Source organism: Nyctibius grandis, chromosome 1, assembly GCF_013368605.1.
Source record: "Nyctibius grandis isolate bNycGra1 chromosome 1, bNycGra1.pri, whole genome shotgun sequence".
Lineage (NCBI taxonomy): Eukaryota > Metazoa > Chordata > Aves > Nyctibiiformes > Nyctibiidae > Nyctibius > Nyctibius grandis.
Genome location: NC_090658.1, coordinates 14349680 through 14416323, shown reverse-complemented (window position 1 = coordinate 14416323; position 66644 = coordinate 14349680). Strand labels below are relative to the sequence as shown.

Below are 66644 nucleotides of genomic sequence, written 5' to 3'. Positions count from 1 at the left end.
TCTGGAAATAGGTCATATATCTCACTTATGAAGAGATACTAAACAGAACTCTCTCTCAAAAAATCTCATAACAGATTCATTTCCCAATATAATAAATGAACTCATAAGTACATGCAATATTTATAATACTTAAATAATTATTGCTTCCTAACCGCTGATGTAGTCTCAATACGCTCTTCTAGTGCATTTCAACTCCATTAGCATTTAGACTGCCTTACGGCTGTCAGGATAGGTTAGGGAAAAAAACACCTGATAACAATGCAAAAAGTATAAAAATAACATTTCAGAATACAGCAGTACATGCAAATGAGATGACGGGCTTACAGGTTACCTGAAATGAAGCTTGGTGCAAAGAATTTCATCCACACCAAGGATGGTGTCCATTAATATTCACTCCATGTTGGAACAGAAACTTTGTAATGCCTGCTTGCCTATTTTCATCACCTTCAAACACAACGGGGAAAAAAATAATCATTCCTAACAAGGAGATATAATCGATATAGTTAAAGAATTCCGCGCACAACTCCATGGTTTCATCACTAACTTCTCACTGCAATAATCATAATTCTTCTGCTTTTACTCTCCCCTCTCAAAACCAAAACTAATTTGTCCTAAATGATCACGCAGCACTGATTACCACAATGTTTGCAGTCTGGTCTAAAAATCAAACACACACATACACCCCCTGCCTTCTATTGTGTTTCATGTAAAAAAAATTATTTGCTACATTGCTTAGAGACAGGACAAAATATTTCAGGCTCTGAGATGAAAATTAAGGTATAGTCAGTGACTGGAGAAAAGATAAGTACATTCCCCTTTCTTCAGGAGGCGTAGCAATAGAAATCAGAGTCAAGTAAACTTACCAGTACCTAATTTCTTACCCTCAGGATTCAGGCACTTTATTTTAAAAACACTCATTAAGCCCACACACAAAAATTATGTGTGGAAGTTATCGCAAATAAAAAGAGGCCATCACTTGTGCAAAGCAGTCAGAATTAGTGTTAAACTTACCATTTGATGGTACTTAAGAAGTACTTAGAAGAACATTATCTGTCTGTGTTCATAAGAAAACGCCATTTTTCTGATTAATTGGAATTTCACCAGACCAGTGTAAAAAGTAACTTGAAACTGTAGGAACTTTCTTAGGCTTAGGCATGAGATGTAATGGTCTGAAAATGTGCATGAACAACCATTCAGATCAGCCAGCTTCCTCATCTCCAACGCGCCCAACCCAGATCTTGCCAATGCAAACTGCAGGTAACAAGGGGTTTTACTTCTGATTTACATCGTAAGTGGTGAGCACAGAATCAGTCCTATTAGTACTAGAAATTATTATTTACCCTTGTATTAAAGAGGATATGTAAAATGTAACTACATCTGCTTACCGATACAAATTGAGATATAAATCAATATATGAGAAAACCCTCCTGTTAAGTTCCCAAAAAAAGCAATCACTGAAAGAAGGGGAGACCCTTTTCTCATCAGATCTACTACTGCTTCACCCTGTCAGACATGTGAATGTTAAACCTCTCTGCATTTTGCATCTCTGCATTTGGCAAATTTAAGATATATTTGTTGGTGCATAAGGTTTAATAAACTTTGTGCAGCTTTTCAGAAGGCCTGAAAGTGGAAAGCAACAGGACTTGGAAGAAGTCCATGTTGGATGTCACAGGATCACCCTGGTAAACACCATTTCACAAGATGGAAGAGCATGGAAGAAGCCCTGTAACCCCAAGAATTCTCAAGGACAGATACCAAGGAAGGCTTAGGTTTCACTGCGGGATCAACAGAGAAGAATTAGAAAAAAATACGAGTGTATGCATAACCATCCAGAAATTATCTAAAGTTAATTTCTCCTAACATAACATATCTCCTTCTTCAGTTCTGCTTCCAGAAGCGTCTCCTCCCAATAGCTGGAGCTCCTGCAGGTGTTCTAGCAAAGATGCTCACTTACGTGCTCACTAACACGAGCCATTGTCAAACACTTATAAATCCAAGGACCAATTAACAGAGGGGAAAAAAAAAAGAAAAAAAGGAAAAACTACATCATTCTAGCCAGAGGTTTGTCAAAAAATGTGCCTTGTGTAACATAAGGAGTATTAACAATTGTGGACGGTAACAGACGCCCCACTCCCACAGCCACTCAAGCTCTCATGGACCTACTAGGAGAGATTAAAAAGGCAAAACCTTAGAGCTGAGGCAAGGGATCAGACCTGATGAAGCCACAGCCTTCTTAAAGAGTCTGGTCCTCTCCTAGACACTGAAGGCTTTCCCAGAGAGACCAATAAAGATTAAAGGTATTATTCATTGTATGAAAACATCATAACCCTCAGCCCACGAGTCTAATTTGAGCCTTACTGAGATGCCTGAAGAGGCATCAGTAGGCAAACATGACCAAGCACTGATCCCAAAGCCTTATATCATCCTGGCACAGCACTGAGTCCAACCCGATCAGCCCTAATGAGCAGCTCAGTCTAGTAGCCAAGATCCACCACCATGGACTACAGCCTCTTAAGGGCCCCTGTAACTGTCTTGGAAAGTCAACATGCAAAAAATACCCATTTTTATAGTAAAAGTGTGACTGTTTCCTCAGTCATTTTGAATCTCTCCCTTTAATCTGTCTTGTTGAATTGGGAAAGCAAGGGACCAGCACGGCTCACAACGCAGACTCAAAAGCTGGCAGCCCGCCTGAGTAATGCTAGGGTTTTAACAAGCGACAACCAGAATGACCATAAAATAAAATGAGATGTTGCAAACTTTGATGTGCACTGCACCCTCCAAGGAGACCAAGTTCTGGAGCCTTTGAAAGGAACAAGTAAAACTGCTCCTACAGGCTCTCCGATAAATGAAGCTACTACAGCAGAACGTAAAGAGCCTAAATATATTCCATATATTCTGCTTTGTTACAGAAAAGGCTATTCTGTATTTCTGTAAACAGTGTTTTTATAGGTGAGAATATAGGTCTATGTCAAAATCTCTTGGAGTATTATTGTGTTATATTATACAGTACATTTTTTGATTCTCTTTGAGAAGCAAATACGACAGGGTGAGCTGAAGTCAGTGGTTCCAAGAAACGAGCAGCAGAACTTCAGGAAAACCACCGCACTGAGCAACATACCTTGGGAGACTCCAACAAGAGTGGAAGCAAATTCTCTTTGAGAGAGGATTTTGTTGATCAAAACAGACTGGAAAACAGAAACAAACAGAATTCAGCATACTTTGTGAAGCAAAAACATGCTGGACCTGCTCATATCTATTATATAAGCACATCTCTAATGCAGTCAGCACAAGCCAAAGCTGCCAGGTGATCTTTATGGCTGTTCTTATTAAGAAAGTACCAGAGTATCCCTCACCGAAGGTCACAGATGCATATATATATGTGGATGTTCCAGCAAGATCTGCTGGAAGGAGAAAAGTTGGCAACTCTCAGCCAAATCACAGAGAGAAATGCTACAGGAAACCCTGTTGCCGTGAGGATCCAAGAGATAGATACCTCACGTTCGGTAACCCAAGCTGATTTGACAAAGGCACAGCATATTTCCTGAATACAAAGAGCAGCTGTAGTTTCACCATTGTCTCTGGATTTCCCCATCAGGAACATCATTTTAAGCTCATTTAAATTAATCCTCTGCCAACACACACTCATGAAGTAAATTTCCACTTTGCCTAGATGGTGGTGATGCAAGAAAACTGGACTAGCTGGACCAGAAGAGTTACAAGAATCATTATCATACAAATAACACCATGGCCCAAGAGGTCTTCATCAGCATCTTCTGTGCTTTCTGAATGAGGGAACAGTAGCAGAACCCATACAGGACACTGTGGATAAAAGGTCAAAATATATATGTTCTTCCTCATTCCTCTGGCATCATTGAGGGACTCCTGACCAGTCCACCATCAGATTTTTGGCCTCCATAGGAAGCACACAGGTCCAAATTAAGCTGGGGCTTGATATAAAACAGACTTAACAAGAGCAGCATAGATGGGACAGCGGACAAACCTCAGAGCTCAAACATTACACTTCAGAGACATACAATTACTGGGGACCGACTGCTGAAAACGATTGCATCACACTAAATTCCAGCAAGATGAAAAAAAATCTTGATGCCCCAAATTCTCACTACAGGTGCATTTAGAGACTAACAGATGGTCAACCTACAGACCCCACTGCAGAGTTCTTCAGACCGCTGGTCAATGTATTTTATACTTTATTTACAACAGCCGTTCTGGGAACACCATTAGAGTGCATTTAATTCATCTCCTATGGCATTTACACTTGGCAGTACTGGGCATGCTGCCATTAGTCTAGAAACATTAACTTTGTACATGAGGCATCTTTTACTCCACTTGGTTCCCTCTGAACAAAGACCTCACAGATACCACTCGAGCTTCCAGCTGCTTTCCTTTCCTCTTACACCCCATTACTCCACTGGGGCATCAAAATGATTAATGACTGCACAGGTAAGCGGCTTTTCTTCCTTCACCGTGCCTTTTATGTTATTTTTATATTCTTCTAAATAGTTCCAACACCAACACAAAACCCACTTTGCAAGCTGTGCTGGAAATTGCGCTTATGTGGGAGCCCCGGTGGGATGGGTCCACATTTCAGCGTGGGATTACAATAGGTGCAGTGCTACGGAGGAACAGGAGCCAATCAGCTTGATGGTGGGGAAAGCAGGGATGCTGGAAGGCAAGATAAAATGTACTCAAAATCAACACATCTGGGACCTTCCCTAGGAGGCACTAGGCATAAAACAAGAATTAAATTTATTCTGTGTTTATCTTTACACATACAAGTATTTCAGGTAGGAAATACTTGAAAAAATTTGTTGACTGCCCTCATATTAAGATATGCAAAATCTTTCTGCCTTTTTCAGTGTAGATCGGAGGACAACCAACAGTAGTATTTGCACCAGGAGCAGCACTGCTTTTCCTGGCCTGAGCTCCTATTCACCCTGAAAGGTTTCTAGAGCTGGTGCAGGTAAAGAAACAAGTGAAACCACATGAACGCAGAGCACAGTTTAAATACCAACATTATATTTCACTGTAATTATTTGTAGGAACATTCTGGTTAGTTCAATATACTTTTAACAAAGGAGCATAATGGAAAATACACAGTTCCTCCTACCATCAGTAATATTTCTAATCAGTTTTTACAGCAGAGCAACACGGATTTCCCCAAAATAGGGGTGGGGAAATGGAAATATAGTTATAAAGTGTTTAGTTAGACCTGTTAAAAATACACCTATATTAAACTAACAGAAAATAAAAGTGAGTTTCTCGTCTCCCTCTTCCCCCCTGAAACACAGAGTCAGTTTTGCAGCAGGCGGACAACTTGATGGTTACAGTGGACACCTGAACATATGAAGCCCGCTGGCTATGATCCAACAAATTCCCTAAAACTTAAACTTTTCATTGTTATTCTTTTTAACCAGTAATAAATAATAAACATCCCCATTGCTCCAACCTCCCTCACCTTTCTATGCGTCCTCACTATGGAGTTAGCATATCCTATGGAGTCCTTACTATGCGTTAGCATATCAGAAACGACAGCAGGTTTGGGTCTTTTTGTTCAGGTTGCTTTTTTAAGAACATTTATCACCTTCTTTGAAATTTTCCACACTGGCCAGGAGTCTCTTGGCTGGGCTGGGCTTCCCAAGGTTGTTGCTCATACTGCTCCACTGCCCTAAAACACACCGGAGAACATTACCCAGTTGATCGCTCGTTGTGCCTGCTTCAGGAAGAGCAAACCCCAGCGTTGTGAGACCTCAACAAAACATCCCAAAGAACACAGCAATCAACTCTCCATAGAGAAATATTCCATCTAACTGCCCTTTTGAAGTATTATCCTGAAATTATAACTTTAAAAATGTGAATGTATTTTAGGATTAACAACAAATGCATCTGCTCTTTATATTCCTATCTTGTATCCTCCTACCCCAGGTGACAAAAAAAAAACCACAAAAAAACCCCCCAAAAAAACCAAAAACACCACATAGAGAAAACTTATTTGCAGCTGTCACAAGCCTTTTATTTCTCTATACATACAAATAAAAATCCATTGTACAACAAACAGTGTCTGGCTTCTGAGTAGTGAGAGCATCTCAAAGAACCAAATTCTCAAGCCATAATGAAAGATGTTTTCACAGAATCACAGAATCACAGAATGTTAGGGATTGGAAGGGACCTCGAAAGATCATCTAGTCCAATCCCCCTGCCGGGGCAGGATTGCCTAGATCATATCACACAGGAACGCATCCAGGCGGGTTTTGAATGTCTCCAGAGAAGGAGACTCCACAACCTCTCTGGGCAGCCTGTTCCAGTGTTCAGTCACCCTCACCGTAAAGAAGTTTTTCCTCATATTTATGTGGAACCTCCTGTGTTCCAGCTTGCACCCATTGCCCCTTGTCCTGTCAAGGGATGTCACTGAGAAGAGCCTGGCTCCATCCTCATGACACTTGCCCTTTACATATTTATAAACATTAATGAGGTCACCCCTCAGTCTCCTCTTCTCCAAGCTAAAGAGACCCAGCTCCCTCAGCCTCTCCTCATAAGGGAGATGTTCCACTCCCTCGTAGCCTAATTTAAACTGCAATGTGTCTGCACAAGCAAAGGGAAAGTAAAATGCCCAAAGACGATTACCTAGAGCAACGGCAACCTCCTCCCATGAAAGAGAACTTACATACATGTATTTGAGTACAATCTTACTCTGTTTTTATTCAAAAGGCACACACCATTTTTATAGGCAGGTAATTTGTCAGTCATAAGGAGTGGTTGCATTGTTGTAAGCATTGAATTTATCTCAGGAAAAACTAGCTCCTGCTCTTAAACCCACGCCATAGATATTGGCAGTGCCAAAATCACTGCTGTGATTGACAAATGTTTTAAACCTAAGACAACCCAAAGTCTAAGGCTTCCATAAAGGCAGCAGAGAAGACACTGGCGCCAGCAGCAGGGCAGCGTATGTTGCGGTGACAGGTAGCACTAGGCATCTCTAGGCCACTTACTGCTCACTCCCCTGCAGTTTCTCTGCAAGGCTGAGGGGTTTGCACAAATACAATGCAGATTATCTCGTGAATACGCAAAAAAAATTATATTTCACGGTTTTTGAACAGAGCAGCTGTTTGGAGAAGGATACAGATCCCATTTATAGGCAAATACATAAACTCTAAAGAAAACAACTATCTCGATTATCACCAAAATGATCATTTTTCCTTTAAGGAAGGAGACAAACGAAAACCGTTTTAATCCACTGCAGTGGGTTTCGGTTCCTTGGCGTTTGCTGACACCTGGTGGCACAGAGGAAAAGCGTCTTAAAGCAATGAACATACCCATGTTTCTGCTTCTCCAGCTACATCACACCTTAATGTCTCTGAATAAAGCTTTGCCATTTCTATTACTGCAAGCCGATATACTCACACTTTTAGAAGAGCTGCCGTGGAAGTCTTTTACAGGTTCAGCCTTGACATAGTAACTTCTACCACAGGAACTATTCACCCCCAAGTACTTCATCCTTTTGCATACACTTGTGTTAGTGCAAAAGGATTAATAAAAAGATATATATTCACTCCATAGAGCCATAAGCTTTTCAACTACCCATATGAAATGAATCCCAGTTCTTAATAGGAAAAAAAAGTTTGCCATTTATACCTCAGCTGGCACTAGTTAACATTCCTCAGATAACCTAAACACAAGAGGAAAAAAACCCAAATAGGCATGGATAGCAAAAAGTACTCTCTTACCCAAAGAGTAAATCTCCTCTCCTTACGTCGTGACTGAGCCACATTCCCCATACACCAGTATTATGATGTATTTATTATATCAATTGAAATATTTTGTTGTCAGTGCAATAAATGAAGCAACTCTAAAACATTGTGGGTATAATGTTAAACACACGAAGAATAAAAATTATTCAGATACTATTGACTACAAGTATTAAAGTATTTCTTAAATTAGAGGAGCTTTTTGAAACAAATTAGCATGGAAAAATAAAATATTTGAATATTTTGGAAAAAATATTTACTTGGTACACAAGTGCCTTCAGTAACACTATGGTGCATTTATTCAATACATATTTTATGAGAAAATTTTCAGCATACATTTTTGTGATTCTCAACAACATATCCCAGAACACAAAATAGGCACTTGCAATTCAGCAACTCCATTGAGACTTCAGCAGCGTAAGGGTTTATGAGAAACTCTGACACAATACAAACACCAATCTCAGATTTACTTTTTCATGTGCACACAAGATTTTTCATTACCTCATTCCTTGACAGGGCCTCCTGTAACATCCTGATTCATCCCCAGGGCTTTGCTACAAGCAAATCCACCAAGATATCTTGATGTTTCTTGTTTACACATTTCTTGTGTAAAGGCAAATGCTGTGCCAACGGCTGTGATCATTCAGCCATGTCACTTCCAGAGCCCCGGTGCACCAGGTGCACAGCGAGCACCCCTGGCTCGTAGTGCTGAGTGTCCAGCGCAGAGACATGCCGCAGCCCAGAAAACCTGACCACACACTTTTTCCTTTTTAAAAATCTCTTGGCAATGCAACCCCCGGACCGTTGCCTGGCCTGTGTAAGCACTTGGTGTTAATTACCATTACCAAGCATTCTTTTAATGAAGATTAGTAGGTTAATGATAACACTCATGGAGCATAGACAAATCTGAGGTCAAAAGCCTTCAGAGAATTGTGAAGAAGGCCCTGACAGAGGCATTCTGCTTTCCTGATTTCTTCCTCTGAAAACCCAGTGCAGGGACATGACAGGGAGCAGCGCCAGTGCTGCTGACTTGCTCGTGGCGCCCAAGTCACTCGTGTTTTGCTCACAGATCTGCTGTCTCCTTCTCTCAAAATCCTGCTGCTTCACTGATGTTATCCTGACTCTAGATACCAAAGCTGTTCGCGCTGCGCTGAAATCACATCTCATCTCTGCTGAAACACTGGGAGCGATTTGTTTGAGCAGCATATGATAAAACCTGGATGATTTCAAGGAAGAGCAGGGGACCTCAGCATCGGCAGGCCTGGCAAAGGTCCTTGCAATGGGTACCACAAGCACAGAGCATCAACAAGAATGTGAGTTAACGGGGGTACAAAGGCACAAATAATGCCAAGTTACTGAACCCACACAAAAATTCAGGTGTCCAGCAGCACACCCTGCTCTCGAGGGGCTGCAGTGAACACACAAGCCTGGCCGCGAGGACCGTAGCACACATGGAGACGTTCTGCCCTCACCGACTGTCCCAGCTGGTGCAAGCAGAGTGCTCAGACCCCACAAAGCCATGGGCTGTCTCCAGCCCCTGGTATCCTGCATCCACCAAGGCTATGCTGCTCTGGTCTCAGTCCCATTTACATCTGTGGCTTCCTCAGATACCTCATGCCAATAAATTGCATGATGTAGTTCAGAGGGAAAGGGGTTTTTTTTGATTGGGTTTATACCTGCTCCATCAGCCCTTCCAAGCTGGCTGTGGGAATCCAAGGTCAGCCACAGCTAGCATTTCCATGGTTCATTCTCAGGGACATGGACATTAGCATCAACCTCTCAAGCTTCATCCTGACTCCTCATTCCTTTAAAAGACTTTGGCTTGGAGCTATTTATGCTATGGTGAATGAGAGAACTGGAGGCCAGTTTTCATAGGAAGGCTCATTTAACCTAGCAAACCATCGGCTGGGGAGGAGACAGGGTACTCTTCTCTTGTGGCATTGGGAATAGCATTACTTGTGATAAAATTGAAGTTGGCATGGAAATTAATGGGTACTCCAGAATATGGAAAAGTGACCAGCCTTAGGATTTCACGCCTTATTTCAGACAACTAGTTTGTATTGTCACACAATCTGTTCTGTTCCCTGCCAGGGGTCTGCAATCTCACTTTCACTGAGAACCAGATACATGCAAAAAGTTTAGGAGGCTATTTTTAATTGTCACCAAACCTTTATGGCCTGCAGAGCCCAGAGCTACATGCAGTTGAGTTGACAGCTAAGCATTTCTAGCCACACAAGTGCAAAATTGACTGAAAATGGGCATTTCTAAGGACAATGTGGAAATGCTCAGCATGGACCGGCAGACTGGGAAAAGCAGATACCTCGCACCAGCTGAAAACCTGCTCTGAGAGATCTGGCTCCCTTTTGCTGGGCAAGTGCTGCAAGGTGGAAACTCCATTAGTCAGAGGGAGGGTGCTGGGTGGTGAACGGGAACAGCCGGGCTGCCGGCAGAGCAGGTTTCCCTCTTTCTTAAAGCCCTGTGTTTTTCTGTACAGCACCGTGAAGGGGTACTGCTGCCCTCCTTCCTGTTCTGCAAACCTCTCTGCTCAGTCGATAGCACTGTGATCACTGAAAGGATTGCAGATCTGCTTTAATTGCAAGCCCCTAAACCCACCGGAGTGATTTTCCCTGCACCACTATCCAGCAGTGTTAGATTTCATTTTTGGCATGCTATTGGAGCATGGTTTGCAATGGACAGAAATTCCCCTGGCCCTGGGAGAGAACCATAGGAAGGTGTATTTTAGCAAAGTGCAGTAAACGATTTTGAGAGTGAAATCCATCACCACGCGACCATCAGATCGGAGCAGAGAGAGGGAGCTACTGCCAACATGTTCAAACAAGGATTCTCCAGGAATCAGCATCTCTGTAAATCAGGCCATTTTTAATTCATTGTCCACATTAGTTTCTACAATTGGAAACTGAAAGCTTCTCCATTTAGTATTTACATCAATAGTCATAAGTTATTTTGCCTTTAATTCATTTGTATTTGCACACCAAATTAAAATAATCCAATCATTTTTCCAAATAGCTTTGTAGGAGCATCACTTGTTCTACCTGTTCCGTTCTTAAAATCCTACTTTTCAAAGCAACGTAGTCCATAGATTCAGTATCTGAATGGAGACGCTTGCAGAACGCCTACAAAACAGTTTTTTACTGTTATAATTATTGTCTTTTCTGGTTATAGCAGTCAATGAAAATTAATAGTAAATTTTCAAAGGAGTCCTAGCACAATTTCTGCTTACCAGGGAGATTTCCCTGGGGAGTCTTCTGTTGAGAAAATACGGTTGGAAAAAAAATAGGACCTGCGGTGGAGTGAGAGTTTCCATACAGAATGACTTGCAGACACTCCCTTGTTAGCTAGTGCTTTAAACAGTAGATACGGAAAAGATCTGTGTCAGATTTAGATTGTCTCCCAGATACCTGCTGGGAATTTCAAATGTGAAAACCCAACGCGACTTTCTTGCAGACCTCACTCACATACAAATGCTACCAGGTGTTTGCAGAAATCCTACCAAAAATATTTTCTGTAATTTTACACGCATGTTTGTTGTAAAGGCAGAATCGCTTGTTGACCACACTGTATGTGTATAGAGACTGTAAAAAATATATTGAATTGTGAACAACTGAAGCCACAATGAAACAATAGACTAATGCGGTTTCTTTGCTTGAGGACTGTTAACACTGACCCTCACTTGTCATCTTTATTATATTTATGGCACTCAAAAGATTCTGCAGGAATTTCACTGAGGAGCATGATTTTTGCCTGAGTTCACAAGACAGTGCAAGGCAGAGACACCAGCACAGGAGGAAGCAGAAAGGAATCTGAAAGATTCAACCAGCACCCTTGAAGCATTGTCACAAAGATAAATGGCCACAGGACTTTTGCTTTAGGGGCACTCCCCAAAATGTCCACCCTATAAGTTCTGCCTGCAGGACTTTAACCTGAGGGCAAGCAGCGTGCAGCTAGAGATCAGTTATTGCAGGGTCTTTGAATCAGGAGCTGCCTTACTATACCCAGCAAACATTGTCCATGGCCCTCTTAGATGGTCATCTTCTGACTCTAGCCCATCAATCACAAAGAAGCAAACTCTGACAAAACTGCCCTGTGAGCTGGGACAGGAAAACAGAGAAAAGCCTGTAAGTCTAAATCCATAGAAAAGGAAATAATGAGCAGCAACTTATCACTCATTCTTATTGTCCGTTAACATTTTGTAAACATATGAAACAAACACGCATTTTTGTTAAATAAGGTCATTTTCAGAATTTAGGGGAAAAAAAAAGTAACATTCCTTCCAACTAAAAACCTCATCTATTTCACAAAAGAATAACAAAAGCTCACCAAGGTTCTAGAAACCAACCAAGCCTAAGAAATACCAGGCAGAGGAACAGAGACAGAAATTCAATGGGCCTGATAGCGAGTTTCTCAGCCATTTAACTACACTTGGAAATGTGGCCTTTCCTAAGTTTCACTGCCAGTACAACAGGGCAACAAATTTTGTTAAACAGCACTTTTTAACAAAGTGGGTTTGGCTGGTTGGATTTTTCTTGAATAAATAAAACACAGTGTATGAAAATATGCTGGGGACAGGACAAAAGGAGGCATCTGTCCAAAACATGCAGCTTTCCTGGGTATTTCTAGTTCCCAGGCCTCCATCACCGCAGACCGTGACCACATCCCAGTTTATGGTGACCTTACCCTCACATTTCCCACGAGGCAGGAAAATGCTGTTGATTAGAGGAGACTCAGAAAGTCACTCAGAAAAAGTGTGGTTGAGCAGGGAGCCAAGCATCAGGTCTCCCCCATCTTTGGCCAACAGCCACTTGCTTGCCATTTATCTCTGCTTGAACTCAGCTGGAATATCACCTCTTGCCTCCCCTGAGACGTATTTATACTTCTTCTTTTCACCCTTTATTGTTATTCGTAGTTTAGCTTCACCCAACTTACCTTTTAGGGTGCAAAGAGGCTGTAGGACTTCATGCCCTTATCTTCTTAAGGCCAAGTTGCAAAGCAGAAGATATTTCAAAGATGTTGAAGCAAGGAGGACACTTATGCTAGATGAGACAGGTCTGAGGGCTCCGTCTTCAACAGCCATGTCAACACCTGAGAGGTAGGCACCCTGCTATCTTCCTGACTAATTTGCCCTTTGCAGCCAATTAAGCGCTAATCTGACAACAGCTTATCAGGCTTTAGGCCCAGGTGAGGGAAAATCTGAAGGGAAAAGACACAATACGTGTACCTGGAGGGGAAAAAGCACTGCTTGTGGCAAGGCTGTGACTTCAGGCAAGCTAAATCGCATATAATGGCCAGATGAAAAAATATGTAATTATTAAAGGCAAGACTAAGTGTAACATTTCAACCTATTCTGGCTACTCACCATTCTTGTTTAAATGCTAAGCGTGTGGCTTGCCAAATCTTTACTTAAGCTTCATGTGTTTTAAAAAGCCATGTCAGGGTGCAGTTCTGAAACTCTCCTGTCTTGGTTTGACTGATACTTTACTAGTAAACAAGCAGCCTACAAGCAAAAGTTTAAAAAAAAACCACAGTGGTTGCAGAGTCTGCAGCATTGTAAATATGATATGCATTTGGATTAAGAACAACTATCATCAGTGAGTTAGCCCTATAATCAGGTAAGGACAGTCGCGCAGTAGGCACCCTGGCTCTGATGGTGGCCACGGCAGATGGCTAGTGAAGACCATAAGGGGAAGGCAGGCCTGAAGAACACCCTGTATAAAAGGTACCACCACACAACCTCTGAAAGAAATCAAAGGTGTAACAATCTGCAGTCTTTCATTTCCCCTGAAACTTCCTTGGCTTTAACACTCACAGGAGAGCAGTTCTGCAGCTGCTTCTCCGCTCTTGCTGTTTGCCAGCAGCTTCCATATGCTGTTCTACCTCTGATGAATCTGACAGAAATGTCAGCAGGCGCATGATGCAGTATGTGGAGCAGCTGCTGCGGCATTTTGATGGCCACCACAAAGTAACTAAAGGACGCAGATGTGTTGGAAAGAGCAAAGATTTCAGGACAGCAACCTGACTTCCAAACTTCCAAAGGAGAGGTTATTTTAGTAGGTGTTTCTTGGCTTGTAACTTTTCCTCAGTGTCACTCACATTGTTACACACACGGCTGTATCTGAGGGGATGCAATACACAAACACCAACAGGCACTCAGCTAGTATCATTTGTTTAATAAAGTCTTTTCTTTTTTAAAAAAGTTTACAAGACAGATGTGTTCCACATAATAAATGACTAGCGGCTGATCTTTCCTTTTAATAACTTAATCCATGCAGAAAGACTGGACTGCCTAACTTGGTGTTACATAGCAGCTGAACAATATACCAAAATATACACAGATCTACACGCTGCCGTGGAAACAGGTAGCACATGACACCATAGAGTGAGAATCAAAATACAAGCCTGCTTGGAGAATTTTCAGAATTCAAGTGTAAGTTTAAGGAAAAACCCTGATTTATTTTTGAAATGGAGCTTATGTACTGATAGTGAATGTTCTGCTACAATCTGCCTACAGTCACCCTTTATTCAGCAGTCATGTGAAAACACATACACAAAAATGTTACAAGTCCTTTTTACTACTGATACTACACATCAACAACTGAATCTGATAGCGTTGCTTTGGTTGTTTCAATACAGAATGATATAGGTTTCTAATGTCTTAGTTCTGTTTCCCCATTTTCCATTCTTTTCCAAAGTCATTGAAGAGTGGTGCTGAGGTGAACGTCTGTTGGGTCTCTCTTCAAGAATCCAGGGTAGCTTTTGTACAAGAAACTGTGGAATGCAAACAAACAGGAACATTACTGTAAGTAGAGTAGAAATAGGGTATAATTCCTTCAAATCCCATAGAGAAAAGTATCTTATTGTCACAGAATGAAAATTAATGCTAGGTTATCAGTATATCTCATTTTAGAAATGCTCAGCTCCCTAGAATTTCAAATGCTATTGGAAAGGTCAGATTGAGCAAAGCACTCTAGAAGGCCTGCAAACTCCTGCTCTCTAAAACGTTCTTATTTCAACACACAACCCAGAAACAGCGGAGGAAACCTCGTATTCCTGTAGCATAGCAGCATGGCCAACAGCTGCTGAGAAATAGTACATCCTCGCTTTATTTTCTAAGAACACGTTCTCCTTCCCAGTGTGCCTGCTCATCTCCAGTATTAAAACAGGAAGGTGCACTGAGCATAAAGCTGAAGAGAGCAGAACTCAGTTGATTCCAGCTGTTGTATGATCTGACAATCCACTTTTGACTGCAACCCAATTAATGAATGGAACCATTTCACACCAGTCTTGAAGCTTCTTTCCACGAGGCCAGCACAAAAAGCCTGTGGACTTGAAAGTTTCTTTGACCCCTTTCCCAGGTCAATCCAAAACAAATTAGTGTATTTCCAGAAATCTATTCAATGCCTTATGCAAATTCATTTATATTAGTACCACATAGATAATACAAACTTCTATAAACCAGAAATCATCCCCCAATGTCTGACCACCAGGGAAATTAATGGATTTTTTTTTTAAAAAAAGCAGCTTTCTGAGCAATGCGTGATATTGAATTGTATAAATCACAAGCCAGACCAAACTCTAGGGACGGCAAAATGAGAGAAAGGTTAGACCTAACTTTGCAAAGCTGTTAATTATTACACTGCATAGCGAGCTCAGGGCTTCAGCGTGCATATGAGGGAAATACTTTCTTGAGTGCTTAGACATGTTCGAAAGTTCAGAATCAGCAATGTAGCTTTTTTAGGGGGCAGGGGGAAGGAAGGTAATGAAAGCTGTGTCCTGAGGACGTAAAACTGACTGGAAGAGTATGATAAATACATATCTACGTATGTAGATAATCCACAGCAGAGGATCCAGGTCTATACTAGTGTAATTCCATTCACTTATGTCCAGGCATGTCCTGCAGGTCAAATGCCTGAAGGGAGACGAAATCCCAGTTCTCATGCTGAATTCAAGCAGCAAGGCTGGCTCTCAATGCCTAGCCTAATGTTCTCATTACATGGTGAAGGTGTATGAAACAGCCTGTTATCAAGTCGTCCTGGGAAAGAACAAACTGAGGAGGGAGGGCTAGGAACCATCATAGGAAGTTGCAGTTCTGGCCCATCTCCAACATCTGAAATGTTTTCCACTTCCATTGCTGGAGACTATGTGTTATTTGGGGATTACAAATGGTGGGGGCTGTTCCAGAGTGACCTGCCTGCTAGGTAAAGACAGACAGAGAAACACAACCATGTATCTCCACTCTGAAGAATACAAAGCAGGATTCTGAGTTAAGTGACTGCTGTGTTGTAAGACCAAAATTTTAGATTTCCCGAGTCAACCTGGAAGCAGTCCTGCTGGGCCAGACTCACAGATACACACCTTGAGCAAAGCACACAGCTGGGAAGGGGTTTTCACCCACTTCTACATTCTGGTGTGATGACTGTAGATAAAAGCAGAGGTGTGTATAAGAGGTAATCTTACCACCAGCGAGATTATCAGAATTTCACCTTTCAGCACTTCTAATGTAACCCTCCACATGTGCTGCTTCAGTAAAGCACCCAGGGTTAGAGACTGCCAAGCAGGAGGTCACAGCTTTACAGAGGAATGGAAAAGCCAAACCTGAGGCCTGCTTTGGATGAGCTAAGGCTCTCTTTCCGAAGACACATCTCCTTCTGCTCCACTGCTTGCACTGGGGTCATCCTTGTTACGGGGGGCGTTTCTTTCTCTACTTGACTCAGAGGGCACCTTGGTTCTGGTCTTCTCTTTTCTTTGTTGCTGTTTTTCAAGTTTTGTCAGCTATTCACAAAGTAAGGAGAGCAAGAAAACACTTCATGGAATACAATAATTTCAGAAGACTATTTCTAAAAAATCATAAATGTGAGCATTTGTATAAAACTTGCAACTCAGATTCACAACACCAATACATGTACCAACAAAAAAGAAAAAAAAAGCCCAAGGCTTAGATTTTCAGAAATTTGGAGAAGACAGTGAATTATCATCATACGCTAACATGATCACCCCCTGAGTATAAAAGAGAAGTGCTCAGGACTATCCTCTGCTTTCCAGGGTTCCTTCTCCGCGCAACACAATCTGCAAATGTGGAAAAGAATAAAACACAAGGACCAAAAGGGGGAGCTGGATTCCAACAAACTCCTCTTCTGTTTTGGGTCTTAAGTGTCAGTATTGTCGTTTCAAAGTTGCTGGCAACAGATGTATCCCAAGTTCAGCCATCCAGCACACAGGAGTAAATTTCTTTTATTCTTTATCCAGAGAAAGAGATATATGAGCCTTAGCATCACCTAGGATATAGAATAACCATTTCAAATCAGCTTGGACAAAACCCTTAGCTAACACTGCCTTGCCACGTCTCAGTAGAAATGCTTTCAATGCTACTAAGAGTCAAATTAAGTTGCACTTAAGTGCACTAGCTGTCACTTCTACATCTCTTTCCCATTTTTCAGAGATGCAGGCTGCAGTAAGTTTAGAGGACACTATATATTGATAGCTATTTAAATCACTACTCTTTGTGCAGTTTATCCGTTTGAATAATTTCTGTAATCTACTGATTTTCTCTATTGCTTCCACAATTTCCCCAAGATAAAGCATACTAGTCATAAATCATAATTTCATGGCCAGAAGATCTCTTCTGAGGTGAAATCTTCATAGAATAAGATAGATTATGTGTGTCAATTATGAATTAGATGGGCTCATGGAAGATGCATACAAAGACGTAAATCTGAGCTGCAAGTCAGTAAGAGCTAAGAGCACAGACTGCAGAGCTTTGGGAGGATGCACAGCATCCCCTTGTACCTTATCCCACATATACACCCTCTTTTGACACCCGCACACACAGACTTCTAGCCTAACACAGAATATTCTTAGCTGGCTATCTCAAAACTGAAACTAGTTTATTTTTACTATGTGAAATGACAGAGTACACTGTATCTGTTTGTCTAGCACGATCCAGTCCTCAAGTCATGTGCATAGATGTAACAAACATGCTGGACATGGTACAGGCAATATTTTAACTCTCATGTCTGACAACATGCACACTACTCTTCTGCCAACAAGCCTATATACACAGCACATGAATGTTTATGGTCTAGGCAATCCTGCTCCGGCAGGGGGATTGGACTAGATGATCTTTCAAGGTCCCTTCCAATCCCTAACATTCTGTGATTCTGTGTAATTGAGAAAGGGAGTGCATCTGCAGAAAGGGACACAAAAGGTTGTAAGCCCCTAGCATTAAAGGTACTCAACCTTAATTAATGGTACTCCCATGGTCTCTATGCAGTTGAGTTTTATTTTTGCAAATAGTATTGGAGTCATTCAGCTGCTGAAATCAGAATTGGGGTGATCTTCATGTGCCAATGACCTTCATGGCACAACAATGTACTGGAAGAGGGAAGTCACACTACATTAGCTGCAGACTCCAGAGACCCGGAAGCACAGTTCCTAGGTTTCAAAATATAGATTTGTACACATTTAAATAACTATGTAAGTTGGTAGTGCATATTCATCATTCCTCAGTGGCCCTCAACCTAGCAGTCGGTAATTGCAGAGTACCCCCCAACACAAGTACCCCCCAACACGAAGCCAAACCTGCCACAGCAAACCTATAATCAGCTGTTGCAATCTGTACCCCTTTCTTTTACTGCAGCATCGAGGCTACTAGCAGTGACCTTTTTTCAACTATAATGATGCTGAAAAAAATTTCCATTACCACATAGTTTTATAACTTGTAACACCATGAAAATTCATTGTTTCTGTAAATAATGTGATTACTGAATGACATTATATCCCCTCTTCTCTAACTAGTGTTTCTTATTACTTGAAAGAAGAAAAAGCCTAAGACACATGACACCAATAGTTTAAAAAGAGTTACCTTTACCTTTGAGAAGTCTGTGAGCTAACCCAATCACACAGAATCCATCAGGTTGGAAGAGACCTCTGGGATCATCAAGTCCAACCATTGCCCTGACACCACCATGTCAACTCAACCATGGCACTAAGTGCCATGTCCAGTCTTTTCTTAAACACATCCAGACATGGGGACTCCACCACCTTCCTGAATAAACCTAACCCTGGCTTTTCAAAACGTGAAAAACAGTAGCGTACTCATGCTGTGAACCTTGTGTTATGCAATACAGAATCCATATCCATAATGTATATTTGTTCATATATAATTTACATATAGAGACAGAAATGGCTCCATATATGATAGCATGTCATATTACCGTTTCAAACATGCCTATACTGGCCACTTTCCAACATGGTCTTGGGGGCAAATAGCATGCTCGCTAAGACTTCTGAAGTATAAATAGTTATATATAGTTTTATAAATACATATATTTGTGCACATATAGTCTGATGTACAAGGGGACCATATTCTCTGTAGAAATAGGAGTAGCATTCATATCCTAGAGTAAACAGTATGCAACAGATGGTCTCCAAAGTTATGACGTATATTTATCACGAAGGACCTTATAAGTTACCTAGTTCTGTAACTAATTAGTTTGAGAACAATGTAGTGCAGAGGTCAAATAAAACAGCAGGTATAGAAATAAAGCCAGATCCATCTTCACACCTGGCTCGGCAGCAGACCCAAAGCTCTACTCATGACTATTTAACTACATCTCTTTCTCACAGGGCAACATCTTTAATAGATGGAGAAAAAACAGGAGCAGGAATAACCTAGGACTATTTAGAACAACTCCCAGGTTGGCATGATCTGACAGCATATTCACCCAGCTCAAAGAAAAATGACACAAGTGCATTTAGATGAGGTGAGAGGCTAATTTGGTAAGCTGTATTTATCCATATCTCATATGAAGAGGATTTACTTTTTTTTAAATTATAACAGATTAAAGGTAAAGTTATTTTATGAACTGTTTCATTCATCTAAAACTCAAGTAACAGTGAAATAGATTAGGATTTGTGTGTACCTATGGACACAAACACACACGCGTGCTCTCCAATGCGTGCATGCACCGTGATCAGTCTATGAACCAACGTTCAGACACAAAGATTAAAATGCACATTTTGTACTCAAAATATACAGTCTCATTGTTATTACGCAGGCAACAAAATAATTACCCACCTCTTAATGTTTTCATTTCTGTGCTTATAAGGTGCTTGAGTAATTCAAAAGGATGCTATAGGAGCACTCTCTATGACAAAAGACCTGCCAGTGACTTGAAAAAAGTTACAACAGTTGTTAACTTTTTGGTATTACAGTGAATAAAACTTCAGACACACCAGTCTGGTTCAATGAAACATCTCTTTAATGCTTTCCATGTAAGCGCAGACTGTGTTCCATACTTATCATCTCATCTGCAGAAATATCATGAGCTGTTTGTGGCTACTGCCTTACGATGTTTGCTGGCTAGCTGTGGAGATGGTGCACCTGTACATAAAGTGTCTAACTCAGCTTTACATCTACAAACCAAAATTCATTCTTTTCTGAGACATCTTGGAAGGCTCCTAAGGATTCAAAGTGTGGGCATCTTACAGCAGAAGCAGCACCATCTCGTGGGAAAATGAGACTGTGTATGCCTAAGATGTAATGCTGGGCTGGTCAGCAGCGTGTAGCAGTTTCATCTGCACAAGTGCTGAAATGTTCACATTTATAACACAACATGGGACATCCTGCGTGTTGAGATATGACACGCATATAGGCAAAAAATTCATGCACAGGATTAGAATCAGTGCCCCTCAATCCATTAAGACAGTCTTAACTATAGACATAACAGGAGTAACAAAGCCTGAAAACTCACATGGAAAATAATTTCAGATGTAAATCTGTACGTGTCAATCCTTTTATCTCAAGCCACAGTACCCTGGAATCACTTTGTGTTACAACTTTGACCAGAACCAAAACCCACAAACCGATCGGCTGTTCACAAGAAGTCCTTTATGGTTCCTTGCCAGCAGTCAAAACCTGTGCTTTGGGGATCAGTATCTGGTCTGACCCAATTATTGAATTTCTGAAGCATGAAAGAAGTCAGAAAAGTCTTGAAACATCTCAAGTGTTTAAGACCATCTCCCTCGTGACCATGCACAAAAATGCAGTAGTCCTCAGTCCACAGAAGGCAACTTTTCTTCTCTCCCATTGTAATACAGATATTTTACATTGCTGAGGCACTACCAATAAACTAATAATCTCAAACTATGTGGACAGTGCTTCGTCCCCAGCAGACTGACAAACATATAGAGTAACAGTTTTGAAAAAGGTCAAAATCCACATTCGGGTTGACAGCTTATTTGACAAATTCTAGCCTGATGCAATTTAATAGTACACCACAGACATGAAATTCTAAAAATTGAATTATTACAGTGGAAAGCTAGAACGTGCTGTGAAAGGTTTCACCTAGGCATAAATGTCTGCTCTTATGTCAGCTGTAATACAACGTCCCATCACTTTTGCAACTAATTTGCTGTAGTGAAAATATGCAAACAAACTGGCACACAAAGTCCTCCACTTGAAAATGCTAATAATTCTCCAGGTTGGTTGTTTTGCTGAAATTAATTTCCCACATTCAGAAGTGCCTTAGTGTCAGCCTTCCCTGAAGTTCTTCCTTCTTGAATACAGAAACATATTTTTTGTTTCCCTTTTTCTCTGTGATCAGTGTGTGCACAGATGTTGATTGCTGCTCTAGAGACAGCTTTTCCTTTTGCAATAGCCATGAATAACACCAGGAAGAGGTGAATGACACCAACAAGAGAATTATTTTGTTAGCAATCTACCAGAAAACCAGTGGCAGTGTTCATGTTTCTGGAACCTCAAACCACAACAAGATCCGCAGATGCATGTTTTAAATTTCAGTACTGGTGTGCCAAGCTGCTACAATTTCAAATCTAAAAAAAAAAATATAATTCTCAACAACTTTAAGGACAGGTTACATTTCAGGAAGAGACCAATCCTTCAAACTGCCATAGGGCATTACAAATCTAGCAGTTCAATATGAATGCCACTAAGCAAATGACGGCACTGAGATAAAATGATTATCAGAGGTCTGCTGCAAAAATAAATTAATGGAAAGGTCATGACAGAAGAAGGGTAGTCTTCACAATCTGTTAAGGAGATGGCAGATCATCTGACTTTTTCCTTTTCACATATCTATACCTTAGACTTACAATCAAAGTGTTATTATGATCTTGTTTCTCTTTGAGAAGAGGACACAAACCTTTTGGCCAATGAGCAGCTCATGCAAGTGATTACATACTTCATTTTGCTCCCAGAAGAAATGTGAGCAGCACACAATGAAGTTACACTATGTAGGCCCAAAGCCTGAGGCAAGGAAAATGCTACCAGCCCTTCATCAGTTAGCCTGGTCTAACTCGCTGCCCAGGGTCTTGGAAAAATTCCCTAGCCAAGCAGTTTATCAGCTGCATGGCTTCCCCATTCATTTTCCTCAACCGCTCTTTACCACCAGTGATATAGATAACCAGTTGAGCTCCCTTTGATTCATTTTCCTCACCAAAACTTTCAGTATAAGAAAATGAACTCACAGGTTTTGAACTTGTTTCTTCAAAGTAAGCTCAAAAACAGTGCAACTGGAAGAAGAGAAACATCAAAGCTGGCAACAGAGCATATAGAAAAAATGTGAGCTGATGGTGCCAAGGAGAGGACTGTAGTTTACTTCTCATAACGGCACATATGTTCACATGGGAAGGAAGAAAAACTAGGTGGCAAAAAACAAGTTCAAAGACAATGGGAAAAATCCATTCGCTGCAGACAGAGGCCCTCACTGTACAGTCATCTACCATAGTTTAATATCACAAAATATATTTGACTTCATCTGTGTCAGGACTGTGCTACTGATTACACAATTCCAAGACAATCCCCATCTCTCCCTAAAATGAAAACGCAAGCTGAAGCAATGCCTTTCTTGGGGAACTGAAAACACCTTCAGCTACATTATATTAAAATGTTCTAACTAAAAAGTGATGGAAAAGTTAAAATACTAGATTTGGGTTTTCTCCACATTCAGCAGAGAAATCACTTTTGGCTACACGGTTATGAGAAGTTTTTTAAGGCACAAATAATAGAATATTTATGTGGAATTCGTTTAATGGATTTTCTATATTCAAGGTCCTCCTGCCATTTAAAAATGTAAGTTACTTAAATGTCAGTCTTGAGAAGTTCCTCTCTCATTCAAAACACTGACATTTCCAAGGGGCATTACATTATTACTTACTCCTCATATCGACAAAGCGTGTGCATGCTGCTTTACAGTACTGATACAGGCAGGCTCAGTAACAAAGATCTGCTCCAATACTTTCATTCTTCTTATCCCTCCCACTAGAGCATCCAGTTCCAAAATATGGTTTAAAATACTATGTAGTTTATTTCATTCTGGACAGGAATGGAACAAACAGGCCCACAGAGTTCAGCATCTAATTAGAATATACGCATTAAACACTGAAACTGCTACACCACTTTCCCTAGCAGAAGAAATAAAAATGCACAGAATATTTCCAATCTGAATTCCATAATTATCCATAATGCTTTCATAGTTCAAGGGGCTTTTTTTTGAGTTGTCACCATGACACCTCCTCAGGCACCCTCTAAAACCTCTCTCTGCTCCATTTCTATCTGGCTACTACTACTAGCTACAAATTGCTACGAAAAAATACAAAGCACATCTCCCTAACCTTCCCCAAAACAGGATATAAACGTACGAAGCATTCTAGGCATAGCTAACCCAATCTCAGCAATGATAACAACAAACTTCCTTGTAGAAATTTGCTACACTCTTAGCACTGACCTCTGTAATTATCCAAATGGATGCATGCAAGTTCAAAAGAAATTATCCAAAATGGCTTCACCGGTTAAGGTGGGAAACTAAATGCTTGTGATTTGTAGTAGAACGCTAGGACAAATCCTTTTGTTTTCTGTATCATATGCAAGAGTGAAGAGAAATACTTGACCTACCCTCACTCTCAAAGACCATATATGAAATGTAGTAACTATTGAACTCAGAACAGAGTCACCACATGCGTATATTGACCTCCTCCCATTTCATGCCTTTTTTTTTTTACATTTCTTACCCAGTTTCTAATCCGAGGCTTTACTTTGCCTTTCAAGCAAAACTTCTTGTACATCAGACTTACCAAAAAGGTGCTTTAAGAGCTCAATTAAATACCAGCTATTTTTTCTTTCCCTATTATTCTATTCACTTGTCCCAATTCCAAAATAATCACAAGTTCAGAAAAGGCCCAGCAATCACTAACTACTGCTGGTGTAAGAATCTTCTGATTTACTTCATACTTCCAATTCACTTGCTTACTATTGAATCAGACAACAACAGAATGGAACAGTTCACAACAAATTGACCTGTAGTAGCTTCTCCGGCTTACCAGGGTTTCACAAACAGCTGGGATATTCTCTTTTATATACATATATATATACACACACACAGAGACAGATATTTTATATATATATATACACACATATATATATTTGTTATATGAGGAGGACATATTTATTGTTTGATTAATTTTTTTAATTATTTCTGCAAGTGATTTATTTCTACGTCTCTAGCATCAGGAATATAAAAATACATTTGGATTAATTAATTCAAATGTATTTTTACTAATCACATTGGTAAGGAATTATAAAGAACAGATTACCAACTACAACCACAGACAATCACTCAAAAAAAGAGGTATTTCACTGTCACATCCAATGACATAAAGAGCTATTCATCAGCAATTATTTGTCTAATCTCTTTCTGATAACATCACATTAAATTCTGCAGGATGATTTATTTATCTCTTCTTGCTAAAGCAGAAAGCAAAAAGATAAAAAACACACCATCTCTGAGCCTTAGTTCCCATGCTACAGGGAAATCAACACACTGTATGACAGCAAAAAAAAATGCAACAGGCAGGGCAGGGAAGAGAGAAGAGAATGACAAATTTAAATTGGTTCTTCCTCATCCCACATCTTGCATGAATGGTGAGAGATGACAGCACACATGTCAAATAATACCAGGAAAGGATGCTTATGAGTGTCAGAAACAGTAGTGCCTCCAACAGTGTGTTTAAGGTCCTGATATGAGCTGGAAAGGATACCCAGTAACAGTTAAAAGAGCTGCCAATTTTCAGGTAAATGAGGTACTTTGAAATGTGGCATAGATTAGATTATTTGTGCATCCAAAGCGCACATGGCTGGGCTGCTTTATCGGTTGGTGTCTGTGCCACTGTAAGAGCTCTTCCATTTCTGTGATGAGAATCTCCCACAGCAGGACTTGCAACGAGCTGGAACTGAGGGTGGCTAATGAAATGTGTGCGGACAACACATTGCAGAAAGAAGGTAAGCAAATTTACACTACTCTTATTCTCATATAAGGACTGTCCAGAACCCACACAGCCCACAGAAGGACTCTCTCCTCCTTTTCATAGGGTCCAGGCACAGACTCAGTAAGAAGATACTTGGTGTAACCCTACCTTAGGATAAATAACAGTGCTCTAAGCACATCCTGCACAAGAAGCCTCATCTTTGCTGATGAAGAATGAGGTTTAAGGAGGAAAAGAAGGCAATCCGCAGGCAAGACCGAAGCAGAATCATTCACATTAAACAGGGAATTCATGCCAGACAAAGTTTGAAAACCAGCACCCTTTCCAGTCTTCAGCCCATGTTATGGCCACCAGGAAGGTGTTGTCAGATGGGAAAAGCAGGCAACTGTGAGGGCAAAACCCTTAAACAAGCCAATGTTCCCCAAGAAAGAGATGGAAACTTGCAAAATCCAGCATGCCCTAGTGATTCCTCTTGGGTTATTTTACACTCACAAATAGGACAGCAGAGGTAAAAGCTCTCTCAGTGCTCTCCATTTCAGTCAGAAACTGCACTGTGCCATCCTTCAGGGATCCACCTACCCTTACACCAATGATTCCCACTAGACTGCTTGAGCAAAAAAACACTGGTTACCAGCTTTGCCCTAGAGACCAAGACACCACAGGGCTCCATCTCATAGTCACAGAAGGCAGGACACAATGCTGCCATACATCCTGCCACTAATGCCCTCAACTGTAGGCTACAATAAATGCTGCTATACAAAGGATATGGCCACCTGCACCCGAGACAGTCATGCAAGAGCATGGAGAGTTGTGCAGTAAACATTGCTCAGTGGCATGAAGGGAGCAGGCCTTTTCCTATTTCACAAAGAGCTGGAGTTGCAAAAGCAGAGGGTCAATACTGCCACAAGTACCACAACTAAACCTCAGCCTTAACAAGTCTATACCATAAACATGGCACCTGAAAACAGTGGGCCATAACCCTCTTGCGGGTTGATGAACAGTTCAAAGGGGACATCAAAGCACTCCGTTCCTCTGCCATCCAGCTTTCTGCAGACTCTATTTCCCAAGCAAATCAGTCAGCAGCTCAATTCCTCCAAGTAGGGATGTGAGCGCTCACATTACAATCATTCATCACTCCAAAGACAGAGCTGCTGCTGCTAATTATGCATGGTTTGGGCTAAGAACTCTTTATGCTCATGCTGTGAGGGTACAGAAAGTCCAGGGCCTGTAGTTCTTTCAGGGGCTAAAACATCGAAAAAGGATACAGAACAGAATTTGGAGGTAAAACAAAACCAATTCCAAACCAAGATACCTTAGCCATTTAAGGCAACAAAACATGCTTCTTTAGGCTTTCCCATGCTTTTTTTCCCAGTAAGTTCCAAATGCCTTTAGTATGATATTTTGAGATATGCAGAAGTCCCAGGAGACACATAATTCCCACCAACTACAGCCACGAGTTGCACTGCAGTTATCACAGAACCTATAAGCAGGCTTTAAAAGAGCACGTATAAAGATACATGGCTGGCTGAAAAACAAAAATGTCTGATTTTTAATTCAGAATAGTGACGTTCAGATGACAACTCAAGGACAGACTTGATCAGCAAACTGATTTTATCTTGCTGGTCAACTGGTCAGGTAATTTGGTAGGATCACTGTACATGGGACAAACTGCAGCTAGAAAAGACTGAATAGAATAGAATAGTTCCAGTTGGAAGGGACCTACAATGATCATCTAGTCCAACTGTCTGGCCACTTCAGGGCTGACCAAGAGTTAAAGCATGTTATCAAGGGCATTGCCCAAATGCTCCTTAGACACTGACAGGCTTGGGGCATCGACCACCCCTCTAGAAGCCTGTTCCAGTGTTTGACCACCCTTTCAGTAAAGAAGCGTTTCCTTATGTCAAGTCTGAACCTCCCCTGACGCAGCTTTGAACCATTTCCCCCGCATCCTATCACTGAATCTCAGGGAGAAGAGCTCAGCGCCTCCCTCTCCACTTCCCTCCTCAGGAAACTGTGGAGAGCAATGAGCTTGCTGCTCACCCTCCTTTTCTCCAAACTAGACAAACCTACAGTCTTTAGCCACTCCACATAGGACATTCCTTCCAGCCCTTTCACCAGCTTTGTTCCCCTCCTCTGGACGCATTTAAGGACCTTCATATCCTTCTTAAATTGTGAGGCCCAGAACTGCACACAGTACTCAAGGTGAGGCCACACTAACACTGAATACAGCGGGATAATCACTTCTTTTGACCGGCTGGTTATGCCGTGTTTGATGCACCCCAGGATGCAGTTTGCCCTCTTGACTGCCAGGGCACACTGCTGACTCCTATTGAGCCTGCTGTCAACCAGCACCCCCAGAGCCTTTTCTGCAGGGCTGCTCACCAGCCACTCCTCTCCCAGTTTATACCTGTGCCTGGTGTTACTCTGTCCTAGGTGCAGAATACAGCATTTGGACTTATTGGATTTCATCCCATTAATCATAGCCCAATGCTCTAATCTATCCAGGTCCCTCTGCAAGGCCTCTTGTCCCTTGAGAGAATCAACAGCCCCTCCCAGTTTAGTATCATCAGCAAACTGGCTAATGGTGCATTCAACTCCTGCATCGAGATCATTGATAAATATATTCAACAGAACTGGCCCTAGAATTGAGCCCTGAGTAACACCACTGGTGACTGGTCACCAGCCAGTTTCTTCGCCCAGCACACACGAACTTGCTCATCCCACAGTGGGACAACTTGTCCAGAAGGATGCTGTGAGGGACGGTATCAAAAGCCTTACTAAAATCCAGAAAAATTACATCCACTGCCTGCCCTTCATCCACTAGGCAGGTGACCTTATCGTAGAAGGATATCAAATCAGTTAGACAGGACTTTCCCTTCGTGAACGTGTGTTGACTGTGCCTGATGATTGCATTGTCCTTTAAATGCCTTTCAGTAGCACCCAGTATAACCTTCTCCACAATTTTTCCAGGTACTGAGGTTAGATTAACAGGTCTGTAGTTTCCTGGTTCTCCCCTCATGCCCTTCTTAGAAACTGCAGTAACAATTTTAACAAGGTTAAGTGAAGTGTTACACAAATAGGGTTGGTGTGGCCTCACTGAAGGACAGCTAGTAATAACAATCCCTCCTCCTTCTCTTTCAGCCTGGAAAAGTTGGTCACTGTTGTGTTTAGAGGATAAGAAAACCTCATCACTGCATTTGATTTTCAGCATAGCTTGTGCTGTTCCTCAGCAGAGCTAACTCTCCTCTCCACTCCAGACAAATTCAGGACTTAAATTTGCTGTTCTCTTGTTTCTAACAAAGGCAGCTCTCCAGTTCCATCCAGCCACCCACATGCAAAAGCTCCTAAATGTCAAGAAACTTCACTAAAAAAGGGGGGTCCAGACACAATAAAAACATAGTTAACGAGTCATGCTTAAACAGCAGCTTTAATGATGAGCAAGAATAAACTGTAAAAAGCTGTTTTGCATTACATACGCATGAACTTTATCAGGACAGCAGAAAGCTATCTACAGGCCAGGGAACTGAAGAAAACAATGCAATTATTTAACTTTTCAGAGGCTGTACAGGAAGCACAAGGTCCTCATGCCTAAGGAACGCTATACTACTTCATAACAGGAATGCTACATTTGCAGGGGAGGCACAGCCTATACATTCACCATTTCCAGACAGACTTTCTGGCTCACTCACCTGTTTAGGGTCGACAGTGGCAGCCGGGGACTCCAGTTCTATTGTTACAGGACCATCGTTCTGGATGTGTACCTGCATGTAGGCACCAAACTTGCCATCTGAAAAGGGAAGAGACAAGAAGTCCTGAGGGCCCTTGGAAGGATAATACATACCAAATTCTTCACCACATGTGCTACTAAAAAGAAAAAAAATGCATAAAAGGACAGCCAACTAACAAACTGCAGAAGCTGCTAAGAAAAAAACAGTCTATGGGCACCCAGCTATGTCGTCTGACATTCAGAGACAATAAATACGCACCTAAGTACAGAAATGTCCACAAAACAAACCAAGTCTACAGATAATCAAGGTGCTCCCAGTTCAGGATACGCAGGACAGTTCTCACAGGCAGGAGATGAAATTCTAAAGGATGTAACAGCTAAGCCTAGGGATCCAGTCCAGCTAACCACTTGATGTTTTGAAGAAATCTTATAAGCAAAAGATAAAAAAAAATTACTCTGAAGCATCTGACATTGGATACTCTAGAGCGGGAGACACTAGTGTGCAGCTCAGTCCCAATCTGCTACAGCAATTTCTACATTCCTGTTTCCACCTAGGCTGTGCTTTGACAGAGTTTGGCAAAAAGGGTAGAAAAAAAGACAGTGTCTATTCACTCAGCCCTGCCTATGTCACAAGAATACGCTTCTGAAATCAGAAATGTCTATGTCATTTGTCATCAATGGCATTTATTAGCACACCAGCTGAGGCACAGACTACATTTTTGGTAAGCATTTGAGAAGCTTCCATCACAACAGACCCATGACATTTTTATCCTGTATAGGCTACAAAAGCCATCCCTTTGCATGCTCTCTTCTCCTCACATCTCATTTTAATTTGTGCAGACTTCCTTGCTCCATTTTTTCTAGTCCAGTTTTCTACGCCTCAAACTCACCCCACTTCTGGCTGAGCCTACTTGACTGCTCACTCTCACATATTCTCTTCTCCTGTCCCACACAACTGAGTAGCCTTTCTAGACCTTCCTGTAGGGACAGCAACAAGAACAGACACTACCATAACAATACAAATGCATGGAAGAGAAAAAGGTGTACTGCAGCAAGTGGAGAGCAGTTATCCAAAGACTGGAACAGTCTCATTTACTGGGAAGGCAGGCCTGAAGCCTGCTCAGCAACACAACCAAAAACACTTCCAGTACCACCTCAGACAGTGAGCAACAACATGCTGAAACCCATAGGCTCAAACTTCAGTGGAGCAACCACCCACTGGGATTATTTACATGCGACTTCGTATAGGTCCACATCAGCTATCCATGGCAACATGTGATGTTCCTGACTGAACAGAGGTCAAACCAAACTGTCCTGATTCTTCACGAATGTGTTACTGGGGACAAAGAGCTCTGCAAGAGTTTTCAGTCTTTCCCTGTCACATCCTGTAAGAACTCTGGTATTTGCTTAAAACAAAAAGGAAAACGAAAAAGCATGTTTAGGCCTGTCCAACACATATGGGCCATATCACAACAGATCACAGAATCACAGAATCACAGAATCACAGAATGTTAGGGATTGGAAGGGACCTCGAAAGATCATCTAGTCCAATCCCCCTGCCAGAGCAGGATTACCTAGATCATATCACACAGGAACGCATCCAGGCGGGTTTTGAATGTCTCCAGAGAAGGAGACTCCACAACCTCTCTGGGCAGCCTGTTCCAGTGTTCGGTCACCCTCACCGTAAAGAAGTTTTTCCTCATATTTAAGTGGAACCTCCTGTGTTCCAGCTTGCACCCATTGCCCCTTGTCCTGTCAAGGGATGTCACTGAGAAGAGCCTGGCTCCATCCTCATGACACTTGCCCTTTACATATTTATAAACATTAATGAGGTCACCCCTCAGTCTCCTCTTCTCCAAGCTAAAGAGATCCAGCTCCCTCAGCCTCTCCTCATAAGGGAGATGTTCCACTCCCTTAATCATCTTTGTGGCTCTGCGCTGGACTCTCTCTAGCAGTTCCCTGTCCTTCTTGAACTGAGGGGCCCAGAACTGGACACAATATTCCAGATGCGGCCTCACCAGGGCAGAGTAGAGGGGGAGGAGAACCTCTCTTGACCTACTAACCACACCCCTTCTAATACACCCCAGGATGCCATTGGCCTTCTTGGCCACAAGGGCACACTGCTGGCTCATGGTCATCCTGCTGTCCGCTAGGACCCCCAGGTCCCTTTCCCCTACGCTGCTCTCCAACAGGTCTGCCTCCAACTTGTACTCATACATGGGGTTCTTCTTGCCCAGATGCAGGACTCTACACTTGCCCTTGTTATATTTCATTAAGTTTCTCCCCGCCCAACTCTCCAGCCTGTCCAGGTCTCTCTGAATGGCTGCGCAGCCTTCCGGTGTGTCAGCCACTCCTCCCAGTTTTGTGTCATCAGCGAACTTGCTGATGACAACAACAGATCCTCTGCCCAACTGGTTTTCCAAAGGCTGTATGCCACAAGCCACCCCATGAGCTAGAGATACAAGCTCTGGCAAAGCCAAGAACTATAGCACTGCACAAGAGTCTGCTGCCAATGGTCCATCAGCCAAACAAAAGGTTCCTGGACTGACCACTGAAGAGGCACAGCAACAGAAACGCCAGTGGGAAAGGGGCAAGAGCATGATATGAGGAAGTATTTCTATGAAAAGGAATGTGATTTACTGAATGAAGAGCTGCACAATTTTACTAGCTGCACTCCTCAGACGTTTTTTGCCCCACAGAATCTAGAAACCTGACATGGCTGCCACAGCTGCACATCCCCAGGCCCAAACAGTAGCAAGGCTGAGCATGTATTCCCAATAGGCACACACACACAAACACATGTATGCTACACACACACATATATATATACACACACAGCTAGCTGCACAGATACCAACACAGACACACTCAGTGCTCCATTAACACAAATACCACCTACAGCCTCACCTTGAACCCCTCACTGGCTGATCAGGATGAAGGTCCATTAGTGGGAAATACGTACATATATACATTATGAACCCTTCCAGCAGCTGGGCTTAGACACTCAGTCTGCCCAGCAGCTGCCCACAGATCTTGGCTTCCCCAGATGCTGGCACCTGGGGATACAAGTCCCTGAGGCCTGCAGCCCTGCTCCAGCTGCTGGTACAGTCCCCCTCGCACATATGCACACACACAGACACACATCTACCCCTAGCTCTCTGGCAGTTTGCTGGCTCCCCGCCCTGTCTTACCCTTAGAGACAGGCACACACACAGGTCTCATCCATAAAGACCCCCGGTCTCTCCAGCAGTTGGCCAGGACTCCTCTAGTACCTCCGGGAGCCAGTTCCTCCTGTGGTCTCAGCCTCAGAAACATACACCCAGACTCAGCTCTGGCCACCACAGCTCCTTGCCAGCCCATTCTGCTGTGTATCTGCTCACTCACCCTCACTCACAGACAGGGGCCTTGGACCCATGGTCCCACTCCAGTTGCTGCACTCAGACCCCCATTCACACACATGCACACAAAACAGTGGGTCCCTCACCCAGGAAAATAGTTAGAAATGGACTTTAGTAAGACGACAAGGCAGACTGTGCTGATCAGGTACAGGGCATGGCCACAAGCGTACTGACCGGATATTGCTTACCTGTGGCTGGCCCTTTTTATACCCATATCCCTTGATTTTCCCATGCTTGATCCTCCTGAAATCACCTAGATCCAACCCTTTCCCTGCCTTTGGTTCCTCATCTAAACATCCCATAATAAGTCTTGTGTGACCCTGAAATGCTCTGCTCCTGCATGTGTCCTGTATCTCTAGACAGTGACCCCCCTCAATCCAAAAGGTGCTCCAGAGAGCCCCTCCTGTTGACTCCCTAGGATGGGCATCACACCTGGACCACAGTGTAGAGGGGTTTCTGGAGGAGAATGGTCATGTAATGAGCCAGATGTATGAGAGTACGGAGTGAGGGCCTAGCTGCATGACAAGAGTCATGTAGCTAGTGTCAATAAGCCGACCTTGGAGAGAAGCAATGAGGAAAAACAGCAGCTGAGCAAACAAGAATTGAGGGAGTAGCCGAGCGGAGCCGAACATGGAGGAGAAGAAACAGGAACTGATGGAGCCAATCAAAAAAGGACCAGTGGCAGAGCAGTAACCAATCAACACATCAAATAAGTGCGTGCTTGAAGCGCGGACAGTAATATTAACCAAGAGCAATGCACATGCTTGCAGCCAGGGAAAGTACAAATGTATAAAAGGGACAGCCTATGCTTAATAAAGCGTCTTCACTTTGATTCACATTGGATTGTGTGGAGTCCAGTTTCTTCTCCTCACCACGGGACTGAGGGTCCCCCAGGACAGCCCTGGGAGGGGCCTGGACAGGGTTTGCAATTCTAAGTCTAGAACTTGGGTTCCCCTGCCTGCATCTGTGCTCCCTTCTGTGTGTGCAGACCAGTTTTGCATCACATAACCTAAGAAGAACTATTACAGCAGGAGTGAAAATGTCTTCCCATCTGACAACTCCACTGTAGGGTCAGTACCCTCTGGAGGGAGGGGACAACTGAGGCCGCGGTGGCATCAAAGAATGGCACATCAGAAGTTACTGGCACATCAACAGTTACTGCTTTAAAAAGGTGCAACTAACTTGATTGGGTAAATAGAGATACCATGAAGCTGTTGGTATTTCAGGAAGGGATCAGTGTGTTCTGAATGCTAGCTAACGGTGCAGAAGAAAAAGAGAGTTACTAAATAATTACGGAAAATAACAGAAAATTGACAAGACAAAAGTACTGCAAAGCAAGTAAAAAAAATCAAGACCTGTTCTCATTTTAGAAATCTGCAGGAGCCTGGAACATGTAAAGGGTCCCACTGAGAAAAGATGTCAGTGCAATCAAAAAAAGAGTGACTATAATTTTCCAGCACAGTTTTCAAACCCTTTGCCACCCATAATAGATGAGAACCTGCAGAGAAAACCCAGGTAGTTTTTCCCTAAACCTGTAGCTTATAGTTTCACTGGTGAAGCATGCAGACACACATTTTCAAAGATGACTCTCAACTGAGAAATAAAAGCTTGAAGAATGCTTCCTGCATCTGCACACCTGAAGTCTACCTACCATAATGTGTAAGAGTGTCTTAGAGAACAAATACTGACTACAGCACAGGAATCTCACAGAATCGGTTTCTGCACAGAAACGGACAGTTTCTGCACCTGACAAGCACAATAAAATAAGATTCTACACCTTCAAGCAGACAATGAGGGAAGGATCTATTGACATGCTTAGAAAGTGGTTTTATTGCATCTTCAGGAAGATCAAGCAGACCCTACCTGAGCTGCTGCTCCTAGAAGGGCTGCTGTTATATTTACAGTGTATATGGGAAGAGATACCCATATGCTGATCACATAAACCAGTCAAAACTAATGCATCTTTCTTTAACAAAATAATAAACAAAAAATACCATCTTAAACTTCATTAGTGGGAACACAACTTTTCAAATAGCTCTCTACATATTGTATCATCTCTCTGCTGTACTTTACTCACAGAAAAGGACTGCCTTTTGCCCTTCCCATACATGTATGGGCCTAAAAAGAAAGTTAACCTCACAGGCCCCTTTTTTCAAAGGCTGATAAAGTGGTCAAATAAGCCCCCACCTTTACCAGAACACTCAAAGCACTCCCATTTCACAAGCACTTTCTATCTTGTTTTGGCATCAGAACTACTGTCAAGGGACATCTTTCTATGACATCTCCCTCCCATTCTCCTCATACTGAAACTTCCAGTCTTTTGACCCAAGGTCACCTCCGGTCAAGGTGAATCACAGCTCAGAAAGTTTATTTAGAGCTAATGGAAACAGTACTTAAACCAGAAATGTCTGTTCATGCTGCTCTCCTCTATAGCCTCTCTCTTCCAGACCTTTCTCTCAAAGACAGGAAGGGTCTCAGCACCTTGCAACCATCACAATATGAAAGGCAGTGTGAGTTTCCATCTCAGCAACCTCATTCTCTCAAATGATTTCAAAAGCCAACTGAGAGAGAATTTCTTCACACGTGCCAAAAACCCTTTACTGGTCTTAATCCACAATGTCTTATGGACCACCACATACCATCATCTTCAAGCTTTCAAACATACTACAAAGGTGATGTTATTGTCAGAAGCAGCTGCCACCCCCCCTTATCACAAATTGATGCGTCCCGTAGTTTCAGGGACGATCGTCCCTGCACAGTATATGCTTTCCTCATGGGACGCTTCTGGATTTTTGTGCTGGCAGCTCCCTTATACAACAAAACCAAAGGGTTCTAGTGGTCCATTGGTCCTCACAGCTCTTTTCAAGAAGTGGCCTCACTGTAACACAGCTTTTTTCTCTGCAGCTTCAGCGTCTGGTCTTGTCTGAAAGAACAAGGGAAAGCTAAAACATAGTTTCACAATTCATTCTTAAATCGGTGCCTAATCCCTCCTCAGGAAGAGATGCTTCTTCAGCAGAATCTCCACCAGTGTTGGCTGTCTGCCTCAAAAACATGCTCCTGCCTTCCTGCCTTCCAGTGTCTACTGTAGTGTCAATATACGGCAATTCATATAACCTTTCAGAGAAGGCATTTTTCATTTGTGTGTTACAGTTTCCTGAAGAGGTAGGCTGAGAGACAAGCCTGGCCCCCCTAAAACAGACTGACATCTGTGGTACCACTGTATTTTGCATTCACCGAAAAGCACACCGGTGGAACATATCACCACCGGTGATATGAGCAGCACTCAGGCAGACAGGCTGCAAAGCAGTTGATTGTTCTGCCCTTGAATGCAACTTCTCAAACTCTGATGCAGATAAACCCCTTTTCTGCACAGGACTGCAAAGAAACTGAAGACATCTCTTCCATCTCTCTGTCCCAAGAGTCTGTCTGGTTTGATTTTCATTTTGTCATCAGAAGGAAAGGAGAAGAAAGAATCCACCCTCCTTGGATGTTGCTTGTTACCCCAGCAACTTTGGGTAAATTTATCACATGACCCTGTGCTGTCCATGGGAGACACTAGCAACTTACCCTTGAATACTATTTCTTTTCCTGCTTTTTATACTGCAATGCTCTTCAATGTAATAAGTACCTTTCCCCACTTTAAGACTGCTTGACTGCAAGTCACCTCCTTGCAACATCCTCTTCAATAAAATAGGATCCTACAAGTATAACTTAAGTGACAAGTTTATTCTGCTGGACACCTATCTCTTCAAATTCCTTTTCTGTTAGAACCTGGTGTGCGTGCCTTCCTCAGAGGCAAAGACCTTTATCTGAGGTGAAACAGACAAGCCACGTCTGAGATTTAAAGATTAGAAAATGAGACATACTTTCATAATATTTTTTGGACATATCTCAAGCCTTATGACCTAGAAACTTCACACTGGTTTTATTCAGAAGTTACTTCTAAGCTTGTCTACTTGGAAAGCTATTCCTAGTTAACTCCATCCAGGTACTCCTGCTCCAGATAAGAGCTCTTATTCCGAAGTGACAACACTCACAAAGGGAATTACTCAGAGAGAATAATTCTGCTTTTAATTTGAACCAAACCTTAATCTGAAGTAAACTGTGCAACAGCCCTCTCATATTTACTCAGATATTGCTATTAAGGGAGTGAAATATTTCACACTCTGCCATACTAATCCTTATTGCCTCAGAAGACTAAACCCACATTCAAGACAGAGAGCAAATGCCCTGGCACACAAGGAGAACTCTTGGTAGGCCTAGTTTTTGGATATTAGCTTGCACAAGAGTACTCAGACCTGCATTCACCAGCTCTGCTCTTCAGAGTGGAGTGAGGTGTTTAAGAATGAATTTCACAAGAAAGCACTGAAGCAAGATAAGCAAGGCCTTCTGATGCAACCTGCTCTTTCCTAGACATGGGTGTCCATCTGCAGTCTTAAGACATCTGTGTTAACTAGGAGTCATGGCTCTGAGCCTTCTCCAAGACTTTATTTGTCAAATGTCCCCCTGCTCTGGGTGTGAAAGAATGGTTTACCCTTCTCTTTGGGGAACACTTGCCATTCTGACCTCCTAGCTGGCAAGCTCCGGGTAGACGAGACACCAGACAGAAGAGCTGCCTGCCCAGCACCAACAACAGTGGCACACATAGCAGCTCAACTTCCAACAGCCGAATTAGTCTATTGAAAAAATATAGAGCCTAGAAAGCACAAAGCTCTTAGGCAGTATGGCAAGACATTTATTGATCTGTCTTTGACTCAGCTACACAAATTCCACTTTAAATGATTAAATTACTCTTCTAAAATGCATTAAGCAATTGGTAAGATCAAAAGGAAGGGCACCTACAGCAATCCAGAGAATCAAACTCTGATTTCTCAATAACTACAATTGTGTGTGTGTACATGTATGTGTAGGGGAAATATGTACATGAGTACAGATTTTGAAGACAGAAGGTAGAGCCTCATGCTGATACACTAAGCCTATTTTAATAGCCCAGCAGCTCATTCATCAGTGCTCGTTCCCAGGGCCCTCCCATTACCCTTTGTAACACAGTAGCACGTAGCACAGCCCTCCCAGCAAGTCAGGATCTGATTTCCTTAGGACTTTTTCAGGGCGAAATTCAGTATGTTTGCCTGCCACACTAAATCACAGCCCAGGTATTACAATTTCACAAAGTTATACTTACACTCAAGCAGTCCTGCTCACATACAGCCTGACAATGTGTAAAGGCTCTGTGCTGTAGTGCACCTCAGCTCAGGGAAACTGTAAACTCTGCTGATGCAACCACAGGACTTAGCCTACTATCCATGAAACCACCAAGCATCAGAAACTTTGTATGCACAAAAATAAATAGATAAAACGAGCAAACAAACAAAAAAACACTGGCAAAGCAATTGGCACAACAGAAACTTTGATCGTAAGAGTCTAACAGACTTGGATGCAGCACAACACAGATTGGCACAGCCCAAAAAGAAAGCAAATTTATAAATTAACATGTGGTTCCAGTGCTGCCAGCAGTTTCAAATGCGTGTTTTATATGACACAATAGCACAGACAGTCACTCCTGGGTTTCTAAATCTATGTTTTCAACATGAAAAAAAAATGCAGAAGTGAAAGCTCTTTTTGTAGGAAGCACTGGCAAACAAGTGCCAAAATATGGGCACTTTACAAGAGTGGCTGTTCATTTCAGGTGTATAACTGTTATTCACTGAAAAGCGAAGTTCAAAAAGCTGCTTTCAAAATATAAACTGATTGAAAGTATTTCAGAAACAGAGCATTTTCCAAAGCCCAAGGATTACGGTGTAGATATACAGAGATAAATCAATTTTTCCACACCTCATTTAAGTTAAAGAAGGAAGTCCATTCTTGCTTTTAGTTTACCAGGACATAAAGGTCCAACTTGATCAAATCTTACCAGAGCAAATCTTATTCTCATTGACTCCCCAGGAAGTTTTGTCACTGGTTTCAGAGGCACAGGAATGGGTCCTAACTTAGTCGTAACTCAACAAAGATAAAGATTCAAAAAGCACATACTCTGAATTCATTAGAACAGAAGTTTTCTATGTTACGGACCAAAAGGGATGCAGGGAAGAGGTATCACAAATGCATTCCTTACCATCAACAAATGCTGATTGGAAGAACATATCAAGGTACTGGACATTTTATGTGTGCATTTTACTGTGCCTCCTTGGAAAGCACTAGGATAATTACCTTCATCTACAGTCAATATGGAGGATTAGCCTCTAAATCTTTCCCCAGCTACCAGTTTTCTGCCTTTTTCTCCTGTTTTTGCTCATAAGGAAAGTAAGGCTGACCTTTATCTATTAATAGCCCCCATTTAAAAAACAGTCTTTTCTAGACACTTGTCTTCTAGGCAAGTGTATCAAAAATTCAAGTCTAAATATGAAAATGTCCAGAAAGCAAACAGAAAAGCAAACAGAAAAGATTAAGGGTGGATAGAGCACAAATGCAAAGGGAAGCCAGGCATTTTCTGGTAAAGAGAAAACTCTTGCATACCTGGCATAGAGTTGAGAAAAGATAATCTAAATCAAACGTTGTTCTCAAGTAGCACATTACACCTCCCATTGTCATCATTACCATTTAACAGAATGTAAAATAAAATGACAGATGGAACTATGCTGTCCATCACACACTGGCAATGCCTTCAAGCCTGACTAACCACATATGCTTCAGAAAAAAATGCTCTTCCTGGGTTAATCTAGCTACACAGCACAAAACATCTAGCCTTTGAGGGAGCCTGACCCCAGAGCTTGTTCTCATGGCTGCAGCCTCTCTGGGTCACATTGTCATTGCTCATGTTGTACAGCCAATAACAGTACATGAACATCTACATATCAAACTATTCCAGAGGAACGCCAGGAAACGGCTTGGCTGGAGGAGGACTGGAGTGACCACCCTGCCGGGCTGCTAGTGAAAGTGAAAATTTAGTGAAAATTAGTGCTAGTGAAAATAACATTCCCTCATCTACTGCCATGTAAAGACAGCTCCTTTGCAACACAGACAGAAATCACAGAATAAAGAAAGTAACAATCAGCGAAGAGCACATACAAACAAGGTCCACTGGTCACATCAAGGACCTTACCAACCTTTTGCCCTTACCTTTAATAAGCTCTGGTTTGTAGGCTTTTCTTAGCTGCTCTAGGAAGTTGTTATAAAAGCACTCCGCCTGCTCTGTGGGCATTGCCATGTGGTAGTCGGGCTTGTTTCCTTTCAGGATGCACTGGAGAGTAAATTGGCTCACACACAACACTTCATACTGTTTATCCATCACACTTTTGGACCAGTGCTTCCCACTTTCATCTTCAAATACTCGCAAGTTCAAGATCTTTCGAACCCTAGGAGAAGAAAAAGATAGATAACTCCTAAATTGTACCATGCAGTATCAACAGGTACAAGTTAATGCCTACCACACAGAATGAGATAAAAGGGAAGGCAGATGCATATTCATTCTGCCTCCACATAAAAAGATATCCCTTTGTCCCTTCCTTCTGAAACCACAGGAGTCTCGTCACATTAGGCAGAGCCATATCCAAGAAAGCCCTTACACATAACATTGTCAGACCATTGATTAACATCATCATTTCACAGAGCATGAGATCAGGACAGAATAACTGCAAGTTACAGGGTGACATAAAGATGGCATAGGAACTAAGAATGCTTACTCTTTACTATCTGATTTTATGTGTCACAACATTATTTAACATATGAATAGCTTTGGCAATTTTAATCCTCCCACACCACACTGGGAAATCACACTCAGTATGAAATGAGATCATCCTAAACTATGGTTGTTTCCAAACACGATTCACATCTATTCCTCCAGCTTTGTCATCTCCTAGCATTCTTCCCAAACCCGGCCCTGCAAGCCAGATGAGGACAGCACTTTTTCATGAGGACGTAAGGAGGAAGACAGGGAACAGTGCAGAACTGCGGGTGGCAGCAAAGTGGTGACTGGGACTTGTTTGTATTTGTATTAGGGCTGATTTTTAGAGCTGGGGGGGCAGAGCTGTCTGGTTTGAATACTCGGAGAGGACAAGTGGACTTTCACAAATGGATCCTGAAAAGCAGCAGGCAGACTTGCAACCCAGTCTATGGTTGGACTTTGATTGATAACAAGAGTGCACGCATGCCACTCTCCTGTCTTTGGTTTCTTCTTTTAGCTTCTACAAATCTGCAGCATCTATAAACAAGGGAGCACATCAAGTGCAAAGAATTTCAATTGCAGTCATCAGCCAGGCATTTCGTACTGCACCAGAGGTGAGGTAGTCAGTATAAAATAAAGCTGAGACTTTGTTATGGCCATAGAATAGAATCATAGAATCATAGAATAGTTTGGGTTGGAAGGGACCTTGAAAGGTCATCTCTTCCAATGCCTCTGCGGCACAGTCACAAAAAACATCCTTGCCAATTTGTGTGTGTCAAAGAAAAACGGAATTGACTCCTGAATGAAGTGGATGGTTAAAAGGCCCCAGCACATAGGCTTAAATCATTGTCACAGCTGTGTTTTAACAATAAAGATGTTTGTTGTTTCATTTACAGAATCACTAAAGTTTCCTTTAATAGGACTTGAGGAGCCTGGTTAAGCTGATTTCTTTCATTACTTTTTTTCAGATGCTGGCTTCTGCCTTTCCTGTGTCAGTCATCCAAACAACCTACTGTTGAGAGCACAGTCACTACGGACCACCCCCGCTTGCAATATTCAGAAGCATCTTTCACATTCACCAAGGTATGAATGAGAAACAACAACAGAGCAAATGTTACCAAAGAGGCACCGAAGAGGCAAACAGTAAGGCAAGCCAATGGAGCATGTCATAATAAAAACACCCTCAGCTTTGCTGCAATTCTCTACAAGTTTCACATGTTTCTGTGAGATCTTTGGTGACCTTTAGTTCACATCCTCAATCTCTACTTTCTCTTCCACATCTCCTAAGGGTTGTTTTCACCCTCACTCACATTCTTCTCTCTTCGCCACTTGAGCCTTTCCTCTTCTTGACGTTAGCTCTATTACCTGTTTCTTCTTTGCCTTCATAAGAACTGAGGTCATCCCTAAAACAATGAACAGTCTGAAGGAGACAGAAGAAGCCCCTGGAGAACTCTCTCTTCCATGTGTTTGCCAGATGAATCACAATATTTTCTGGCCATGGAACAGACGGCCAGAGCCAGCCCTCCAGGCTGCCAAAACTGATTCACTTTTACAGCAAAGTAACTGATGAGACTATCCAGCCTTTTGGAAAAACAAAACTCCTCACGTGCAAGTTAAAATGAGAGTTGGAGGTTTCTGATACATCCCATCCTTGAAGGACGGAGTCTTTCAGGGTAAATTCATACAGTAAAAATGACAGACGTTTTAAAAAGGGAGATCAGAAAAACCCAACATGTTGATTCCTCCTTTTTGAGTCTATTCTTGATAAAAAGCACATAGACAGGTAATGGCAACAGATTTTTCTCAATGGAACATAAAAAGAAAACTCTAAGAAACCTGAAGAAGAACTAACAGGCAAACCTGAGTTGCCCCATTTGTTTGGCTACTGCACAGGTATCACTGATTCAGTGTCAGAAATGCACAAATAAAAGAGTACAAAGCAAAAGGAAATACGTGACTCACATGTGCTCCAGCTCTCTTTGCGTATCTTCCAAAGAAATTCCCAGCAGCACACAGAGGCCTCGTCCTATTGAACTTATTTGTTCACCACCCACTGGGGAAGAAGGGAAAAAAGAAAAGTACGGCTAAACACACTGTCTTGTTTTATGTCACAGGTAAGTACTGACTTCAGCTGGCAACTGTACAACCACCAAAGAAAACATCTTTCTAAACCCTTCTTCTCTGTCTTGAGTTTGTTAGAGAGTAAAGATCATGTAGCAGCCCTCTTTCAAAAACCTTCCCAATATCGTGACTTATTTGTGAGGGACTAGCTCAAGATTAAAAACACTGTATACAAATTTACTACAATTGGATCGGCAGTGCTAGCCAGAGAGGTGGCAGAACTCTCTCCAATCCTTGTAAAAATTATCCACCTAGTTGATAGCAATAAGTGTACTCGATTTCTCTACCCCACCACTCCCCACATACTTTGCATTAGTTGTGAAAAGGTGATTTCTGTTTTATATAGTCCTCATGGGTTTTTTGAAACAAGACTTTGAACCACCTGCAAATTCTACCCTCCTAGTTGGGAGCACAACCTCTTTAATGACATTTACAATAAAACACAAACCATCAGAGATCGACTGTGTTTTCCTAAGAAATGTTTTAAATTATCTTAATTTAATTAAATTATCTTAATTGAAATTATCTTAACATGGTTGAGTCTAAGATGACTGTAGTAAGATTTAAGTTAGGTCTTAAAACTGAGATAAGCACTAGCTACCCAGCTGTTAAAACTATACCCAGGCTCATACAACTGGGAAAAAAAGCTCCAAACATCCTGTGAAATGAAAGGAGAGCAGGCCCCCAGCAAAAGCTGAAGGCTTGTGCCTGCACACCAGTGGCCAGATCTGGACTATTCCCAATGGGCAGAAGCAAACCAGGGGGAAAAGCTCCTCCCAAAGAATCTTCCTTTCCATCCGATCTGGGTATGAGCCCTCCAGCTCAGAAATCTATCCTCCCGCTAAGCACAGCACTCTCTCTCACAGAGGGACATCTCAAACTCTTTAAAAGCCAGAAACAACAGTCTAAATTCTACCCAGAAATGTGGCAGTAAGTCAGCCACAATCCCAGTGCTGATGGGGTCTGACCACTATTGTACCCACAGTACCAGCTGTGTACAAAAGCTGTGCTCCTCACTTTTTTGTGAGCATGTTCTTCCAGTGCGTACTGACCAGCCACACACAAGCAGAAGTTATTTATTTAACGTGCAGACTACCCTGCTGCACACCACCTTGTCCCTGTGCTCCACAGCAGGCAGACTTACTGCCTCACATGCAAACTTCATAGAATCATAGAATCATAGAATGGTTTCGGTTGGAAGGGACCTTAAAGATCATCTAGTTCCAACCCCCCTGACACAGGCAGGGACACCTTTCCACTAGACCAGGTTGCTCAAAGCCCCATCCAACCTGGCCTTGAACACTGCCAGGGAGGGGGCATCCACAGCTTCTCTGGGCAACCTGTTCCAGTGTCTCACTACCCACACAGTAAAGAATTTCTTCCTAATATCTAATCTAAATCTACCCTCTTTAACTTTAAAACTGTTCCCCCTTGTCCTATCACTACATGCCTTTGTAAAAAGCCCCTCTCACGCTTTCCTGTAGGCCCCCTTCAGGTACTGGAAAGCTGCTATAAGGTCTCCCCAGAGCCTTCTCTTCTTCAGGCTGAACAGCCCCAACTCTCTCAGGAGAGGTGCTCCAGCCCTCTCATCATCTTCGTGGCCCTCCTCTGGACTCGCTCCAACAGCTCCATGTCCTTCTTATGTTGGGGGCCCCAGAGCTGGACGCAGTACTCCAGGTGGGGTCTCACAAGAGTGGAGTAGAGGGGCAGAATCACCTCCCTCGACCTGCTGGCCACGCTGCTTTTGAGGCAGCCCAGGATACGATTGGCCTTCTGGGCTGCAAACGCACATTGCCGGCTCATGTTGAGCTTCTCATCAACCATCACCCCCAAGTCCTTCTCCTCAGGGCTGTTCTCGATCCATTCTCCGCCCAGCCTGTATTTGGGGATTTGGGATCATCCTGAACACAAAAGGTCCAACCAGTGCAATAGCAGGGACATATTGTCAGGACACCCACCAGCAGCTAAGCAAGCTATCACTGGCTTCCTTCACGCAACCAACGTATGGTGGCAACTGGGACAGCACTGCCGACACACACGCCCAATACCAAGGAGATGACAGCGATCGTAGCGGCAGCACATGCAAGGAGGCGACTCGCAAACCGCACTGCCGACACGCGACAGCGATGCAAGGCAGCGACTCGGATAATAGCGCCGACACATGCAAACCACGACCCTGGCAACCGTGGCGCTGCCCACACACACACCAACAACGCGAGGAGGGAACGGCGCTGAGGGAACGGTGGAGGCCGAGGCGGGGAAGGGAGGCCCGGTGACCCTCCCGGTGGCGGCACACTGACCTGTGACACTGGCCTGGGCCACCCGCTGGACGATGGCCTTCATGGTGGCGCGGCCGCGCAGCGCAGGCCCGGCGCCGCTGGTGGCGGGGGGGAAGGCGGTGGCGCTGGGCAACGGCGGCCACTCCCTGCCGGCCCGCCTCGCTCACAGCGCCCCCCGGCGGCTTGGAGGTGCTGCCGCAGCCCCCCCGCGAGTTGCGCTATAGGGCCGCGGAGTGGGTACGGTATCGCACAGGCACAAGGGGTGCGCGTAGGGGCGTCCCCTATAGAAAGCCTCTATAGAAACGCGTAGAGGCAGGCGAGGTGTCTATAAATGTTTTGCGTGCGGAGGGGCTGCCTTCCTCTGAAGGGAGTTTGCACCTATAGGGTCGCCAACTGAAAGGAGCAAATGCAGGTAACTGGGGTGGCGTCCTCTATAGGAATGCCCATAGGGACAAGGCGGGGTGTCTATAGAAACTAGTGGCTGGGAGGAGCCTTCTGGAAAAGGAGGTGGTGGCTGTAGGGACCAGAGGAGCCCATATAGAAATGTGGGTCTGTAGGTGCATGGGCTGGGGCTCGTGGTGTAAAAGCTCCTATAGAAGCTGGGGTGTGTGGGCAGAAGGGCTGGAAACAGCTGTCCTTATAGCAAGGTGGTGTCTCCAAGGACTGTGAAGAGACCTTAGAGCAGTGGTGGGGTGGGAGGGAATGTCCTAGAAAAGGCTATAGGGGCAGCAGGCAGCCCCTATAGAAAAAAGGAGCTGTCTGCAGAGGTAGGGGGAAGCCCCTATAGAAAGGAAGGTCTGCATGTACAGGGGCTGGGGGTAGCCTTCTACAAGTGGTGGCTACAGCGAGAGGGGGAGGAAGCCCCGACAGCAATGAGGGTCAGCAGCAAGAGAAGCTGAGGGAAATAGCTATAGAAAACAGCAGCCAGGAGCCGCTTCCTGTGAAAAGAGGCGATGCCCACAAGGGCTAGGGAAAACCCTATAGAATGAAAGTTAGTTACAGCCAGAGCAGCTGGGGGCAATACCCTACAAGGGGAGGTAGTACGTATAAGGATCAGGGAAATCCCTACAGAAACAAGGGGCTGGTGGGGGGTCTGGAGCAGAAAACTTAGTAAGTTTTCAGCTTACAGTAGTATTTCTGCACTTGTAGTTCATCTCCTGAAAGCTTTTATTTGAAAGACAATTAACAGCTCTCATACTCCAAAGATTAAACTACATTCCTTCCCATTTACTAATCATTTTTAAGTATCCGTTTCGGAGCTGATCAGTTGAGGAGGGGATTGCAGATCACCCGGGTACGCCCTGCATACCAGCCAGGAAAGCACCTTCACAGAACAGCCGCAACGGCCACCTGGTCAGACCGTCAGACACAAGACACCAGGCAGCACGCAGGTTCATTAACGTCTCACAACCCAGTTTGCGTTTAATAATTTGAACACACATGCAAAGAACAGCAGTGATCCAAGCAGATGAGAAGGTCTGCAAGTTCTGCGAAGTTGTGTCAGAGATGGAGCTGTCGCTTCAGCAACGTGAGAGAAAGTTTCCCACTGACGGTTTGGTGCCAGGCATCAGGACGACTTTCTCGGAGAAGCCAGCTCCAGCACAAAGTTCTGAGCTTCCAGACTGCTCAATTTTCAGAAGGAGGGCCGTCATTAGGATCAAAGAATGATTTCACACGCCTGAGCAGTCGAGTAATAGGAGGTTCAACGTCCCTGTATGTTATTATTGTTGTCACTTTGAATCCTAAAACATTTTCTCTAGTGAATACTTCCTTGTGGGCTCCTTGGTTTGCCTGATGATCACTTTCATTCTCTAAGGAACAGAGGGGGTAAGGGGAGAGAAAAAAAAAAGAGCATAGCAATAAAAAGGTTTTATCCCTTCATCATGGCAAAACAGCAGCCACATAGGCATTCTGTCTTCTTTGTTGCTTTTTCTCAAATTCTGAGACATAAATAGCAAAGATGTGGCGATTGTGTAGACAGAAGAAGCGTTTTACTAGGGTGAGTTAGATGCTGCACTGGTACTGGACTAGTATCAGTACTACAGCAATAATGACTGGCTTCCCAGCTATCCACATTATGGCTAGGTCCACGTTACTACACCTTAGTAAGCAGCAGGCTCCTGAGGAAGAGCAAGAGGAACACAGAGAGCCAACAGAGTAGACTAGACTAGACTAGACTAGACTGTTTCAGTTGGAAGGGACCTACAATGATCATCTAGTCCAACTGTCTGACCAACTCAGGGCTGACCAAAAGTTAAAGCATGTTATTAAGGGCATTGTCCAAATGCCTCTTAAACACTGACAGGCTTGGGGCATCGAACACCTCTCTAGGAAGCCTATTCCAATGTTTGACCACTCTCTCGCTAAAGAAATACTTCCTAATGTCCAGTCTAAACCTCCCCTGGTGCAGCTTTGAACCATTCCCACAGTGCAAATAAAAGCAACAAATCGGAGAGGGTCTAGACGCTGTTCCTGTCACCAGAGATAAAGCACATGCTTTTGCCATCAACACGAGATTTATCTTCCTTCAGGGTGAACCTCCTCGGTATGCCAGGAGGCGCTGGGCGCAGGAGCCGGCCTCGGGTGCCCTGCCAGGCCGCGACAGCTCACCCATCCCATGCGGAGCCCTCGCACCCAGCAGCTGCACAGCTCCAGGAGCCCTGACAGGCAGGCAGGCAGGCTGCCAGGGCAGTTCAGCGCAGACAGCGCCCGGCCCTGGCTTCCTCGGCCGAGGGAGCACCCCGAACCGGGGCTGTAGGCACCACAACGCCGGCAGCGCCTGTCGCCCGGGGCCTGGAGGGTGCCCAAACCCCGCCCCCTCAGCGAAGCCCCGCCCCCTCGGCCAGGCCCGCCCTCAGCCGCGTCACGCACCCGCCGCCGCCACCACACCCCGCCGAGGTGACCCCAGGCGACACGCCCGGACTGGGGGCCGCACTAGCCCATACCCGGCCCGCCGCCGCTGCTGGTGGAGTTGTAGTGCAGCATCGCCCCCAGCATGGTCCAGCCGCCCAGCGAGTACAGCAGCGCCGCCCGCGCGTTCCATAGCGCCGCCCGCATCGTCCCCCAGCAACGCCCGCGCTCATTGGTCGGGCCCTGCCGCCAATCGGGCGGGCGAGAACGCCGGTGCGCGCATGCGCCCTCGCTGCGGGGCGGGAGCCACGGGAACGTGGCGGAGGGGAGCGGGGGCAGGCGCTGGCACCACCCCAGGCAAGCTGCGCTCCTCCTGGAAACCGCAGCGCCCGGGCGCGGTGTGAGGATCACGGCAGGAAAAGGGGCGAGTGGGTGGCAGGGCAGCTGCTGAGAGACGGGTTTGGGCGGGAGCTCCGCGACTGACGCCGTGCAGGGGGCGTGAGGAGGTGCAGCCCCGCCCTGGGCGCCCACCGGGACAACGTATTATTCGGGTGCAGAGCCCGCGTTTGCAACAGTTGCATCGCCCCTTTTCCTGTCGGTTTTCAAGCCTATTAATGCTGTGCTAAAGGGAGAGAGGGAAGGGGCTGACGTTCAGGCCCTTCGTCACGGTGACACAGAGGCAACACTTCAGCACTCTGCTGCCATTGTCAAAGCACGGGCTGTATGTCTCACCCCCTCCCTGCACCTGACAAAGCATTCTCCACCATCTAACACTTGTTCTGCACTGTCTCACCTTTAGGAGCTCCTTGAAATTATTTTCACTAGCATGTTTGTACCCTAGTGTTAGTGTTCAAAAATGAAAAGGAGGTAGGCCAAGTCCATTGCTCACACAGCTGAACTGGGGATAGCACTAAATAGTAATGCTCTTATCCAGTTTTATTTTTCATTAATACAGTCCCTGGTTGCTAAAAGACACCTCTTAAGAACACACAGCATTAAAAATTAGCCTAGAGACTATTAAAATCTGTATTGGCTAAAACATCCTTAGATCTCTAAGTACAATGTATGAAAAGTGTGGAGTAAACAGAATATAGACAAAAAGGAATACAAATAAATTAGTATCTAGAAGGGCCAAGTAAAAAACTCTCCCTGAATATTTATTTCATTTAATACTTAAAAACCTTAATCTAAAATAGAAGGAAATGTAAATAAATTGCTCCACTTCTGTTGTCAACATGATCTATGTAAATCTTCTGTTCTTGCTTCTCCGTTTGATCAAAGTTATGATGCACTTGAAACTGCCAGCTTTTTTAGATGGTCCATGAATACCTGGAGACTTACATCATCTGTCAAGATTGGAGCTCCCGATTCCTGTAGAAAAATAAAGAAATAATGAGCCTAAAATAGCGTTGTTAACACTGGGGATTAACTGAAAGCAAATCAGATGTCAGCACTCTGAACTAATTGCCTTGGTAAATCAACCACCTTTTTTCCTGCAAAGGACAGATATCTAGTGGAAAGACGTTACTCTTTGGCAACAGCATTGACACTATCCTCTAGTGCAATCTGAACTACTGGAGAAAAGAAAGTCTCTTCTTTAGGATTAGGAATTTTGCTGCTCAAAGCTCTACACAAACAAGGTAAAGAAAGAGGATATAAAAGTCTAGTATTCTCAGATAAATTAGATCTAGGTGTATACATATGCTAGTTACTTTTTCCAGAATACTAAATAAACTGTGACCTAAAGAGTTTTAAATCACATTTACAGGGAAGGGTGAAGATAAATTTCTACATCACATCATCTGAAACCTGTAAGAGCATATTCTACATCAAATTAGCTGCTTCCTTCAGTAGCAGCCATCACAGAAAGCTCTCCTGGTCTGCCTTTACCCCATGTGTAGCTGGGATACAGGAAGGGAGATCAAAGGGGGAAAGCAGTCCTTGTGGAGACCACTCATCTGCCATCAAGCTGCTGAGGTACTGAGCTGTTGTGGCAGCACTTCCATTTGGACAGCCGTTCCTTGGATCCATTGAGAAAAAGCCCCGAAGTCAACTGGATTTTGCTGAAAACTTGGAGGGATCCAGTACAAGAACAGGAACATGAGTTTAGTTATGCAGGCTTGAAAACTGTATTCTGATCATCTTGTCATCTAGTGCTCCCCACCAGTACTACTTATCAACAACCATGGACTTGAATAAGCAGGTTGGATAAAAATCTAACCTGCCTAACCTTTACAGACAAACCTAATAAATTGTTGTGTCCTTTAGATGCTACAATTACTGCAGTCTCAGCTGGTAATTCCATTATCAGATCCTTTGGTACCTGGAAATAACCTTGTTTCCTTGCAGCACAAAGCACTAAGATTTTCAAATCCCATCACATGTGTCTGCAAAAGGCTCTTAGATAGGAAACAGAGGACAAATGTAACCTGCTCACGGTTTCTGGCCACATGGTGAAACAGGATGGCTACTGCATAGACAAATATGTAAATGTACATTTTTACAGCACTCCCAAACACGAGCAGCTCTTCCATTGCTTACCTGTCCCCATGCATAGAGGTTGTTGTGGGTCTGAGAAGGGTTCACTTTAGACAAGAGGAACCGGGCCTATTAAGACAGAACATTAGAGAAATAGTTATGTACAATGGCAGACCTGTCAGCTCCCTCAAGACTTCTTACCACCTTAGATACATGACTAGTGATGTTCATCTGCTTTTGCAAGCAAGGTACAAGTTTAACTTAAACAGGTTTGAAGTCCAGAAACAGCCCTGCTCCACAGACAACTTGTCTCCAAGGGGCACAGAGTGCTCTGCTACAGCAAGTGGTGCTCGCCTGGCAGGGCAGCTCTGGTTCCATGCGACATGGGCATGTCACCAGCACCACCCCTCACACGCCCTCATCCGCTCTTCAGAATAGACGTCAGCAGAGGACCAGTGTAAGTTGGTCACATCAGAAATTAATACCAAATCTTTGTTTTGGAGCATCAGTTCCTGCCTCCTCACTGCTACAAACAAGCCAGACATAGACAAGCACAGCACAACTGCAATTCCAGGAAGAGCAAAAATAGGAACTATTTTATATCTTCATTCAACATCCGAGAATAAAGCAACAGATGGTCAATCATTCAGCGTGACTTACTGTCCTAGCAAGCTAACTGCACTCCTTGTCTTGGGTAAGTTTAGATACATAGCCAAATAACTTCTTTCCCACCTTTTTGGGGAATAAAAAGAAAATTAAGCTGGCTTTTTCAGGGTTTTTTCCATCCTCAGATTTCAAAAGCATATCCAGCAAGTGACTGACTTATTAAAAGACAATGTTGTAGTAAGAGCTCATGAGAAAATATGCAAGCTCTATACTTTGAAGAGTTAAATTACCACCGTACTTAACTTACAGAACCATCCTTTTAGTAAAGCAGAAAGAGACAGGTATTTGCTCTGTTCAACAACAGAGAGAGTTCTTCGATAAACCTCCTTACCTGACTGCCTCCATGTTCAGTGTGGATGTAACGCGGCATTGGGAATCTAGTCTGCAAGATTTCCTGGGCGTCATCCAGTGGTGCTTGCAGTAGGTGCTTGAAGTTTTCATATTCAGGCATGTCTTGGTAACCAGCTTTCTGCCACTGTGCAATAGTCTATTGACGGGACAGGGAGGAAATGAGAACATAGTAGAGATGTCTGCAAGCCTCCCCTTTTTAACCTGCACGTCTTAAGGCAGCAGAACGTTACATGTACCTCTGCTTATGGAGCCCAGGGCAAATGCACACTTCCACTACTCTGGCAGTAACATTATTTAGTCTCTGTCTGTTCCTGAATTCAAGAACAGGCACTCAACACAAAAGCTGGTAGCAGTTTGCGCAGTGCAAGAGCAATTCATTGAAAGTGATCTTCAGGCCTTTATGTTTCAGCCTGCACCAACATAGAAACACAAAGCATTTATAAATCACTGACAGTTTGAATCTGACTTGGTCTTAAATGAAGCAGCCATTGCCTTACAGGATATTCAAGGTACCTAACAATATGTACCTAACAATTGCTCTGTACATGCGCAGACCACACACTTTGCTCTTCTTTTGTCTAAATTTTACCCTGTTGCTGAGTGTCTTGCTCTGCAACAGAAGGTAGAAACTGTTTAAGGTAACTCTGGAAGATTTATTGTCATTGTTGACTCAAGCGTTCAACTCCTGGCCACATCAATTGGGTATCCCTGCTAACTTCTCAAAGGGAACAAATCTTCTATGGAGTGAAGTCGGGAACTAATAATGGAGCTGCCTCAAACTGTCATGCCAAACTTCGAGCATTCTAATAGCAGTCATTAAATGAAGTAGCTTAGTTCAAAAACAAAGGGAACAGTTAAGATGCCTCCCAAAAAGTTTTCACTAATAGGAATGTTTGACCATAAACCAAGACGGGTTTATTGAAACTACTCCAATCTGATGCCACAGTTAGGTAGAAGAAACTGGATGAGGGTCACTCCCCAAGCAGGACTGTAAAGGATGTGAGAGGGAAAAAAGCATCAAAGAACAGGGAGATTTCCAGAGAAAAAAGTGGAAAGCCAGCTTCCTCTTCATCCCTTACCCCATAACCACTTTAGGGTGTGAGGCATTTCCATTCTGCAGCTACAGTAGCATATCAATCTCTTACAAAACCTGACAGGACTGAAACATAGATCTACAGGTCTGCATACTGAAGAGGCACTGGAAAGCCAAGGCTTTGGATATGGGTATAAATCTGGATGTTCAAAAGCGGCCAGTATCTAAAGCGGCCAGAGTGACCTCAGTCATGATGGAAGGAATATAGGAGCAACTGTCAAAAAATTCCAATATCTACAAGGAAAAATTGGAAAAAATCGTAACTGATTTCTTTAAGAGCAGCAGTAATTGTCAAAACCCAGCAACCAAGTACGTCACATATCTGAAAATCAAACTGCAGCTCTCTGCCCTGCTTAGTTTCAAGTTTCTCTGTCCTTTTCCAGGCATGGTGAGGGACCATCTTCATTACCAAGCTAACATGGCAGCTATTTCTCAGTGCAGAACACATCCTTAGTGACTCCAGGATGTTAACTCGGACAGTGGGGAAATTGTATTAAAACTGGCAGCATGTATACGATGTCATTATGCTAGTGTGGGCTTTGCCAGCAGCTCTTTTTATACTAACAGTGACACTGTCTGCATGCATGGCAGGAGGAAGGGAGTGCAAACAGAGAAAGAGAATGTATTTCACTGTACCTCACCAAGGTAGATAACTATCTGGAAGAAAGTATCCATCAGTAGGATTCTGTCAGGAAGAATACTGCTGCTGTCCAAAAGCACTGGCTGGGGAAAATAAAGAAGAAAGTCAGGTGCCACTAAGCTCTCAGAACTGTATTAACCTTCATGGTTGGCCAAACATCTTGCTCAGCCCTGCCCATACAGATGCGACTTCACCAACGGCTGCTCAGTCCACACGAATGCCTTGCAGAGCGCAGTCAGCCTCCTGAGGCATCAACTGAACCAGAGCAGCAGTGTTAACAGCTACTGTATGAAGCGCAGGATGTGAAAGCGCAATTTCTATAGCTCTCCAAGTTTTATTTGAAATTATTCTTGAACAAAAGTATCTCAAAGAATAACAAGGAATAACATGTGAACTCTGGCAAATGCTGCCACGAGGTTTCAAAGCTGCTGTTTCCAGCAGCTTCTGCGTTTATTTCTTGCCAGACACACTCCTTTCAAAGGAAGCTGTCAGGTATAAGGGAATCCGTGTTCTGTCCATGAATACTTGCACGTAGTTAAACACTGCTGCATTAGCAACTGAAAACAAGCAGCTGGTGGGAGATTATGACCTGAAGGGCTGAGGCTTGCTGACTTAACGCAGTGGAAATGGCAACCTCTAGCAGAGAAGCAAAAGTGATACTGACAGCTACAATATTCACCAGATGCTGGGGGACAGGGGCTTGGCAGTGGGGAGAGGTTGTCTTGCAGGGGTGGGGGGGTTGGTGGTTTTGTTTGGGTTTTTTTAATCAAAACGGTAAGCTTACTGAAACACATTCATATTTTATATTGCCCCATCTCATCCTTTAATAATTACCTTGATTAAAAATATATATAAATAGAGGCCTTTTTGCTGAAATAGTGTTACTCTGACTGAATACTCTTTATTTGGGATTGATCCACCTCTTCCTGTTGAACACTGACTCACCTCAGGAGGCCCATGGAAAGAATAAGCATAAAGGATAGGCTGGATCATAATGAGAGACTGGGTCAGATCTTGCCTAACAAAGTGGTGACGGTAATAAGAAGATTCATCTGGACTGTTATTGAAGACCTGCAGGAATGGGGAGCGCCGCAGATGGAACATGAACTGCACCAGAAAGATGAGTAAGAAGAGAAATGTCAGCAAGTTGCCAAAACTTCTGCACACACGTCCAATCTTTCTGAACAGTGAATTCTTTGAAAAAAGTCCACCCCTTATTAACTCCTCAGAGTACTTCCCTTATCAGTCATTTGCAGCACTGAACTACAGGACCAGCCCACCAAATTAAAAAAGCATCTGTACCTCCCTTCTCGAATCTGATAAATGGTACAAGATGTTTTATCGTCACTGTCACTCACCCTTGCACACTTTTCCCACAGCTGTGGGAAGTGAAGGTCTTACCTGGGGATACAAAGAAAATGATTCTGACAATCTGAAGGAGTTGGGATCATCTTGTTGTACTGTCCAAATTTCTGACACTGTTGGAAGCAAAATGGATACTTTGGTTATTTCTCTCTCTCCCTTTTTTCTTTTTTTTTTTTCTTTTCCTTTTTTCTTTTCTTTTCTTTCTTTTTTTTCAAGTTAACACTTTTTTTTTTGGAAGAGTGTTCTTTAGGTGGTTTTTAAACAGCAACCAAGGCATGAACGTGACAATAACAAGTAACATAAAATTTACAGGCTATTTTTCTCTAAGTCAGTGGTTTCTGTATCTTACTGGAATGAGAATGGTGATTTGATCTATTTATCTATTTTTATATGTATATTAAATCTAGATTTGAAATTATCTAAGAATGAAAGAAATAGTGCTTCTAGTACTACCCATTTTTTTCCATTAAATCAGGGATACTATGTTAGACCTAAGCTGCTTTATACACTATGAAACACTTCTGCAGCAACTCTACTTCCTTCTAGAGCAGTAGCAGACTGGAATTTCACTAACTGCTTCACTGAAAATAAGAAGCATCAATGGTTTTAGCAATTTAACTATAAATGACTCCACAATCATTTCAATCATATCAGCATGCAGCATGCCCATGTGTGTTTTGGTGCTCAGATCTTTATTGGATACTGGCCCTGTTTTTTCAGTGTCTGATGTGCCACATCTGTTAGTATGAACTACCCATGGGTGTCTAGACAAAGCCAGAGCCAATTTAGGCAATTCAGGCTTGTGAAATTCAAAGAAAGACAGTATGAAGTTGCAGAAGTGATTACTGCCCTGAACTTGGCACCAGCGAGCCCACATCTGAATGCTGTGCCCAGTTTTGGGCTCCCCAGTGCAAGACAGACATGGATATACTGGACTGAGTTTCACAGAGGCCACCAAGCTTGTCAGGGGCTGGAGCACCTCATGTAGAAAGAGAGGCTGAAGAAGCTGGATTTCTTCAGCCTGGTGAGGAGTGGGATCAGGGAGTCATATCACTGTCTACAACTACCCAATGGGTAGCTGGAGAAATGCAAATTCTGATGGGGGTGGGAGAAAGAAGGAAAAGCAAAAAGGAGGAAAGAAATCACATGACTGTGATCAAACATTGGAACAGGTTGTCAAGAGAAGCAAGAGAAACTCCATCTTTGGAGATCTTCAAAACTCAACTGAACAAGACCTGGAGCAACCTGCTCTAACTTCAAAGCTGGCTCTACTTTGAGGAGGGAGGTTGAACTAGAGACCTCCAGAGGTCCCTTCCCACCTGCATTATTCTGTGTTTCACTATCGCTTCTTTAAACAACTATGGGACTGTGATCAGAGCACAAATAAAGAAAGTCAATCTGGAAAAAGAATGGCGTTTTCATTTCCAGAGACCATTTTTACTAAAATCAAGAACACATCCAGCTGCAGTCTATTGGTCTTACCAGTCTGATCAGCTGTCTGTCCAGCCATCGCAGAACATCAGGTCCCTCCTCAGATTCAGCTCTGTACACTCCCAGTCGTGCCATCAGCACAGCAGCTGCTTCCTGGTCAAACGCAGCTTCTATATGCTGGAGTTGACTCTGTGCATCTGCCCAGCTATAGGGTTAGTAAAGGGTTAGTGCTACATACATTCACCTTCAGCAAAACCTAAACCAGATTCAGCCTCCCTGTGCCAAATACTCTGTGGCCAATGCATGCATCAAAAAGCTAGAAACGTTCCAGCACAGACTGCAGCTTAAGTTTCTGCCATTCTGCCAAAGAACTGGCATGAGATGATACTCACTTTCTGGCTATGGTGGTGACACGAATGCGTTTCTGTGTACTGGAGTGTTGATACTGAGTGACAAACTGCACTGCCCCTCTGCCTCCCTGAGGTATCGGTGCGTTGTGCTGCAAATGAAACAAGGTAAGCCTTCAAAATGGGCTGGCTTTTCCATAACTCTGTACGCTACACGGAACTTCAGGGCATCACTTGAGTAATCACAGAGTAAGTAGAAACTAGACATGGACCAGAGAAGAGAGATACATCTGTTAGTGTTGTGTTTTCCAGCAGCTCTCAGAGTCAAGTGGTGCGGGGTCCATTTAATATTGTGCATGACACTTCCTCAGCTTGTCCCTTAAAGGATGGCAGCAACTTATCTCTATAGCAACAAACATAAGAATGGCAGAACGACCTCTGAGCAAAGGTCCTGTGAGTCCACCATCCTATTCCCAACAGTAACAAGCCCACGCAGCAGAGAAGACAAAGAGACACAGGCGGAGTAGAATTCCTTTGGCATGGCCTTCCTAGCTTCTAGCTGCCACAGGCTCAGAAACTTCCCCAGCCAAAAGTTGCTTCTGAGCCATCAAGTTATTACAACTTGGAGGACTAACTCTCCCAGAATTTGAAGGTATTTATACTTTTATTCTCCACAACACCTAATGGCAAAAAGACAATTTCTTCTTTGTTATATAAATACTATAGGAAGAAGACAAGTAAAGAATGCAGGTTTTGTACAGAACAAAAATGTTACACAATTTATGCATATGAAAACAACCTCTGAGACTATTTCTTTGGCACCATCCATCTGCAACACAGGGGATGTCACTGCATTTCCTGGCCCTGTTACAAACGAATAGTTTGGTGTGTAAAACACATGACCAAAAAAAAAACAAAACAAAAGCCAGGACTGACCTGATTTACCCACTTCAAAGTAAATGGCCAGAGTTGTGCTGGGATCCAGGCTACAAATTTTCCATTGAGATGTTCCTCCAATTCCAAGCTCCTGCACAGCATTGAAAAGAAAGGAGCATTTTTATCTGTAGCAGCACATAAGGCAAGCTTACGTTAAATTCCGATCAGAGGTACAAGTTACGGCAGGCCTTCTACATTTCTTATCTTTTGGGTGTGAAGTTACTGAAGGACATACAGTTAAAAGAAAGCCTTATGGGGCAAGAATTTAGTCTAGGAAAGACTGTTTTTTCATACGGATGTTGCCAAATTGTTGTTTTCCTTGTAAACTCTGACGTTCTAGGTAAGCTGTAGGGCTAGACATAAACTTTGCACTGTTTATTTACTTCTTTATTAAAGATTTTTCCATGTCAGAAACTTACATTTTCAGAGACACATGGCCCTTTCGCATTCAGGGATATGCATGGTCCAATAGCTCCTGCAATTTTCAGCTCCCTAGAGGTCTAGAACAAGGTAAAAAAAGCTGTTTGTTTTGTTGTTTGTTTTTTTTTTTTAAATGAAGTAAGTCACATAGAATACACACAGACTAAGTCAGTTGCTCAGCTTTGATCAGATGATGCATACACATGGCTGTCAGGGAAAGCACCTCTGAGTACTTTCCCAGATCACCTACTGCTACAATTAGTGAACGTAAGAGAATCTACATAAGTCACATTTTAATAATGAAGACATATTTATAGTGACCACGGAAGAGTATGAAATGTTCGTTGCTGAGTGAGAAGAGGTTGAGCTCAGCTGGTTTTTTTTTAAAAACAAAACAAAACCAAACACACACAAACTTAATAAGTTTCCAAACAAAAATCCCACCACTCTCCCAAAGCAGGCACTATGGCTGACCTCAAACATGTAGAATTTTCTACACCCCAGACACTTAATCGACTTTTGAATGAATAGCACTTGTATTTCCCAGTTAATGTCATCCAATGAAACTAATCTCTCACCTTCACGTCCAAACTTGCACCAAAAGCCATCTGAAATTCTCCGTTGAACCCTTTGTTAAATACCCGCTGGAAGGTCTGCTTGAAGAGAGAAGTGTTGAAGGAGTCCCCCATCACCATGTGTCCTCTGAGAAAGAAAAAATGATACACAAGGGAACTGAAGCAACTGGGAACTAGAAATAAAGCACAAAGTATATGTCCCCTCAAAACTTTCATGCATGCAAATGCATGCAGAACACTGTTTTAAAAGCATGCCTTTGCATAGTTAGAATTCACATCAGGGAACGCAGATTCATGGACATCCTCTCCAAAGCCAGACAAGTTAATGCTCCATCTTTGCCAGCTTGCTTTCTCAACTGTATTTCTTGCCATCCCTTTAGCTGCCTTAAAAATGCTCATGTTCCACCAGTTAGAAATATCTCAACACAGGAAAGAGGTTTGCTCAGCCTGCTTTCCCTGAGCAGGGCTGGAACCACCCCCACTACAGACAGGATGGCTGCACCACTGCAGCACGAGGGCAGGTGCATGGGTCTGTGCTGTGCCTCCCCCCAAGTGCCTTGGTAAACCCAGGCCTGATCAGATGGAGCTTAGTAATGCAACCAAAGGGTCAAACAATCTCTCTTCTGCTTACTGAGTATTATGTGATTATTTACAAATACCTTCCATTTCCTCAACCATCCTTTGACTCCCTAGACACAGCAGATTGTAATAGCCAATAAGACATGCCGAGTCCCCAGAAGGCCCGGTTTAGCACACAGCCTTCCTCACAGAGACCATAAGATTTTCAGCAATATAGAACACAGATATTTACCCCTTGGAGAAGTCACTTAAAACTAGATCCAGAGAAGCCAAGAATCCCTGGAGAAAGCGCAAGTGAGCTGTTAACCAGAGAAAATCTGGCCCATACAAGGAAAGCTTCTACCCACCATGCCTGACATGCTGCTCTTCTGATGGCACTTCAGTCATGCACACACCACAAAGCACAGCCTCTCTATCCCATAAACTCGGGAAAGGATACTTGCCAAGGAGGCAGAAGGCATTTGCAAAACACAGGTTGCACCATGCTTTAGAATACCTTTCTCAAAGCAGGACATAGAGTTTTCTACCAGCAGTGCTAATTCACATGCTGTTTTGAGATTTCAGAAACCTGGACTGGGATCAGGGGAGGTTTGCCGTATAACTCCTGGCAAATTCAAACCACAGTTTAGAATATAATGATGAAAATCTCATCCTTTTGCCCCAACAGCAAACTTAACTGCTTTCTGAACCATTCTCCCCCTCCAAAAAAAAAAATACAGGTGCCAACTTTGTGCTCTCCTGCTGTGAACATACCCAGTGAGGTTTGCACAACACTTCATCTCTAGCAGTCCAGTCTGATCCAGGGCGCAGGCATAGATGTCGATGCAATGCCCATTGGCTGCAGTGCGATTAGCCAGAGTCTCGTAGTGCTGGAGAAAACATACACAGTGTTTAGGATGCTGCAATGGGCAATTTTTCTACTGCTCTCCAGCTGAGGCCAACACGTGAAACACAAGGTAAAATGAAGCAACTACCAGTGCTGTAGTAACTAAGTTTGCTCTTACTTCTCTGCTGGAGCATGCTTCTCCCTCTAGGATGTTTACATTTGGATGAGTTTGAGTTGCATGTCACAAATACAGAGAGTGCATGAATTGCATGGGATCTTTGTCTGTGATAACTTAGTGGAAACCCAAAGGTTTCCAAGGTGATTGTTAAGAGAACAGGTGTCATACTGCTTCCTCTAAGCTGACAGGCACATTTCATGCCTGACATTTAAACTACTTTAACTATTGTTTCATACGCCAGGAAGATAAAGGAGGCTTTCTGGAAGTGACCAATTCTTGGAAGGCAGGTTTTTTCGTCCCCAGAAGATACAATAATGTTGACGAACAAACTCTCCATTCACCATCAGCTAAGAAACAACACTGAAATACTTTTTTCTCTCAGAAGGTGGAGAAGTAACTAGGAGGAAGTCTTTTTTAGCCTTCCCTTGACCATTCTCACAATTTAACATGCACAAAAGGCTCAGGCACTTCAAGGACAACCATGCAAATATCGGGACATACTGTTCCCACATCAAGATAATGGAATATGTTTGCTCCCTGGAGAAGGACATTGAGCAGCTGTCAACACAGCACTGTACGTAGGTTTGTGTTATGTCCTCTCCCCTCCATTTAGTGTTCTGACACAACATTAAGTTTTTGTTTTTAAACACACCCAGCAGGCACTAGCACCTACTTTGGTGGCCTTCTTCATCAACCTTGCGTTGTCCTTCTCTATGTCATGCCACGAACGGATGGGTGTTTTCAGTTCATCTCCTACCACCATGCCCGGTCCTTGTGTTGGTGGCCCACCTGTAAAAAGCATTATTCTGGCCCCTGTGTTTGGAAATGTGCCCTAAAATAAAAATAAAGACTTATATCAGGGAGAGAGTGAAATAAAAAAGGGGGGGAAAAAGAGAGAGACTGATTAAATGGCAACAATGCTTTTTTTAGAGAAGTGTCTGCATATGTTTCTGCAATGTCATTAGGGACCTGTCTCTGCTACAGACTGCCTTGATTAATAGCGATGCACTTCCTGACAGTCACAGCACTCTCAAGTTTAGTCTCAAGCTACGTCAAGCTTCATGTCTTCATAACAGGAAGCAGGCAGTTTCTGTTCTTTTTACTTACATCTTTAGTTACTGTATCCAAGATGACTCTCAGACAAACCGAGTGAATAGCCTCACCTCCACGTGGCGATACACAGGAGAATCAGAGACCTTTAAACACCTGCATATTTTACCATTTACATGTAAACTCCCAGCCCACTCTGCACCAGCTGGTGCTAATTCATGTCAAATGTCAGTAGAGACAAATTGCACCCCTGCAGCCCAACATAACTGGGCCACAGACCAAGCTGGACTGACACCTGCACATCTCAGCAAAGACTGCCAGGTGCTTACTTTGACCAGCTCATCGCAAATAAAAAACAGCACTAAGAGTACCTCCAATAAGCCAACAGCAATCGAAAGAGCTACTCCAGTGGAACGTAAAGGCCTCTTTCCCTGCGTCACTGGCCATGGGTCCCTTTGCAGTTCTCCAAGCAGATCTGTTAAATTCATGTCGATCTTATGTACTGGCTGCAGAAACCTGCAAAAATTAAAATGAAATATTTTCCTGCTTATAAGTCCTTTCAGTTTAGAGGTCACTGCTTGCCTGTCAATCTTTTTTGGACTTGCTGGATCAGGGGGTAGGAGGTGGTATGTAGGATTCTTGTGCATAGACCAAGCCCTCTCTTTGGGTGGTCAATCAAAAAGACAGGCCCTTGCTCCAAACAACTCCTGAGCAATATGCTTTCTGAAGACAGTTACTCTGTGTTTTTCAAGTAGAAATCTAGCCTGAATGACAATCAGGTTCTTGCAACCACAAAACCGAGATACTATAAAAGTCTAATACATTGCCTGCAGCTCTAGTAAATCCCATCCATACATATCACTTGATGTAGGGAAATAACTGCAAAAAGACAATACCATTTAAATCTTCTTACAAAGACTCCTCTTGGGAAACCCAGGTTTAGAAGCGTGACCCTTAAGGGGCATAAAACATCTGCCTTGCTCTTCTGCTGTGCTGGTGCTGCTTACCTGCTTGAAATAGCAGGTTGCTCTGGAGTTTGAAGAGGTCTTCCCTGTTGAATGGGGACAGCTGGCCTTGAAAGCCCAAGCATATCCTAAAGAATAGAAAAAAGGAGGCAGAGGAGATGTACTATTCAAACACTAAACATATTATTTGCTGTCAAGCAATATACCCTGAGGCTTGCAATACTGTAGCGTTAAATACATTAAAATCTGTAAAATTATTAATCTTTGAACTCCCATTAGGAATGGATCAATGGGTCCATTATGTGAGATACACAAACTCTATCTTGGACAAGCTTCCAAGGAATTTACAAAGGCAAAAAGACAGGACGGATATTGGGAGGGAAACAGGCTAACTTAAGAGCACTGAAGCCTCTTTCCTCCCCGAGAGCCTAGAGCTTGAAAGATCAGCAGTGGTATCAACAGAGCTAACAGGAACAAGCCACTGGCCTAAGAGATGGCCGGACATACCTGTATTTGCTTAGCTGTCAGGTCCTTTGTGCCCCTAAACACATAGCTCTTGGAAATCCCTTCACAGCTCAGCTCGTGAACCTGGACCATTCTGCCGAAAGTGATAAGCCCCACCAGAGCACTGGCAGGCAGCAGACTTAGGGACATCTGGAGGGACTCCTTCAGCGCCTGTAAGTCCTCCTCTTCCAAGCATGTGTCGACAACATACAGGAAGATCAATGGTGTCTGCGGACCTCGCTAATGTGGAAAGAGATGGATTTACTAGGCTCGTGCATACGCCAGGTGACACTTTATAATGCCTCCAGCCAAGGAATAAAACAAGCTCTATCTTAAGCACCTTGCAGAAATGTTATTTATTTGCATTATCTTAAGTAAATCTAATACATACGTAAGCTGTCACAAACAAGACAATTCTGGGGGCTTCAAACTTGCCTATGATTCATTTACCTGCACTATATATTCAATTGTTGAAAACTGAGGCATAAGCTCAGCTGGTTGATTGACTTCGGATATGCCTGCATATGCTGGAGGGAACTGAAAAAGAGAACAAAAAATTAGGACAAGGAAGTTGCAGGACAGAAATGTAGGGCTCTCCTCTGAGAGACTGCCCTGCTCTTGATGTGGTTATTCAACTCTTTATTTACTGCCACTGCACCAACCTGATGAACTCATGACAAGAGAGCCATGCTGCTGTTTTCCTAAGCACAGATGCCAAGTGGCCAGCAGTACAGACAGCTGCTGAATCCAGTGTAAATAAAAGGGAGGACTAAAACAGCAACTACGCATTACCTGAAATTCATTTAGCCATGCGACAGTTTCTGATGGCAAAAGTCTACTCAAATCTAATTAATTTCATACTTGACAAGAACAGTAAACGTCAAGTGCAAAAACACACCGGAAACACATGGGACAAAATAGCATTTTTATCTCCTTCCTATGCCCTGCATGCTGGTAAAATCACTGGCAAAACTGAACTGAAAATAGACAATCTGAAAATAGGAAAGTGGAATCTATGCTTAACATCCTTTGCCGGGGAGGCCATCAATAAAGTGTTCACTGAAAAGATGGAAGGGCTGATGCTTTTTCCAACTTACCTGATTTCTCTGAAAACAGAAGTTACAAGCCCAGAGTTTGGCCCGATAGTCAACTTGGCTGCAAGGGAAAGATGAAGCTATAGTACAACTATAGGAACAATTTTACAGCGCGGCTTCACAATTACCTATGCTGGTTCACAGCACTGAGGAAGCAACAGATTATCAGACACTCCAACTTGAACGACAAGAGTTTTAGGGATTCAGACTCTTGTTCTATTGCCAGAAAGTCCATCAGCTCATCCAGCCCTGCCACTTCCAGGTTTGTCAGCATGAGGGACCACTGACAGCTCTCTGGAGCTTAGCCTTTGGCAGACAAAGACTTGGATCTAATGATTCTTTCACTACACTTGGGCTTATCTCAGTCATCTCATTGTTTGTACAGCTGTAGCACACAAGTACTCCAGCCACAGAGCAGCAGGAGCCACTCACCCAGATCCTGCACAAACACTGAACAAATAAGCTGTTCCCTGCCCCAAAGAGTTTACGCTCCTCAGCCCGTTACAACATCCTGTAACTGCTGGTGCAGTAAAGCCTGGCCATATTCTTATTTCATGGGCTTGATCTCTTCTTACTTCCTCTTATTGTCCTTCCCTCCTGCTTCTCAGCCCAACGCTATGCTCCAACTATGTATGATCATCACATGATTTTGGGACTGAGATTATTCCTCTTAAATTCCCAGCAAAACTTAAAGAAAACCTTGATGCTCATACTGGAACTGATCTACAAGCAGTAGGATGTGTAGGAAGCAGGAAACCAAGTGCGCATCACAGCCCAGAGGACAGTATCAGTATAATCGGCATCTCTGTTTATTCTAAGTTTCACCATTCACCACAAAATTCTCTGGGATGGTAAGAGGACTGGCCATTTCCATATCATCTCTGCCTTAACAGCCTCCCCAAAGGCACTCCTCTCTCCTCTGTTTCTGGCACCTCTAGTAACAGGCTGGCATTCAACATATCTCATTAGGCACACATGGATTTTAACATATCCACCACATCTAAATGAAAGAGGCTGCCAGGCACCAGGCAGAGAAAAAGGGGAATAAGGAAGTAGTGAAGTTCAGATAAAAACTAGGTACTATCCAGCCCCTCTTAACATCCCCAGACAATAAATTCATACCAGAGGGGGCTGAGCACCGCTTTGCAAGTCAGCCTGCTACAAAGCACCGGTTCATACTGCACGGGTGGCAGGTCAAGACGCTCCTTCAGTGGAGTCAGAAGACAGGCCAGAGGGACAACCATCTTTGTGGCCTCCAGCCTGCTGGAGGGCCACACGTTCCAGCTGAAACGCACTCCATCGCGCTCCTCATTTTGCTGGATGAACTCCAGGTACGTCGCCATGGGACTGCAGAAGCTCTGAAAGGACATAAGCAACACACATTCAAGCAGCAGTCGCCTGTTTGGACAACAGTCCTGCAAAGGAGGTCAGCAGATCAACTACATGAGGCACAAGACATTGCAGGATAAAACCAATGTGTTTTAATGAGTTAATCTCATTAACAAATGAACCATATGACTACATTAATCTCTTCCGTCCAGCGCTCTCATCAACATCCCAGACAATTAAAACCCCACCAAATCCAATGAAGAAACAAGGAAATCTGACACTCAAAGCCAGAATGCAATTTTTTTTTCTTGTGATCCACATTTAACATCCCAATACCCGCTCAGCTGCAGGATGGCCTCAAGGCAATGCTGCCTGTGGTAAAAGGAAAAGAGGTCAGATTTACAACACATCCTGAAGCCTTTGGCTAAAACTTTGGGGGGAGAAAAGGAGGCCAAGTCTGAGACCAAAACACTCGTCACAAATGTCACCTGGTTGCCAGCCTGCCCTGCTTACAGAGGGAAAGGAGTACATGACAAAAAAGTCAAAAAAAAGGTCTTTGGTGATTTTAGACACTGTCTGTGCATGGCACCATGTCCCACTCCCAGTAAGAGAGGAATTGAGAGTTCAGTAGACTTCAGAAAAGACTCAAGAAGGGACATCCCCAACACACCAGGGAAGTCACTCTCTGTATTGCCTTACTAAACTCTTCAGAGTAAGATGTGAACAAGACCTCCCAGGCCATTGTTACCTTTGATGTCTCTGAAAAACTCGTCTGTCAAATCCAGCCCACAAACACCACACAGCACTGGCAGCAACTCACAGAGCCAAAAGCAGCAGCAGCACAACCTGCTCTGGCCAAGGAAACTCAGAGGTTCACCTCCAGCTGCAGATGCTCCAGGATTACCTTACTTCTGGTCCTCACTGCAGGTGGGAGATTCAGGAGGGCCACAGGCATGAAAAATCAGAAGCATCACCTCCCCCAGAGGAGGAGAGGTTTTGATGTAACATTTTCCTACAGACCTCCAAACACATCACCATTTTCTTTGCCCTTGCTATTAATGGTGTAAATCAAGCTCGTGAGCATTGCCCTGTATTTCCACCCCCACCTCTGGACAGACAAACAGAAGGGTTCAGGAACACACCCCCACCAAAAATGGGTCTGGCAGTGTAAAAGTCAGAGCTGAGCTGCTCTGTAAAAGATCCCACACATCAGAACAGCAAGATAAACACCTGACATCTCAGGTATGCAGCGCAACCACAGTGCAAATTTACTCCCTGTTCCTCCAAGTGCAGCCCAGCGCCACTCCCTTGCCCCGGGCCAAGCCCCAATTGCCTGAATGCGTTTGGCACAGGCTGCAGCCCTCCTTTGGGGTTGGGACAGTAGGAAGGAGGACTGTGTAAGGCTGGTTTAGGGACCAGTGCCTGCCTAATCTGCCAGCTTCACCACCAGCGTAGGGCCCTCCAGCCCCAGTCCCTCAGTGACCTCCAGGGCCTGTCCCAGCAGTGGGGAGGTCCCAAAGGCCCTGTCCAGGAGAGGATGGACCCTTCCAAAGCCTCAGCAGATGAGTAGTGGTAGTACTCCAGTTTCTGCATGGGATCTGCTCATAGGGTGCACTGCTGACCCACTCCTGCCAGCAAAGCTATAGGTGATGCTGCTGCTCCCTACGAGTGCTATAGGGGACACCACAGATCCCCAGCCCTTCACCAGGAAGCATACAGAGGACAACACAGGTCCCCACCAAAGCCATAGGGGCCACCTCTGACCCCTACACCACTGATCCCCAGCACTGCCACAGGGTAAAGCACTGACCCCCTGCACTGCTACAGGTGGCATTGCTGACACTCCGCACAGCCCCGGAGGACACGGCTGACTCCAGCCCTGCCCTGTGGGACACCACCAGGCCCCAGCACCCTCCGCACGGCCCCGGGGGACACTGCCGATCCCCCGCCCAGGCAAAGCTACAGGGGACGCCGCTGAGCCCCTGCGCTGCTCTGTGGGACACTGCTGATCCCCACGCAAGCACCGCTGTAGGGGACACCACTGACCCCCAGAGGGGACAACACTGACCCTCCCCAGCCCCCTCACAGGGGACACCACTGACCCCCACAGCCCCCGCTCACAGGGGACGCCCCCACCCGAAGTCCCCGAGCACGGCCACCTGGGCCGGGGACCCCCGGGGACCCCCCGCAGCGCCCACCTGCCCGTGCCGCGCCGCTCCCCGCCGCCGCTCTGTCCCGGCAGGCCCCGCGCGCCCGGCAAGGCCAGCTCAGCGGTACGGGGTGCCCGCAGGCAAGATGGCGGCACCAGCACACCCCGCCCTCCCCCGGCGAGGCTCCGCCGACATCTTGGCTAAGGGCACCCCTACGCGCTGTTATGAAGGAGGGGAAGCGCCGCGACCCTACCAAACATGGCGAGGCTGTGGCGTCACGGAGGCCATCTTGACTAAGGGCGGCAGGTGCGGCGTTGGAATGGAGGCGAACGGGGTGCCCCTACTAAATACGGGGGGCGAGGCGTCGCCGTCCCGCACCGGCACAGGCCGGCGAGCTGCGGGTCAGGGGAGCAGCTCTTCACTCAGGGTGCTCGGCAGCTTCGGAGGGTGCTGTTGCGTTCGGCAGGGAGGGTCATCTCTGTAAGCGTAGAAACTCCTGGGAAAAGTTTATCAATAACTAATAATACAGACATTTTTTTTTTAAAATGAACTGCCAGCCCCAAGCGGCCTCCTC

The 66644-nt window shown here is 43.8% G+C and overlaps 3 protein-coding genes across 3 annotated transcripts; all 3 read right to left on the bottom strand.

Annotated features, from left to right (window-relative positions):
• Positions 1 to 13933: 13933 nt before the first annotated feature.
• Positions 13934 to 44384, bottom strand: DTD1 (D-aminoacyl-tRNA deacylase 1). Its single transcript, XM_068408181.1, has 6 exons — positions 44265 to 44384; positions 41806 to 41896; positions 39300 to 39535; positions 28748 to 28845; positions 16374 to 16550; positions 13934 to 14546 (listed from the first exon to the last, which is right to left on the bottom strand). The coding sequence occupies exons 1-5, from the start codon at positions 44305 to 44307 to the stop codon at positions 16395 to 16397; spliced, it is 624 nt and encodes a 207-aa protein (XP_068264282.1). The 5' UTR covers positions 44308 to 44384; the 3' UTR covers positions 13934 to 14546; positions 16374 to 16394.
• A 1251-nt stretch (positions 44385 to 45635) lies between these two features.
• SMIM26 (small integral membrane protein 26) lies at positions 45636 to 47348 on the bottom strand. Its single transcript, XM_068411205.1, has 2 exons — positions 47189 to 47348; positions 45636 to 46054 (listed from the first exon to the last, which is right to left on the bottom strand). Exons 1-2 carry the CDS (start codon positions 47298 to 47300, stop codon positions 45870 to 45872), a joined length of 297 nt encoding a protein of 98 aa, XP_068267306.1. The 5' UTR covers positions 47301 to 47348; the 3' UTR covers positions 45636 to 45869.
• Positions 47349 to 48052: 704 nt separating this feature from the next.
• On the bottom strand, positions 48053 to 66203 carry SEC23B (SEC23 homolog B, COPII coat complex component). Its single transcript, XM_068417061.1, is given in 21 exon segments — positions 48053 to 48464; positions 49635 to 49700; positions 50569 to 50724; positions 52318 to 52404; positions 53267 to 53428; positions 53723 to 53772; positions 53775 to 53799; positions 55169 to 55322; positions 55510 to 55616; positions 56414 to 56491; positions 56820 to 56900; positions 57399 to 57522; positions 58728 to 58843; positions 59652 to 59810; positions 60400 to 60544; positions 61036 to 61121; positions 61501 to 61737; positions 61948 to 62034; positions 62595 to 62652; positions 63714 to 63949; positions 66119 to 66203. Coding segments are annotated over 20 exon segments (2289 nt in total). The 5' UTR covers positions 63935 to 63949; positions 66119 to 66203; the 3' UTR covers positions 48053 to 48374.
• Positions 66204 to 66644: the final 441 nt, after the last annotated feature.

What these genes read in the sequence shown, in the direction of transcription:
- DTD1 (XM_068408181.1), bottom strand. Translation starts at nt 44,307, where the DNA reads ATGAAGGCCATCGTCCAGCGGGTGGCCCAGGCCAGTGTCACAG. An exon ending in GGCCCAGGCCAGTGTCACAG is followed by an intron (nt 41,897 to 44,264) that starts GTCAGTGTGCCG and finishes CTTCTTCCCCAG; the next exon opens with TGGGTGGTGAACAAATAAGT. An exon ending in CAAACCAGAGCTTATTAAAG is followed by an intron (nt 28,846 to 39,299) that starts GTAAGGGCAAAA and finishes TTCCCTTTTCAG; the next exon opens with ATGGCAAGTTTGGTGCCTAC.
- SMIM26 (XM_068411205.1), bottom strand. Translation starts at nt 47,300, where the DNA reads ATGCGGGCGGCGCTATGGAACGCGCGGGCGGCGCTGCTGTACTCGCTG. An exon ending in CAGCAGCGGCGGCGGGCCGG is followed by an intron (nt 46,055 to 47,188) that starts GTATGGGCTAGT and finishes TCTGTTCCTTAG; the next exon opens with AGAATGAAAGTGATCATCAG.